This window comes from Saccostrea echinata, unplaced genomic scaffold (genome assembly GCF_033153115.1).
Source record: "Saccostrea echinata isolate AGI-Se365-2 ecotype Australia unplaced genomic scaffold, CSIRO_AGI_Sech_v1 ptg000052l, whole genome shotgun sequence".
Classification (NCBI taxonomy): domain Eukaryota; kingdom Metazoa; phylum Mollusca; class Bivalvia; order Ostreida; family Ostreidae; genus Saccostrea; species Saccostrea echinata.
Window position 1 is genome coordinate 12,704,931 of NW_026889801.1, and position 72,089 is coordinate 12,777,019.

At 33.2% G+C, this 72,089-nt stretch overlaps 4 protein-coding genes across 4 annotated transcripts; all 4 read left to right on the forward strand.

Moving 5' to 3' along the window:
• Nucleotides 1–478: 478 nt before the first annotated feature.
• Nucleotides 479–10,780, forward strand: LOC133203911 (3-oxoacyl-[acyl-carrier-protein] reductase FabG-like). The gene is made up of 10 exons (XM_061339707.1): nt 479–546; nt 1,817–1,950; nt 2,323–2,415; nt 2,635–2,720; nt 2,830–2,923; nt 3,481–3,550; nt 3,823–3,859; nt 4,224–4,287; nt 4,569–4,735; nt 10,707–10,780. Exons 1-10 carry the CDS (start codon nt 495–497, stop codon nt 10,720–10,722), a joined length of 813 nt encoding a protein of 270 aa, XP_061195691.1. The 5' UTR covers nt 479–494; the 3' UTR covers nt 10,723–10,780.
• Nucleotides 10,781–12,454: 1,674 nt separating this feature from the next.
• Nucleotides 12,455–21,832, forward strand: LOC133203912 (3-oxoacyl-[acyl-carrier-protein] reductase FabG-like). The gene is made up of 9 exons (XM_061339708.1): nt 12,455–12,527; nt 13,788–13,921; nt 14,113–14,205; nt 14,456–14,541; nt 18,320–18,413; nt 19,223–19,292; nt 19,842–19,878; nt 20,094–20,157; nt 21,402–21,832. The coding sequence occupies exons 1-9, from the start codon at nt 12,482–12,484 to the stop codon at nt 21,558–21,560; spliced, it is 783 nt and encodes a 260-aa protein (XP_061195692.1). The 5' UTR covers nt 12,455–12,481; the 3' UTR covers nt 21,561–21,832.
• A 3,706-nt stretch (nt 21,833–25,538) lies between these two features.
• LOC133204230 (thrombospondin-2-like) lies at nt 25,539–34,436 on the forward strand. Its single transcript, XM_061339972.1, has 7 exons — nt 25,539–25,649; nt 26,188–26,284; nt 27,474–27,650; nt 31,355–31,525; nt 31,946–32,127; nt 32,267–32,437; nt 34,299–34,436. The coding sequence occupies exons 1-7, from the start codon at nt 25,539–25,541 to the stop codon at nt 34,434–34,436; spliced, it is 1,047 nt and encodes a 348-aa protein (XP_061195956.1).
• A 2,586-nt stretch (nt 34,437–37,022) lies between these two features.
• On the forward strand, nt 37,023–43,490 carry LOC133204231 (thrombospondin-2-like). Its single transcript, XM_061339974.1, has 5 exons — nt 37,023–37,337; nt 38,487–38,583; nt 41,123–41,299; nt 42,166–42,336; nt 43,261–43,490. The coding sequence occupies exons 1-5, from the start codon at nt 37,023–37,025 to the stop codon at nt 43,488–43,490; spliced, it is 990 nt and encodes a 329-aa protein (XP_061195958.1).
• Nucleotides 43,491–72,089: the final 28,599 nt, after the last annotated feature.

Here is a 72,089-nt window from a genome sequence, read left to right on the forward strand (position 1 = left end):
TATTTTTTTTTTTTAAGTTTAAAATTGAAATTTCTTTTCCAAGAGTTGTACTGACACTAAATCATATTAATCACAAACTATGATATCAGTATCTCGATCATCAATATTCCGCGGAATATATACATGTATATATATTTATCATGAATATATTTTTTTTTTACCATCAATTTCTCAAACCCCCGGATATCTCGATGTCTTTTCCTCATTCCACGACATAACGAGGTTTGACTGTATTTGTATAAAAAAAAAGGGGGGGTTAAAATATATTACAGAGGAAATTATTATAAAACATGCCCTTGCACATGTTAATGACATTAATTGATATATACATGTAAATATCCCTTAATTTGTTGATTTTTTTTTCAGAAATAAAGAGAGAAAAAAAATGTTTTCCGACAGGAATTAATGTTCGTCACACCACATCGGAACTGAATATGTTTATACAGTCTGTATACATGTACACATTGCGTATAACTCTCAGAACCCGGTGCTGCATGACCATGGCATCAATAGCTAAATTGGTTGGGAAAGTGGCGCTTATTACAGGTTTGTCAGACTGCTATATTTTAGGACAATTTTCAGTAGAGTCAATTTATATGTATACTAAGCAGACCGCCGGATAACTTGAATGTGTACATGTATTTAACAAAATAAAAGTACACCGCGTCGCTTCCAGTGGCATAGGGATCTCCTTCACTGTGTTACTTGGTCATATAAAGAGCTAGCTCGACACTTTTTGTATAGATGTAGATTCAAGTTTTTTTCACCACAAGTTTTTTACTGTAAAAAGAGTTTTTCATTTATGAAATATACGGCCTATTATTTTGAGACCTGCATACGTATGACCCCAATTTTTTTTTTCTCAACTTAGACGTATACATGTGGTTAAATCCAAAATAAAGATATGGGAAAAGAAATGAAGGCAAACAATGTTTAATTGAAACTCAAGAAACTTTTTAGAACAAAATTTGCATGTGTACATTGAAGCATTTCTCTTAATAAAACAAATCTGTAAACAGGGCATGAAAAAACGAAAGTAGAAAAAAGATCAAGAGTTTTCTCTCTTTCCATTCATTTTAAAATACCCCCCCCCCCAAAAAAAAACACACACACACAATAAAAAAATACATTTTTTTTTTCAAGTGTATTATTTAAACTTCTTTTGTTTTGGCTTAGATGATAACATGGTAAATGTCTGCATATATTTTCTTTTTAAAATTCATTTATTTTTTTTCTTTCTTTTTTCCAAAAAGTATATATTTGGAACAATCCTCATTTTTGGAATGCTTTTTTTGTTTGTTTGTTTGTTTGTTTTTTGTTTGTTTGTTTTGTTTTGTTTTGTTTTGTTTTTTTGTACATGTGATCACAAACATGAAAGCAGGGGATAGATAATACTGACAATTTTTATTTAAATGCTTTTTCTATGGCCTTGTTTCACAAAAAAATAATTGCAAAATGTTATGTATCATATACATGTATAATTGGATTATTAACTCAGTAACCAAATTCTTCATATTTACATCAGAATCACAATTTTATCAATATAAAGAATAAAATAATTTGCAAAAGTAGAATTTTATTGGTTTTACTTAGTGTAAGTTAATATTTTGTAAAATGTGAACCAATCCTGTTTGTTATCATATCATTATCATATTGTAACCCCCCCCCCCCCAGCAAAAAAAAAAAAGAAAGAAGGAAAGAAATAAAAACAAATTAGGACACACACAAACAACAACAAGACACAATCACATAAAAAAAAAAAAAACAAAACAAAAAAAACCCACTAGTACTGTAAAATTAAATATTTGCTTTCCAGGGGCCAGTTCTGGTATTGGTGCAGGGACAGCTATCTTGTTTTGTAAACTGGGAGCGGAGGTTGCCATTACTGGCAGAAATGTAGAAAATTTGTCCAAAACAGCAGCTGAGTGTGAGAAAGGAAATGGAAAGAAGGTATTTGTAAGATTAAAGTTCAGGTCTAAACGGTTTACCGACATGTATACGCCAGCCTGGGTAATTTTAAGCTAAAAAAATTTTTGCATGAATTTCAATAATAGGAAAATTCTGCCTTAAGTTAAAAGAAATTCATGTACCGATACATTTTACAAGTAGAGGACTGAGTTAGAGTTAAAAATTTTACTCTCACCCCACTTTATAATCATTATAAATTTGATTGTATACAGGTAATTTTGTGGATTTTGATGCATTTTCATTTTAAAAAAATATTAGGGATAGTCAAGGGACATGCTAAGACATTCATATCCTACTGGAGAGAAAATATTGACTTTCATTAATTACATCAAGGGTATATTCTTTTCCTTTCAGCCATTTACCCTTTCTGGCAATTTGAACGATGAAGATTTTGTGAAACAGCTTGTTGATGAAACAATTAAGCATTATGGAAAACTGGACATTCTGGTATGTGAAACATACAACTTGGAAGATTTGGTAAAATACAGCTTCAATTTTTTTGGTTAGAAAGAACAAACACTAATCTTATAAAGAAAGCTTATGGTCATAGGGAAACAGGAATTCTGTAGAAGACTTAATTTTTACTATGTTTCTTATATATAAAGAATCTAGATAGAGGAATATAATAAAAGTGGAAAAATACTTTTTTTTTTGTTTGAACATTAGGTTAATAATGCAGGAATAGTAAAACCAGGAACAATAGAAACAACATCGCTAGAGCAGTATGATGAGGTCATGAACATCAATGTCAGGTGGGTTTTTTTTCTGAAGATAAGTACTACATTGTTTTTGCATTAAGTTAATCTTTTTTTTTCTTATAAACAGTCTGTATGCAATTAATTTTCTTGATTTTGTTTTCAGATCTATTTATCATTTGACTATGCTTGCAGTTCCTCATCTCATTAAAACAAAAGGAAACATTGTGAATGTATCCAGTGTGAATGGAATTCAATCAGTAAGTGGTTATAAAATAATAATATAACTTTAAACTGTGTACATCATGCTTTATATTATGAACTCTAAACCCTTAACTCTTAATCTTGTTAAAAAAAATTTCTGCTTTTTAGGACACTGTTATGTTCCATGAGCCTCTTTTTAATTATTAAAGTCTGTGCATTATGTTCACTGTGTTTATTATTTACAATCAATTTTTTTTAAACAGAGACAGCCTATTGGCAAAAAGGTTGATATTACAGGGCTTTCTACAATCTTGCTTTCAAATAGTCAGCTTTTTGAGAATTCTGTAGTCTTTCTAATGACCTTATTTGCAAATACATCCTAATATCATTGGGTCCTATTTTTTCTGACATGTTTCATACATGTACTTGTGTTTTATATTAATTTGGACCAAGAATTGCTGTGTTTACCCTTTATAGGGCTCATGGCAGGCATGAGCAGTCAACAGGGGATGCTCACTCCTCCTAGAAACTTTATCATACCTCTTGTTCTTCCAGTTTTGCAGTTTGTTATTTTCTAATCACCTTTTTCATTCAATAAAAATTGATATTTCAGGTTTATGGAGTTCTAGCATATTGCGTGTCAAAAAGTGCTTTAGACCAATTTACAAGATGCACAGCCATAGGTCAGTATTTCATTTCATCAAAGGTACATGTAAATTGACTGCAGATCTTAGGTATTTTGCATATATTATCATATATTTTGTTTCCATATTTCGGCTAGTGCTTTTGAGGTTGCCAGACTGCATTTTATACACAGTTTTATAATGTAGCTATTGGAGTGTAAAAGGGTTCATATGATAATTGAATTTGTAAAAGTCTGTAATTTTAAAAAAAAAAACCACAATGTCTGGAGACACAATATGTTGGCATCTTATTTGAAATTCTGATATTTCAGAGTTGGCTCCAAAACAGGTCAGAGTCAACAGTGTTAAGTAATTATATACATTTTCAATTTTTTCTATATGTACATGATGTATAAGCTGTAGACTAATCAACTTTAAGCTTTATTTTTGCTATAGTTTTGCATGTTGTGTTGTTTTTGAGGTTTTATCTCAAAAGAATATGGGATATATATAGTAATGGCTTGCTTAGTGTCTGTGTTGAATTAGCTCACCTGTGCCAAACTTTCAATGAATTTATTGCATTTAAAATTACTATACTTCAATTGCATGAAGGAAAATAATTAACCCAGTTGATCATATTTTAAGTATAATTATTTTTTTTTAAAGTTTATTAATTAATCATTCTTTGAAATGATTCATGGTTTTCTTTAATCAAAAAAAAAATGTTTTGCAGTCCTGGAGTGATTATCACGGAGATCCACAAAAGAGGGGGAATGGATGAGGAGGTTTACCAGAAGGTAAAACGTCCATTTAATTCTGATTCAACTCATGGAGTTACAATAAAAAAAAACTACACATTTGCATAATAGAAAACTGGTCAAATTGTTGGAAAATTTTTGTACTACAATACTCAGATTTTTTCCAAAACGATGGCTGTTTTCATCAAAGTGTATGTAAGGTATTCTTTAAAGTTTCATATGCAAGCCAAGATATTGTGAAGTGTCTGCAATATTTATTTTTAGATAATTGTGACACTTTTGTTAGTTGAATATTTTAACATTCAACTATCTAATTGTAGTTTCTAGAGCACTGTAAAACTACACATGCCTTAGGACGGCCAGGCCACGTGATTGAGGCTGCTAATGCCATTGCCTTTCTGGCCTCAGACAGCGCTTCCTTTATCACGGGAGTAATGTTGCCAGTAGATGGTGGAAAACACAGACTTGTGGATCATATGCCGACAAAGTAAAAACACAGAAATTTTGAGAATTACCAGTGCTGTGATATGAATGTTTTAATCAGGACTTATTTCTGTATATATATATATATATATGTAGGACTCCAAAGTCCGATGGTCTGCGCATGTAATATAAACAGGAGAAAGTCATGTATTGCCCTATATAATGTGAAGAATGTCAACCCAAAAGAAGGTCATGGTGACCTACATGTACTTCTGAATGTCATCCATTTATTTTCAAATGTCAGATTCATATTGTGAGGCCTATTATTATCAAACATAATTGTAAAATTTACAAATGTCTGCAATATGTAGAGCAAGAGCAACTGAGATGAAGGCATGAAGTAGAACTGGTACAGAAGGCATGCCCAATACTTCTCCTTGTCATATGGTGTTCAACTGTTCATGGCACAAAAATTCCCTGTTATCATAGTTCAAAGAAATACAATAATCACACACATTCAATTTATTTGTTTGCTTGGCGAAGTGGTGAGGTATATCTTTCCAAAAGTAGGTCATGGTCATCCATTTTTGTAATCTTTTGGGCATTTATTGTGATATATTGTGCTTATTATATATATTTTGCATACTCTGACGAAGATAAGTATTGAGAGTTGATGTGTCAGGGCTTTCAGATGTCTCATTAAGAAGGAAAGGCATAATTACTTTTTTTTTTGTGGATTTTTATAATATTTACCAGTAGTTGTCAAAACGTATTTTGTACTCTTATGTCAGGAGTCATCATTTTTTTTTAAGTTGATGCATGTATTGGTGTTAATGTTCTATGTTAATTTTATGAAATAAATACTATTATAATACAGTCTTAAATCATCAGTTCTCACCAGTTGATAAATCTGGATACCCGGTATATATGTCAACCCAAATTTCAGCCATTGATCTACTTTTGAAGCCATACATACGAGGGTTGTTCCAGAAATATGCGAACATTTTCAATATCTTTTGTTTCACTAATAGTATAAAATTAAAATTGGCATACATCATGGTCAAGATTTGTTGAATAACGGTTCAAAATTTCAATGAAAAATCTTTATAAATAACATTTCCCTCTCAGGTAAACAAATCTTGCAAATCAGTTGTCGGTGCAGCACTGAAGACAACAAAACATAGCTCGTGGTATGATATTTTACCTCGTGACCTTGATCTTGAAGTTTGATGTTTTTCAGAAGCAGACACACAAACTAGACAAATTCAATATGCCACCCAATTTACTCAGACACAGAAAGCGGGGACCACAATATTTTGAATTTGCTTGAAGTTTTTTGAAATTTTGAATAATTTTTTCTTTGATTCGCCTTTTTTTTTATTGAAAAATAATGATATCCCTGCCCATTACCTGTAAAAAAAAAGTTACGGCCCCATAACTAGAAGACATGAAAAAAATCCTTATTCCCATGCATTTTCATGACCGAAACAACCATTGAGGCAACTGATGCAAATGCCTAACTATTTGAGTTTTTTTTTAAGTAAAAACTTTAATTATTTGTGTCATTGTACTTAATCAATACTTTTAAACATTATAAGATCCAGTTTCCGAATATCAATCATCTCGCTAGGTTCTTGATTATTTCGATATTTATTCAGGATATATGTGTTATCATTTGCGGGCACATGTATGTGTGTGTGTGTGTGTGTGCATGGGGGGGGGGGGGTGTTAATTAGTTAGGACCCTCTATATACATGTATCTTTCCGGACATTGACAAATTAAGGTCAGACGACACGTTACTCAATTATATGTTTTGTATACCTTGGTATTATATCAAAAATTATTCATAATTGTCATTCTCTTGTGATTTCTTAATTGTTTTCAATATGTTTTAAAAAATAAGTGCACCAGAAATTGTAACATTGGCAATTCAAAAGATTACCTATATGGATTATATAGGAAATATCACCCTCTGGTATCTTGCCCAAATGCCTGGTAAGGTACCTCAATTTTTGGTGAGGAAAAATGTTTAAGTAGCAATACTTCAATGACAAATTCTTGGGAAAAATTATATATTTTTGAGGAATGTGTCGTCTGACCTTAAACCGTATGAAGGTGTTAATTTTTAGTTTATATGTCATTTTCAACATGGGGTACCATGCAGTCATTTACAAACAGGAATGAACAGAAATCACTGTTGTTTACTGTTCAAAATGGGAATAAATATGCATATAAATTGTTTAATTAATATATCCAGGCGTAAATAAATAGAAAGAATGTTTTCATTTATTACAAATTGAATAATACTCAGTAGATTTAGATTCATTTTGTATCTGTTCTAAAGGTAGTTTACTCTAACTGCATAAAAATACTACAGAATTTATAGTGTGCAGTGTATGGAGGGTCATAATTAACATCGTTTACACGGCCTTTATAAGTCATTTTAAAATGTGAAAACTTGAAAATTAAGTCTTTAATTTTGTAAAACCTACGAGCTTCTAGGGCTCAACCCTCCATACGCAGTTCCCCCATTAGGGCGATGCCATGGACCACCGTCTGGGTACTTGTGCAATCTCCAGATACCTTGACTTACTGAAAAATTATGCCTATATAGTTACGGTCTTGTACTTATTTTAATTTCCAATTAAAAATCAGTAAACGATACAGTTAACTTGCCCTTAATAGGCATGATATATCTATGTGCGTGTTAAATTTATTATCAAATTTCTTCCGAAAATCAGTTTTTATTATTAATTGGGGATTTACCTTGATAATAATTTATAGGTTTTATATATTTCTAAATCATTCAAAGTTACGCAATCTAATTAAAATTAGATGTTCCGAATCCGCTATCGCTTCTCAAACATTAGATGCTTGAGAAGGGTACAAGTGAATTCGGCACCTGGTGAATTCGGCACCTAAAGAAAAAGTGAATTCGGCACTAGGTGAATTCGGCACCTGGTGAATTCGGCATCAGAATCTGGTGAATTCGGCATCAGAATCTAGTTAATTCGGCACCCATTTGTGTTAATTCGGCAACTGTGTAATTATTGTGTGATTTGTTAACATTTTTCATGTGTTTTACTAGTTGATTAGTAGAATTGCTTTTGCAGACAAGTGTTTTGATTTGATTTTTTATTTATTCATTTATTTTTGTTTACTAATAAAGTCGTTTTTAAACTATTTCAAGTATAATAAGTAAAAGTTCGCATATGTGGAAACATTAATTCCGCTCCTCTAAGCATAAAAAATACTGTTAGTTGTGACCTTTTCATTAATGAAAATTTGAATTGAAACGTACAACATTGAATTATCAATGCATCTATACTGTAATATCTCCCAGTCTCGATAATTTTTTGGGGGGGGTATAGAACTGTGAAAGCTAAAAAAAACATAGTACATATTAATTATCTTTAATGGAGAATTTTAGACTTCTAGTTGTTGTCTTTATTTTCTTGATTTGTATTTAAAAAAAAATATGCATCTGAAGAAACACAGATCTTGATTTTTGTAACATGCATATTTTAGTGGTAAATAGAAGAAAAAAATTAAGTGTATATTAAGAATTACGCGTTGTTCCCTGCTTTAACAAAAATGTATATATCCAAGTTTTGAAATGAAAATGGTTGTCCATAATAATTGTATTATTCAGAATTGCTATAACGTAATTTTTTTTATGCGAGCGTGTTGAAGTACCGGTACATAAAGCGAAAAACTGGATGCATTGTCAAACAACGAATTTTTGACCAAGTAGGACATAATATTATTTCTCAAGTGGATAATTTTAGCAAATGTCCTTCTTTCAGATATTTAATCGAGCTCATAATTCACAATTTATTTACAGACCATACCAACAAAATTGTCTCACTCAAAAAAAATAACTCTAATAACTACGTGTATAATCCAGGAATGCTTTTGCATTTAAGAGAAAAAAAATATCTAGTTTGAGACAACAATAATTAACATTAATATAAATCTTTATGCGAGAATTTCAAAACTTATATTGTTGAAAATTAACTTCTGTACATACACCCCCCCCCTTCCCAAAATTTTAACTAAATAATTAGTGCTATACCAAAAATCCTTGTATATTTTACTTCATAACAAACTTATAAGGTACTTATTAATTATTTTAGTTATCCCTACAGCAATTAGTTGGCGTTAGAGAATTTTATCATCTAATTACAATGTTCAACATTCAGTAATAAAATATCGATGGTCATTTAACACGTGTGTTGCATCATATTTACAACCTTAATTACACGACCTCCTGTAGATTCCTAACAAGCCTTCTGCTCTAAAAAGAATCTTTATTGTACTGGAGTTGTTCTATCAATTTCTTTTCATATTAACTAATCAAGTAAAAATATAGAACATGGCGCAGTAAACAAATCAAAATCAAAATGAATGTTAACTTTTACAGTCATTTCCGTATCATGTACACAAGGACGGTAATGACATATATTTTTGTACGGTTATAAAATTTCATACAAACATAAAATTTAAAGCCATATACTGTATGGCGTATTTTTGGTAAGTTTAGATAATCAAAATTAAAAAGATCTTTCTATTTGTTTTTACATTTATTTTACTTTATTCAAGTTCAAAATGTCACGAAAACGGAAGTTTACTCGAAGCTATGTATATATGCTGTAATTGGATCCTCATTTGAACAATTAGTATTTTTTAACGTAACTTTTTCATTTCCATGCACGAAATTTGAAAGTAAGATTAGATTACTTTTAATTAAATGTCTGTAATATTTATTTGAGTGAAGTATCTTTGAGCAGCTTTCCTTCAATGAACAATTCCATTTAGTACTATCTTACTACTAATCTTAAGCTTCTTTTATTTTTTATTTTTTCATTACAATAGGAGATACTACCCATGAATCTTATGTTTCCGAAATATTCTATGCTAGCCAATTCAATACAACCACATCATAACGGAATGTATAGATTTTAATAATCTCATTTTCAAACTTCACTATTGTATTTATTACTTAATTAATGTCTTGTAATAACAACTCGATTTAAATTTGTTACGGAAACGAGTTCCTCATCTGGACGGGTGGATACTGCACGCACCTTGAATAAAACTTAAAACGACCTATAATTATTAAACACCTTTCAGGAGTTTTATAGTGACTTGATATCTACAATTCAAAATTTCAAAATTCAGGATATTCGAAAAATGACCCTAAGTCCTGCACTCTATACCTAAAAAGTTTCTGCATATTGTACTGTAAGAAGCAAGTCTTTTTTTTTTTTTTTTACGAAATTCCTGCTTGAACGAGTGTGAACGGGGCTTAAGTTCTGATGTGACAAAACTACAGATGTGTTTTCTTTGAATATTTTTGAAGCTGGGCAAATTATTTTGAGAAATAGAAGAAACAAAGGAAAAGGAGAAGTGGGTTGACCAACATCATGAATTAAAAGGCGGGCTTTTTTTTCACGTGAAAGTTATATTATCACTGTTTAAATGCTCAATAAATGCTACATTTTTGACACCTTTGTAAACTGTAATAAGAAACACACACGGACAAAAATCAAAGAAAAATGTTTGATGAAGATATTATTTAAAACATTTTAAAAAGTATATGTTAGTATTTACATTGTATAATATTCTTTATAATTCATAAACGGGTGCCGAATTAACCAGATGCCGAGTATACCGGGTGCCGAGTTAACTAGGTACCGAATATACCAGTGCCGAATTCACTTTACTGGGTGCCGAATTCACCATGTGCCGAGTTTACCAAGTGCCGAATTGACTAGAATTCCTTGAGAAGCGGTAGCGGATTCGGGACATCTGTTGAGAAGCGGTAGCGGATTCGGAACATCTAATTTTAATTAGATTGAAAATTACAGACCCAATGACTTTGATAATATTTACATGTTTTTAACTTATATAATGATGTATTTTGAAAAACAAACGAATAATTTGATTCGCAATGCAGGTTTGTCTTTTAAGAATGCTTGCATTAACTACATATTGAGTAATATACTGTCGATTTCAATTTATTTCATTTTAGATATAAAGGCATATAACTCCATGAAAATACCATAGAATCAGAGCTCTTGTGCAGTGTGCAGAGAGTTCTAAAGCAACGAATGAATACTATTTGAAATGTGTTGAAAATATGAAAAGGTCAATATAAGATTCGAGGAACTCTGGTAGATTTCCTTTTATAAAATAACCAATGCCATGATATGAACTAATGACAATACAGGATGAATTTGATAGTTTTTGTTTCCTGGTTATAACTTGAATTTCCTTTCACCAAAAGGTAAACATTCAAATATAGTCAACAGCACGACAAACAAAGCTATGAATTTATCTATCATGGAAAACAGAACAAACAACTTCGAAGATATTGAATATTGGAATTCATATTTCAGACATAAACTTATTCCTACAGGAGTACTTTTAGCCATATATTTTCTTACTGGAACTATTGGCAATGTTCTTGTGCTGTATATTCACTTGTTTAAAATGCCAAAAAATGACAACCGATATTTTATCACATTTTTATCTGGAATTAACTTGGTTGCTTCATGCGGAACAACAGTTTTCTTTTTCACTCTCGTATTTTTTAACCTGAATTATCCTTCAGATATCATGTGCAAAACTTTCTTTTTTCTAACTATATTTTTTGTGTTAGAATCCGCCGGATTGATAGTAATTATAACGATTCAGCGTTACTTGAAACTTTGTAAGCCATACAGGCGACGTATGACGGATCAACACAAAAGAATAGCAATTTTTACATCTATTGTCGCATCGTTTTTAGTTGGAATTCCATGTTTCTTTTCCTCTGGAATTGGGCCACTCGGTAACCATATGAACGTTTCAGGAACACACTGTTGGATCAGAACAGAAAATTATCCAGAAATCGGAATCGTGCAGACGTCCTCAATGTCGGTTTTACTTGGGTCATTTTTCGTATGTAGTTGTCTTCTGTATAGAAAGATTGGTAAAGTTCTTACGGGATTATCTATTCGACGGCGAGAGAGACAAAGAAACGAAAATGACCAATCATTGGAAAGCTTTGGAAATGTTATGGAGGCTGAATCCTCTTTCATCCAATCGGAGCACACGACAGGCATTGCAAATTGGAAAACAAGAAAACCTATCCATGTACATTTCTACAGAATGTTTTTGACAATGTTTTGTTTATACGTTGTGGTTTCCATTCCAACAATCACCATATTGATAATCAGCCATTTTGACCACTCCCTATGGTTCGGCGTTGATGGGGGAATTGACATTAATGTCATTTACACATTTCAAGACATGTTCATATTGAAGTATAGTGCTGACCCTTTGATATATGGATACTTTGACATAGCGTTTAGACGAAAAGTTACCGAGATTTTCAAATGTAAAAGATGATGCGCGGATAACACCTTTAAAAATATAATAAATTTGTAATGAAAGATTTATTTAAGAAATAAAATATATCAGAAAGGACATTATGAAGTTTTTGTAGTAGTTGTGAAGATTATATACATGCAGATGTTGAAAAAAAATATATAACCATAACTGTCGATATTTATCAGATGCCGCAACCATTTTTCATAAAAAAAATTTCTAAAATGAGTTATTAATGCATTAAAAAATTGTTTGATCATGTTTTTGAAAAAAAAAATTATTTGAGAATAGATATGAAAACAAAACAAACCTTAATTCAGTAATTTTTATTGGGAGAGGGACAAACAAAGAAATTTTCCACAAATCCGGGACTGAACATGATTTCCGTTACACTTTTCACTATTATGCAGCATTCTCAAGAACCGGTTGTAAATTATGGCATCAGTTGCTAGATTGGACGGAAAAGTCGCGCTTATTACAGGTATGACAGCGCTATATTCAGTCATGACAATTCTTTACCAGATATTTAGAGAAAATGTTATTATATTCCTTTGACCTCTAGCAAACTTTGATGCAGATTGTTGATTTATTTTGAATGGGAATGACTGTCACATTGAATACATTGAACTGTTGAAAGGTCGTCCACAGAAGGCAATGAAATCAATAAGCGTGTAATAAACCCGTCTTGATCCTTGAAGAAAGTTTAAGGCTAGGGCTTTGTTCTTTGGGAAGTCTAAAAGTCAAGCTCACGCAATGTCTATTGCCTCAATGTCTGTGATACTGCTGAACTTTCCTTAGTCTTGATCAGTTGATAACAGTTGCAGTGATGCAGTCTGTAATAGTATCAACATTTAATTTTTTCCTGTCTAAATCTGTTTCAGGGTTGCAACTTAGAATTAAAGTTTTGTTACCATGGAGACCTATATTTACTGATATTCACTATACATCCTTGTTCACCACAAGCCAAATTTGATTTTTACATATTTTGTCCACAAGCTTAATTTAATTTCCACAAATTCAATCAAGGAATGAAAGCTTATAAAGCTGTTAAGGATTAAGAGCTACAGATCCAGGCATTGAAAGAAGGCTATAGTAATTGTGCACAAAATCTGTGCTCTGAGAGATGCAATAAGATCTCGGTTACACTGCCACATCAAAATGTTCTTATCCATGTGTTTCCCTGTTAACTACCGGTAGTATTCATATGACCGTGAATAAATACAGTTTACACAGTGTTTCAGAACATTACAAATTGATTTAAGTCAAAAAATGAGGTGACAAAATGATCCCTTCAATGATCTCCTCCCCTGATACACATTCTCCGGCAACAATTACTGTATGTACATGGACATTTTTGCCTCCATCTTATTTTTGCCCTTTTTGCCCTCGCTGCTAGTGGGCAAATTTAAAATGGGGCAAATCAAAGAAAGACAGCATAATCTCTTGAGCAAAACTTTGTCTTGGAGAATTTAAAGTGGGGTAAAATTGTTCAAGTGTTAAAGGGCAAAAATAAAATGGGGCAAAATAACCCTGTTTACAGTAATCTTTATGTCAACTGTGAGCTTCAAATGTTCCTCCCTTACAAATATATGGACAATCATTATACGTTTTACTGTCAAGTTATGGACAGGACACAAATTTTACATGTGACTTTTTTCTGCCAGTTACCTTGAACTTGCCATACTTAGCATTACTATGACAGTGATCATACTAAGTACATGAATGTGTATATGATTTCTAGGAGCCAGCTCTGGTATTGGTGCAGGGACAGCCATCTTGTTTTGTAAACTGGGAGCAGAGGTTGCCATTACTGGTAGAAATGTTGACAATTTGTCCAAAACAGCAGCTGAGTGTGAAAAAGAAAATGGAAAGAAGGTTTTTAAAAAGTTAATGTTAATAAAGAATGATTTTCTCAAGTCAAAAAAACTTACTACCAGGTAAGTATATTTCACTGTAATGGAAGGGGAAGACTGCATGGTTTACTACATGTATGTGTGATTGTTACCATCTTACACATATACTCTATGTAACAGACACATTTGAACTCATTATCTGTTTTTTAATAGCCCTTTACACTTGCTGGTGATTTGACCAATGAAGATTTTGTGAAACAGCTTGTAGAGGAAACAGTTAAGCATTATGGAAAATTAGACATTCTGGTAGGTGAATTAAATTCTATAATTATCAAAATTTCTTTAAACAAAAAAATACAAATACCATACACTACATACATGTATTCAATATATTTAAAGTGAGTTTGAATAAAACCTGAATATATTTAAGTAAATGCCATTTTATTTAATATTAACATAACATTGGTCTATATAGTACATCAAATATTTTTTGAATGAAGACATTGGAGGAAAAAGTCTTCTCATTTAACATATTTAATTGATTTATCCTACAAAGGTCAATGATGCAGGGATAGTAAAAAGTGGAACCATTGAAACAACATCACTAGAGCAGTATGATGAAGTCATGAATATCAATGTTAGGTTGTGTTTATATAATTTTCTCCAGTACTGTACTTTCCCATTTTAAACAATTTAGACACACTGTATTTATGAAAATATTGAAGAGAAGATTTGAACGGTAAACTTACAAGTTTAACAAGTTTAACAAGTTTAACAAGTTTAACTGTTTAACTGTAATTCACAGGCGCTTGACGTTTTTAACCTTTCTTTCCATAAATAAAAAATCCCCCATACTATAATAATAACAAGGTTCGTCACGGTCGCCATCTTGAATTTTTCAGTTCAGCTACTTCGCCTCGATTTTTAGTCTACAATGTGTTTAAAATTAACGGATACAACCGTTTCCCTCAAGTACTTACTTTAACTATGCCTCCACTTTCGGGCAATTCAACTCAAATCACATTAAATCCCCTCTAATTCTTAAAATGTCGCTTCAAACTCAGTCTACTGCTACCGATTCCGTAAAACTTAGAAAAGGGAGGCCGGAAGTTGATGTTGTTATGTAAATGGGAATTCCCTCTACTTAAATTTCATTGGTTAAAAGAAATATGACGTTTCGCGGGAAAAATCATGCGAAGACAGTAACAAACTTTTTCGACATGTTGAATGCTGAGCAGGCCGATGCTTTCCATAATCATCGAAAATAATATGTGAAATATTTTTTTTTCTTTTATTTTGTTGAAGAAAAAATCATGAGGAAATAAAAATTATGCTTGGTCCTGGAATTCTGGGTACTAATTTCTCGTGTAAACCAGACCCCTTACATTCTGGCATAAATATTTCTTCCCTACAATGGTACTATTTTCAGTGTTTGGAAGCGATGAAAATTATAAAATAGAAGGATAGATATGTGTATTTTTTATTTTTCATTACAGTAGTGAGCTGGCCCAGATCACTGAACCTCCATGTCCCCTCTTTCTACAGGCGCGAAGCTGTCTTTGCAAGTACGCAAGTGCGTTACTACACATCCTTTTTTTTCAAAAAAAATCTAGGTCTGAGAGAGAGAGAGAGAGAGAGATTGTTGAGAGAAAAAAAAATTAGCATCATCCGGCAAATTTTTTTTTCTTCAAATTATTAATTGTCATTATTTCGAATCAAATTTTATATTATATTTGAAATTTGAAATCTTTTATTGAATCATATTGCCAAATCCAAATAAATCATTAATCTATAGTAAGTGTTCTATAACACATTAATAATTCTATAAGACCTTTGAGAAATTAAGTTTAATTATCGTTAAATGGCTTGATCAAATAGTATACTGGCGGATTTAGAGGGGGGGGGGGACCAGCCCCCTCCCTTTGTGTCCAAAATATACATAAGATTTAATAAAGCAATTTTTCTGTGTGTGGCTGTGAGCCCCTACCCTGACCCCAAACTGGTCGCCCCCTTTTCAAGATTCCTGGATCCGCCACTGTAGTATATGATTTTGAAATTCTTTTTGCTACCAACATTTAAAATACTTGTTGCTGAACATTATTAAAACATATTATAACAGAGAGCAGACGATACAAATGTAGCGGTAAAAGATTCTGCATGCCTCAAGTACATTTACAATAAGTTTCCGAGAAAGTTAAACTTCGTGTTGAAAACAATATTACTGCCTTGTCTTTCATAAGAAAAGCCAAATACCATGCTATTCCCTGCAAGAATGTGATTGAAATATTTGTACAAGCCCCCGCCCCAGACAAGGCTTCGCCTAAGACCTACGGGTGGCCTCACAGATTATATTGCCATTCATTTGTTTTTAAGGGAGGACCAATTGATTCCGGAGGGGGGGGGGGGACTGGGCTGGCAATTTTTTTCCAGCTTTATTTCCATGTCAGTGAAGGACAATCAAATTTATTATCAAAATATGCCAGACCCCCCCCCCCCCTAAATTTCAGAATTAAATTGTAAACGCTTTTATGTTTTGACAATATAATTGTATTTTTATTTGGATTTAAGCCCCCCCCCCCCCTTTACTTTTAGGTGTGTAACTACGCCTCTGTATGTAAAATACAATGTATACTATTCAGCCTAAATATTTCAGTGTTTCTAATAGCAGTTGAAAAAGTACACAGTTTTAGGCTAAATATATATTTATTTATTTAGTTGGGGACTATAGATGTATCAATATATATTACTAAGTTATTTATGAAATACGTACCAGTAGTCTAGAACTGCTCAAGCTCCATTTTTAAACAGTTCTTAATACATGTATTAAGGGGAAGAAGGACCTTGAGCTGAAAAAATACCTGTCATTCAATTTTTTTCATATTTTGTATATTTCTTATTAAGTATGTCCCACATGTCTTAAAGCAGTTATATCATTAGGTTTCTTACCTTATTTTAGAGATATTGATTGACAAATACTATGCCCTACAGTATCTAAGTAGAGTTTTAGTTCTCCATGTTTCCGGGCCCATTACTCTGTCCATAATGGGATTTTTAAGCAAAGATAAAAAATATGTAAGTGGACATGTATCTTTTAAAATATTTCATAGTATGAATAGGGTTTAAAATTCGAAAAAGCAAGTTTCTTCTATCACACTGCATCTGGATAGCGAAAATTACGTACTTTTTAAGACAACTTTAACAACAAAAAACGTAATTTACCAAAAATTCTATCATTCAATATTTTTAAATTTACGTTGAAATGTAAGTCCTTCAAATCATTGATTAACTGTAAAAATTTCGAATGGTGAAGCTGACCTCAATATTGCACAGGACATCGTTAAAAAGGACATAAGCATGACAAAAACATGTCATGTTTACATTTCTCGAGTACGGGAAAAACCAACTATGACGTCACATGTAAGCTTAATAAGCGAAAGAAGATATACCTACATAAGATTTCCGTCATCAGCCATGCAAAAATAATTTTGTATTCCCCGTGTCTCAGAATATTTTATCATATACTGATTAAGACCTGTTTTCACAAAGTAACACCGCTCCTGTATTCACTGAGTATGATCTTGCTGTACTAAGAGATCGTGTATGACGTCACCGACTTGCTGGACGCGCAGTTTAGGGAAACAGAGGAGTGGATCAATCTTTTTCATAATTTGTTAATGTTTACAAGAATTTTAAAACTTCTATTTTTTTCATATAAGATGGTTATTAAAGTTAAAAAAATGCCAAAAAATTATACAAGAACTGATGCTTTACACGCTTTGCTCTTACATAAACGGAGACTATGACGTAGTTAAACAGAGTCATGTGACCATGTGTCCTTCTCCTCCTTAATATAACTCTCAAGATATCCACCAATCAGAAAAGGGCTTTCCCGGATTGTGACGTTCTAACATCAACTTCCGGCCTCCCTTTTCTAAGTTTTACGGAATCGGTAGCAGTAGACTGAGTTTGAAGCGACATTTTAAGAATTAGAGGGGATTTAATGTGATTTGAGTTGAATTGCCCGAAAGTGGAGGCATAGTTAAAGTAAGTACTTGAGGGAAACGGTTGTATCCGTTAATTTTAAACACATTGTAGACTAAAAATCGAGGCGAAGTAGCTGAACTGAAAAATTCAAGATGGCGACCGTGACGAACCTTGTTATTATTATAGTATGGGGGATTTTTTATTTATGGAAAGAAAGGTTAAAAACGTCAAGCGCCTGTGCTGTAATTGTATTAACTGTATAAAAGTATTTGTGTACTTGTATTTCAAATAAGAACATGTACATTTCATGATAAAAGTTAAAACTCACTTGCATAAAATATCTTCATGATTTTAGATAAACTGCTAAATAAATATATATTCCAGAAGCAATCAAGATATAGATGACTGTTTTATGATTGGTTACTTGTGCTTTCAGATCTATTTATCATTTGACTATGCTTGCAGTTCCTCATCTCATCAAAACAAAAGGAAGCATAGTGAATGTATCTAGTGTCAATGGAGTAAGATCTGTGAGTATTCTTAATTGATTTCCTTGTCAGTTACCAGATGTGTGCTGAAATGATGTTCACTTAGATCTGCATTGAAAGAATCTTAAGTAGATATATATGTAAAATATTTCCCTGAGATAATTTTTTTTCTGGTCAAAGTATTTTTGACACTTGTCTGTCTGCCTGTTGGTCTTTTATACATTTGCAAGCTCCCCCCCCCTCCCCCCATTTTTATCTCCTTTTCTAGATGTACTAGCCTGCTTTCAACAAAGTCAAAGAGATATTCTTTGATGAAGTGCTTTAAAATTTGTTGAAAGGAAGGGAATGTCCAATATTAATGGGAGATAATTAAACAATAATAAAATAAAATGGGCATGGTATAAGCCCCCCCCCCCCCCCCCCAAAAAAAAAATCTATAGTTTTTCAGGCACTGAGAATTGAATTATGCCCCTTTTCATATTTGTTTATAGAACAAAATTTTTATAAGATACACAATATATTTTCTTTTGAAAATGGTACAGGTACTTGATTTATTAACTTTTTATAAAAATGAGTTTATATTACATGTATAATTAATATGGTACAAAAAAATAAGAATCAGTTGATATTATCATTTTATTGACTGACAAGAAAAATGAAAAGAGATCATAACACCTCCTTCAAAAAAAAAAAAGCCTGCTGCATTGAATTTTGAAATTTATGGCCTGAGAAACCGAAGATTATTTTTTTGGCATTAATTGTTATTTATTTGTCAATGTACAATGTTTTGAATATAGGACATATTTTTTTTTATTGCATCGGTGATTTGTATTATTTTTTTTTTTCTTCAGTTTCCTGGAGTTCTTGCATACTGCATGTCAAAAAGTGCTGTAGACCAATTCACCAGATGCACAGCCATAGGTCAGTGTTACAATTAAAATATTCAGTTAAAGGAATGACTATTTATAGATGCAGTTGCTTTCAATTTGTAAAGAAGAATTAATTACTTATTTACACCAACAGACATTCTTTCTCCCCCCTTTTTTGTAAATTTACATCTAGAATTCTAAATGAAAGAGTTCATTCTGATTTTCTTTTACTTTCTGGCATCTTGATCAAACTGCTTTGAGAAAAAAATGATGACATTGAACATGAATTATGCAAGAAAAAAAATTATGCATGCAGAAAAAAATTAAGAGAATTCTTAATTGTAAATGCTACTCACAATTCTTTCCATTATTTCATGACTAACTTTTGTCAAAACAGTTCACAAAGTAGAGAAGTTGGAATTTCAAATAAAGTTGAATTGAATTTCAAATATAAATGCTCAAAAAAAAAAACAACCCCAAAACAGATTAATATTTTAAGTTGAGATCTATAAAACTTCGATAATTGAGTTTTACTCTATCATTTAAAACAAGCAACATCATGATGGTATTTGATGATATTTGATAATTTATAAAATTTCAGAGTTGGCTCCAAAACAGGTTAGAGTTAACAGTGTTAAGTAAGTATATTTACATATTATATATTCTTATCACACACAGATCTCTATATTTAATCTTATTACTCATGTATGAGCTGTGGACTCACTGACATTTATTTATGTTACAGAGATATTTTTATAGTAACACGTTTAAATACTTGTATAAAAATGCTCAATTGTTCTGCAATTTTACAATGGTTGCATGATTTTTTGAACTCAAAACTTTCTACTTGTAGCCCGGGAGTGATTTTAACAGAGATCCACAAAAGAGGGGGAATGGATGAGGAGGCTTACCAGAAGGTAAGATTATTTTATCTGGCTTTTCACTTTAAAATTGAAATTTATATGGTATAGACATAATGGAAAAATGACTGCAGTTTGGAAATTTTTTTAACTGGGCAATCAGTTTTTGTTTCAGCAGTACATTTACCTGTTCAGGAAACGGTTGTAAAAAAAGAGATCCTCACTCCCCCCCCCTCCCCCCCCCCCCAAAAAAAAAAGAAAAAAAAAGAAAAAAAAAGAAAGAAAACAAACAGTTTTCTCTTCACAGTGCAATTTGTATTTTAGATATACACATGTAGAATTTTATTGCATCTGTTTCTTTAGAGTGAAAATGACAATTGATGTAAAAAAAAACATTGATTTATCATTTATTGAACACACAATCTAATGAAAACTAGAGATCAAACTTTGAATTTAAATGATAATTTTATGTATACTCAAGTATATCAATATACACAGAAAAACAGTCTATTGCGTTATACATGTACCACACCGTGAATGAATTATGCCTACGTGACAAGTCTATAATTAACACACCAACTTCATTCACAAAACTACAAAAAAAAAATCGTAAGAAACACTTACTATGGGGCAGCAGTATGATCAGTGAGGGTAGGCATATACTGTTGCTGGTGATAATATGTACTATATGTATAACTTTTCAGTCGGTGATAATATGTGTCCATGGACGACAATATGTGCAGTGAGGTCAGGCCTCAAGACCATAAACTAAGAACAGACTTACATGTATGTCAAAATTTAAAATCGATATAACTTTGATATAATTTTGATAATGACACAGAATTTTCACGTCATGTGTCAATTTAAACTTTATACAAATATGCAAATCTTCATGCACATACGTTAAATAAAATTCAAGATATTCAAAATAAAAATTTTGAATTAAGTCTGTTCTTGAGGCCTGGTGCATATTACAGCCGACGACAATATGTACAGAATGACAATGTGTACCGTCACAACCCATTGGCATGCACAAAATAATCAGAATAATGAACACACGAGAGTCCATGTGGGAACATGTACATGGGGCACCCAAGTGTTCATTCGTCTGACTCCCCAGCACTTACAGTATGCATGTATATTTATGAATAAGACCCCAGTTATTAAATTATTTGGTATTTTAGATACCAGGTATTACAGTCATGTAAATCAGATATCAATTTTTTTTTTAAATTCAAAATTTTGTGTCATAGCTTACTCAGTTATAACATTTTAATTAATTAATGTAATTTTAATTACAGTTTCTAGAGCGCACTAAAACTACACATGCACTAGGGCGCCCTGGACAAGTAGAGGAGGTCGCTAACACAATAGCGTTTCTAGCGTCAGACAGCGCTTCCTTTATCACAGGGGTGCAGATTCCAATCGACGGAGGAAGGCATGCACTCTGTCCACGATAACTTCGAGAATCTTAGACCTTCTAAAAGAAAAATTAATATAAAACTGTGTTTGTATTCAGTGCAGAGAATTTTTTATTTATTCTGTTAAGATTTACATGTTTATTTGTGATAACAAAACTACTATCGTACTAGTAAATTCTATGACAGGAGTACATTTGTAAGCTGAATGGAGACACATTCCAAATACAGACTTTGTGATTTTAGTCGGAGGAAATAATTTTTTCTCCCTGTGTAGAATTTGTAATTTTATCAAGAAATTGCAAGATTAAAACATTTCAAAGAAAAATCACGTCATTTTTTTTTACAATGTACTTTTCAGGAGTTGTATATCTAATTTTATATCCTTTACCTTAAATAGTAATTGGAGTTCTTCAAAGCACTATACTTTAAAAGATGCATAGAATGCATATAACTTTACCTGCCGAAATATGTCCGAAAATCTGCCAACTTGGCGTTTAGCAGTAATCAATCAATCAATCAATCATGTAACTTATCTTTTTTTCTCCTGGGACCTTTAAATTTTATAGTATATTAAGTGTCAGTAATTAAATTTTGGCTTCTTAATTAAAATTTCCGGAACTTTTTTAAATATTTGTTTCAATAAATCGGAGCTTGTTACCAGCTAAATGTCATTTTCCCATCAATTTCTGCTTTGCTGTCACAAAAAATATTAAGTTTTTTTTTTTTTGCGTTTGATAATTCAAAATTATAATAGTTAAAGCCTTTATTTAAAAAAAGAAAAATTAGGAATTGGGTTTTGGTGGGGGTTGCTGATCGAATGCTGATTTGTCAGTCCTTGAAGAGAATCTTGGCTGCTTAACTCCTCACAAAATATATTGGTTTGAACATTTTTCTCAATGCAACTATGTCTCGGAAAAATTATATAAAAAACTCAGACAATCTTAAACCTGTCCCATGGTACCAACGATATCACTCTTTGCAGTATATCTCAAAATACATTATATACCTTGACTTTCAACTAGGTTGGATCAGTGAAATATTTATTCCCCGTAAGTGTCTGGTTTGAAAGGATCCATGATGTTCAAGTAGTGTATTGACATAGCGGCATTTTGAAACTCTGCAGAAAAATAAATGGTTTCGAAATGATAAAATATAAAACTAGTTTTAAGACAAGTCAAAATTCATTTGCAATAGTCAGGGACTGAGGTGAAGACACTCATGTAGAACAGACTATAAAAACCTTGTTGTATTGATAAAATGCTGAAATGTATATTTAGGCCATTCCAATTTTAAGGTTTTTTTTATGTTTAGCGTCCGCGGGCGGATTGGTTTCAAATGAGGTTATTCATTCATTCATTCAATCTTTATTTCCCCCTTTCGGAGATTTCATGATACATACAAATTAAATATTATAATGCAAAAAGAACATCATAGAAAAGGTGAAAATAACATATATACATGTCAAAGAGAAACGAAAAAAGAGAGAGAAAAAAGGAAAAATAATGCATACTTTTCGTGGACTTTTTCAACATTTTGAGTAGTCTTGCCATAATAGGCAGTGGCACCACAAACAAATTTTGAGCTTTTACAAATAAATTCTTTAATGTCATTTATATCTGTTAAAGACGTTGGGTCGAGCCCTCCTAGTAATGTTAAATACAATGCATCATTGCTTGACTGTGAAAGCTCTACGTACAAGTGTACGTCCAAGTTATCTACTATGTTGTCAAAGAAAGCATTTCTGATATGACTATAGTGAGTGGGCACACCAACACAGCATGCTGAAATAGATTATCATACACATTTTGACATAAACTACAGATTTGTACCGTAGACGAAGGTGGGGTAGTCCAGAGTTTAGCGAGAAATTTGATGTATGGAACATCATCGAATGAAAAGGTAAATTTCCAAATTTTGATAGGTTTAACGCTATTATGAAGGAAATTTTAAACATTCTGAAGTCGGAGTCTGCTTCTGTGCGGATCTTCCAAGCCTCAGTATGGAAGTGATGGATCGCCTTTTTTACAATAATTTAAATGCAGCTCTACTCGGCCTGAAATGAGGTGGGTTTTATTCTGTAAAATACTGAATATTTACTCTGTAAATTCTACTCTTGTTTTTTTCTTATCTAAAACGATTGGGATAACTAGGCGTACAGGCGTATGCCTATCTCCGACACTGAAGTGTGGCATATTCTGTGTCACGATAGATTGAAATATAGTCAATATTTCGAGAATAATAAGTTGCAATTTATAATAGAAATTTGATCGATGAAACAATTAAAAAAGAAATAAAGAACTTATTGAATTAATTCAACAATTAAAAAATTGTTAAGTAGAAGAAATTCCAATATAGTACAGGTAGCATGCATTTTTATGACCTCCAAACATTAAATATATTAAATAAAGATAAGCGAAGTGATCCTTTCATTTCAACGTTCATCCTTAAAAATAATCACCATTTCCATTTCCTATATAGAGAGCAAATTATTTCAGGATTTGTAAGGGGATTATATGGAAACATAACATATATTCCTTACTTTGTCATTGAAGAAGATTAAGCACTGCTATAACTTGACAAATTCCCATCTTAGACTACATCAAAGGACAGAAACCTATTTTACTCTTCGTCTACCCTATCAATTTCCCCAGTAAACTAGGTCTGAAAACGCGCTAAATGAAATGCAAGAATCAGGGCAGTTATTTTTCGATTAACTGAATTTCGAGGCATTAATTAATCTTGTTTGAACGTATATTGAGCCAAAATTCACGAGAACCAGATCGAATGCTCAATATCCCTATGGAATACTTGTTAGGATAATAATTTAAGTAAATGATAAATAGACTCAATTTAAACCCTGATCAATCCTTCCCGCTCTTCATAAAAAAATTGCACGAGATTTGATTCTCTTGAAAGTATTTTATGAAATCTTTAAGTTGTTCGTAATATTTTTGATGGCCGATCTGCAAAAAAGTCGCTGAATTTAAATAACGTGTAGAAATGAACACGGGAATAAAAAAATATTTTGTGGCATGCGCTTTCTTAACTGCTTCTCTTGGCGATACTCTAAACACTACTACGACTTGTTTAACATCCAAATCTGACTACGTAAGTGGAAAGAAACTGTCCGTCTACCCCATCAAAATTCTGAGTAGTTTAGGTCCGAATACGTGTTTCAAGGAATGCCAAGCTCATGGCGGCTGCCTTTCAGCAAACTTTGACCGAAAAAAATTCACCTGCCAACTGCTTAGTCAAAAGAAAAGTGGTACCAAACCTTTGACAGATGATGGGGAATTTTTCCACATGGAATTTCCAGACATTGTAAGTTAAATAAGACTCATTTAGAATGCTACTGATACAATGTATGAAGATCTGGGAAATGATTTCACAAAAGCCAAATTTCACATTTTATAGTAATTTTTAGAAGAAAATTCGTTCCAAAGATATAAATGTTTCAGTCCTTTATACATGCAATTTATATTCGCCAGGAGTCTGAATTATCAATGCAAATACTCTCGATTGAACACAAGAAAACAATTTCGATTTCGAATTTGATATAGATACATGTTTAAAGAATGAGGTAAAAAATTTCAAATATGTAAGTTATTCATGAATAATTTTGAATGCATATTATTGTCTTTTTATGCATGTCATTAACCAAAACATATCAGTTTTCATAAATGCAAAATGTTCAGCTATGCAACAATGGAAGTTAGAGACGAGAAAACATGTACTCTTGCCATTTGGCTTCACAATGTTAAAAAATACATTTTAATCACTTTCACGGAACTTTTAGTTAATGCAAAAATAATGATACGACAATTATAGGAAGCTTAATTGTTTTTGAATTTTTTTCTGTCAGAGAATGTCAGAAACAATCTATATAGTAATACATTCTTTAAAGCCTTCAACGCAAAGTTTTGCATAAGTCCAGTTTCAGGAACTATTTTTGACGTTATTGTACAGTTATTTCGAGCCCGTCAAAGCACAGACCTTTAAAGATGACATTTGAGCGCAATGACACTATTAAGAAATATGAAGATAACGAACAGTTATCAAGCTCAAAAGACCTTGGTACAATACAAATCGGGAGCAGAGCAAACACAGTCCTCTCGTAAAACATCAGAGGTGAGATCAAGTACCATTGAGGAGTAAGCATCCACTGTCACACCCACCGTGTGCTCCTTGTCATGATCGAGCAAAGGAAAAAATATATATACCAGTCAGTGTGAAAATAATGGCCTAACAATGAAAAACGTCAGTCAGCATTCGATTTAATGATAGATTATATTTACTACTAAAATTAGGTCATTGTATCGACCATAGAAGTTGCTAAATGTTGACTTTAAAGGGAACTATTGATATCCAAGTATCATCAACTTATTTGTCAAAAGCTTGTCTCGTTTTAGAAATTTTTGTACATAGAGTATGCTCTACTGGGAGACATTTGCAGGTAATAATGGTATATTGCTACATAAATGAGGGAAGTGATGATATAAAAGATGAAGTCATTACGTTAATCATAAAGTTTTGTTGTTAGTTTTCCATTCATGTCTTAATAATGATAGGAAATCGTCTTTTATGCTAAGGATGGACTAGAAGAATTCTTTTAGAAAAATCAAAATTAGATATACATGTTTATCAAATTTCATGTCTTTGCCAATAGTCCGATGGAAGAGAGAAAATATGCGGCGAGGTTTCATGCAACAACTACTCAACTTGTAAACTTACAACTTTTAATAAAAGAGTATGTATTGAAACAGGTATGTTATAACTTAGAATATTATGCTTTAGATTTGTGTATGGGGCTTAATTTGTATATTCAGATAACTGCAGAAAGTATTCAAGACGATAATTATTTCGTCTCGAAATGTGATTGCTGGCGGCTCAACTGGATTTGATAAATCTGTATGTGCTGAGGCTGAGTAGAAAAAAAACTACTCATGGTTATATTTTTATTGTGTAACCTACACGGAAAACAACTAAAATGTTATCATTTGTTAAAAAAAAAAATTATAATTATTATTATTTGTTTTATTTTATTTATTTTTTTAAAATATATTTTGTAATGACAGCGCAGTTTTGACAGATGACTGTGTTTGTTTTTCTTTTTTATACCAATCTGTCGCTTTATGAAGATAAATCCATTTGCCTAGTATCTTTAACAAAATAAGTAATAGTCTTTCAGTTGAGCCTATTCGGCTAATATATTTTTAATAACAGGATTGCACAAACCTTTTTTTCTCCGAGACTGTTTCATTATCGCTCGTTCAAATTATTGTTTAAGTGCATCTAAATTATTGAAAATGTCTTTATTAACCGAAATCAAACATTTCCCCCTTTATTTCAAAAATAATTAATTATGGGATTTTCGATTCTACATTGTATTCAGATGAACAAATAATATGAGAATGCATTGTTACTTCTGTGTATATTAATTTTTTTTCCCTGAAGTGCGGACATGTAAACAAAATGCTAAAGATTACTTTTGAAAGTTTTAATACCTAAACAATAAAAATTGATACATACAGTGTATAGGGTGATATGCACTGTCCTATTACATGCCATGTAATATTTGATACTTAAAGTGTAAAGAAATAAAATACAGCTGATAATTTGTAATCTATTACAAAAAAGGTGGAGGGATGAAAAAATATTGCATGCAAGTCAAGATTCAACAATATCACAGGTCTCGATTAACAATTCACATTTATAGACAATGGTACAGAAGTGTACGATATATGTAAAATGTCTTAAGTTTGCAAGATGAAAATTTTGATTGCAATTGCTATGTAAAAAGTAAAATAAAACTAGTGATGCAAATTCACTATGAAAATATGATTTTTGTTAACATAAATTTGTGCCATTTTTAGATGTTTTAATGGATTTCTACTATTTCTGTGTTTTCAAAAACACATTTTAAAAAAAATCCATAATCAGTAATTCTTCTAGATTGCGCAGAACCTCTTCCAAATTTGGTAAACGGAGAGGTAATAACGCAGACGAATAATCCGATATCGGCTACATTTGGCTGCAACACTGGATTCACCGGTGTTGGTTCTAAAAATACCATTCACTGCTCACCAGGAGGAAGATGGACATTGTTATCTTACAGATGTGAGCCGCCAGGTAAGGAATTTGAAACTCTCAAATCAATTTTATGCTAACAGCTCATTAAACGTTTGAATTTCAGGTAGGTTCAATCATCGATCTGTTGCCAGATAGCTCAATTAGTATAGAACACTTGTCTAGAGCTCAGGGGTCCAGGTTCAAATCCTGGTCTGGTCTATTATATTTTTTCTCCCTTGCTGTATTTTTTAGTCTGTTGACCTTCCCTGGGCTTGCAACTGCCAAGGGCAAAAGAATCTGGTTCGGGTTCGGTGTCTTGGGGGGGGGGGGTGAAAACATTGAATGAGGGTGAAATATGACGGCCATGTTTGTTCTCTGTAGGGCAGATATCTTGGCTTGGTGAGTACCTATCTAGAAATTCATATGGCTCGGGTTGAATCTTATTCTGCTCCGTCGCATTTTCCCCATTCCTTTTTTTTTTTCAAATGAGATAATGTACTTGTTTAAATAGACGTTTAGTTTGCAAAATGTCTGTTTGTGTGCATAGGACCTTTGTTAAGCTTTCTTAAGGTCTACAGTCCTTGGATAACTTATGTAGTCTTTGTACAAAATATGATTTAATTAATATTGAGAATACTATACGTTAACTTTACACGAGACAAATTGCAGAAGAAATTTGGCTGAATATTCAAATATTATGATATAGATCGGATTGAATTTTTCTAATTTTGTTTTCATTTTCAGCTCTAACGTTGATTACAATTAATGAGAGCATAAATCGATGGTAAGGTGTCTGTTCGTCTGTTCATCTGATTGACATTCTCTCCACATTTTTATGAGTTGATGGTATCAACTCATGTTATGTGACTTGTTAGGGATTCCCCGATGTATCGAAACTAATCACATTTTCATTTGAGTATTTTGCGTACAGGTTCTAGTATAATATTGGTTTATTTACAATTTTCATGATCTACAGAACAAGAATATGTTTCCTGATATGCTTTGAAGTGTTTATAAACATAAATATTTATTATTAATTTTTTTGGAATTTGTGTCTATCCACGAGAGAAAATAGTGTTAGGGACATGCGGTCAACAAAAGTGACATGTCGTGCCAAAAAAATTTGATTTATAAATAAATAAAAGTTTTATATAATAAGTATTTTGAAAACAGATTTTTAAATAGAATTCACAAAATTGAACATTGTACGTACAAACCAGGTTATTTTTACAAGATTGACGTGCTGATGGTATATAAATAAACTAATTCTTGCGTTGTTATGCTGATGAACAAGAGCAGTTTTCCCGCGTTAGTGATGAATCATCACTGCCTATGTTTGTAAACAAACACTAAATTACTAATCTCAAACGGAAGAAATGAGCTGTACCAGTTGAAAAAAAAAAATTGAAATTAATGTTCTTATTTCTTGTGCAAGCAATAAAATATTTCGATTGCTTCAAGGGTTAGATTTTTTCAGCAGTGGACAACTTTGTGCTCCAATTTCATTAACCCTGTTAAAAACACTGTTGAGAATTCCTGTCTTCCACAATCTAGATCTGCCTCACAGCAAGTTTTAAATACAGCAATGATCACTTAACACACCTGTGATTCTTATCTCATTAATAATTGTCGGCGCTATACTGGAAATTGGTTTCCTTTAATATGTCCAGCTGTGTTTTAATTGCTATGATGCTGGCCATGTGATAAGTGAATTAATAGTACTGAAGGCAATAAATAAAAAAAGAAAAAAAAAAATAAGTGGGTTGTTATTGATAAATTAAATGTGAAATGCAGATTAATAAATGTGAAGAGATCAAGAAATCAAATTAATTCAAGAGTAGATAGATCATGTAAATTGTAAATATCATGCAATTATGATGAATTTAAAGTCTTCAGTCGAAAAAGCCCAAAGAACGGAAATATTAAACGTGCATACATGTACATGTATCAATGAAAGTCAAGTAGTGAATTTCAAGAAAGGCTAAACCGAGAGAAATGATATATAAAATGTGCATATCAATCAAAGTAATGTAGTTATATTTCAAGGGTGACAAAACCAAACGAAATGACACATAAAAATTAACGCTCATTTCAGTTAAAATTTATGTCAAGAAGTTGAATTTCAAGAGTAGCGTAATCAAGAGAATTAAAATATTTTTTGTGCATATCAATGATCATGATAGACAGGGGGTTGAATTTCAAGAGTGGCTAAATCAAGAGAATTGAAATATCATATGTGCATGTAAATTTGAAAGACAAGGAGTTGAATTTCAATAGTAACTAAATCAAGAAAATTGAATTAGGTAATATACATATAAATGAAAGTAAAACAAATGAATTTTAAGACTAGCTTAATCACGAGAATTGGACCATATTGATGTGCATTGAAAATGTCAAATTGTTTGTCAATTTAAGAAAGCAGTGAAAATATCCAATGAGCATGTTCATGAAATAATTCAATTTGTGCTATTTGTAAATAATAATTCCCTACTTGTAATACTATTGTAGGTTTGGCCTATTAATTTGAGATATGTGTGTTTAAAGCTTTTTCTTTTTACCTTTTTTATTTGTTTGTATTTTTTTTTTGTCTATTTAGGAGTTGTTTTAGTTCTGTAACATGATCTTACAACAGTCGTGCCATTTTTCCCTATTTGAAATTTTCTAGTCACTTGATATATAATATTTCTGTCAAATGATACCGAGTGCCCAAAAAACTGTTCTCGGTAGTTTTAATAATGATAGTCTGTGCTCTGTGACCATTTCGATGATGGTATCCTTTAATATTTTGAAAAAATACAAATTACTTTAAATGCAAGCTACATTGTCATTTTACGAAAAATCCCAAAACTAATAAGCATTTTTTGTTTTCTATGTTTAAAGGTTCGATCTCTGATAAATTAATATACATTCCAGTAGATATTAAAAAATAAATAAATAAATATACGTGTTAAAAATACATGATGGAAAAGGTGTAAAAAAAATTATATAATTTTATTTTTCAAAGAAAACGAAAAGAAAAGATTTTAAAGTGATAGTTTTCATCATTGCACATAATATAACATAATTCAAATATGGATTACAGACCTCAACTCATTTAAACATTATATAATCAATACCATCAACTCGTAGTAGTACTTTCAGTACTTTGATTTTTTCAAAGTGCTACTCCTCCTTCAGTTTTGACCTGGTCAGTTGATTTGGTACACTTGAAGCCTAATTTAGAAAGAATTTGGTTTATCGGTTTTTGATTTCAACGGACGTTGTTTACGTTGACATGATACCAAAAATCGAAATTTACGGGATTCTTTTTCAAAATGCTCCTTATCATGCAGTGTTTGTTTTCAATTGAACTTAGTTCACAGCTAGACTATACTTATATCCCCAATTCTTTGTTCCACTTTTCGATTTTAAATGACGTACGGATGTTGTCAAGGGTACATTTGCGTAATTTTTCTTTAAACAACTTGGATTTCAAGAAATCTTGTAAAACAGATTTATATATGAAAGTAAACAATAGTGTTTATTTGCTTTTTTTCCCAATGAACAATATTGTATTGGTTACTGAAATTGACCATAATTCTTGTTTGAATAGAAACTTGTATGTTACAACTACTTTTTGTCCACAGTTGAATAATTAGTTGTTTTGCCTAATGTTTAAACTAATATTATTATGCAAGGTGTAAGTATATAAAAAAAAACATTCAGAACATCTGGAAAAAAAACCTATTCAACGTTCATTAATTTTAAAGTGCATGTGCGTTTAGTTCAAGGGGGATGGAGCAGTTGGGGTGAATGGGGTACGTGCTCTAGGACCTGTGGAAGTGGAACAAAAGACCGATCACGTAGCTGTAATAATCCAAGTCCTATGTACGGCGGAAACTACTGTATTGGAAATTCAATAAACACAATATTGTGCAACACCAACAACTGTCCAAGTAGGTATTTTTTTTAAACAGTCTAATTAAAATCAAATCAAACACGAATTGCGAGGTCAATTGATTTAATTTCTCCGAGATCATTGTCTAGGGATTGCACCGAATAAAAAGGTTACCCTGTCTAGGAACATATTGTATATTAATTTCTGTATAAATATATTAAAGATTTATGTACTGGTATCTGTTATAGATCAATTGCATTTCAAAAGAGTTTTACATACACTACATTTTTTCCATTCAAAGAAATCAATATTTAAGTGCTTCTTATTCTACAATGCCAACGGTAAAAGTCATTCATGATTATGCATGAAGCAAAAATCCATTCATCCCATACATAATGAAAATGTGAAAAAGGGTTCAAAACGTACACTGCAGTGCGTTCAGAAAGCGGTTCTACATATGTTGAAGTGTGTGTTTTAGTTCACGGGGGATGGAGCAGTTGGAATGAATGGGGTACGTGCTCTAAGACCTGTGAAAGTGGAATGAAAGACAGATCACGTGACTGTAATAATCCAAGTCCTATGTATGGTGGGGACTACTGTAATGGAAGTTCAATAGACATAACATTGTGCAACACCAATGACTGTCCAAGTATGTCAATCGTTGAACAGTTTTAATAAACAGATAAAGGTCCTTTTTTTATCTGTGCAATACTGACCATGTGTAAATTTAATTTTAGATTTATGGTTGCCTTCTTAATTGAAAATCATGGAAATAATTTTTAAAATAAATTTGTTTTAGTCGATGGAGGCTGGGGTTCTTGGAGAAGCTGGACATTATGCACCAAAACCTGTGATACTGGGAGCAAGTCCAGAAGCAGAGGCTGTAACAACCCTTACCCTCGAAATGGAGGAGCAGGCTGCAGCGGTGTGTCAAAGCAGTTTACAGTCTGTAACACAGATGAATGCCCAGGTAATTCACAAAATTATAATCAGAATATATTTCATTTACAGTTTGAAATAGCTTTCATTTTGAAAAGATATACTGGTCAAATTAGCGCATTTCTAGTGACTCTAAACAATAAATACCTTTTCATACCATTTATTAAGACAAATGCAGATACTTGATAATATGCTTACATGTAGTAATTATAAGACTTCATATATTTGGGTATTATTTACATTTATATCATTAGATTATAAATGTATTTTGAAGAATTTTTAAGATGAAAGCACTGCAAATCAGTGCACTCAAAAACGGTGATGTATTTTTCTATTTATGACGTAAGCGATCCTAAATAATCATTCTTATTTAATAGGGATGGCAATCGATTAAAGAATTGCTAATCGGTTAACCGCAAGACGTCCCGAACGATTAACCGGTTATCAAAATTCACGTTTTCTTGACAATTGTTTTTCAAGTAGCTCTGTCCATATTTACAAATAGACTCAAATACTTCGACGATAGAAGTGAAAACATTCCATTAGTTTTGATTCTGGATCAGAAAACTACGGGTATATATTTTTTATTTAAATTTCAGTAGACAAGAAAAAATTGAGAAAACCATGAAAAAAGCCTAAAATATCTATGATAATTTTCCAGAGCAGATGTCACACAAGTTCTTTCTGCATTTTCACTATGATAATCAAAACTACATGTGAACTCTATAGCCCTTAATTTACAATGTTTGTTTAATAATGAAATTGGATTGAAAACTGAAAACGACAAACACACCAATTCACAGTGCTCAATGATTCAATTATTATCATTAAAGAATTACAGGACAGTGTAGGTAACGGCATGGTATTTTCATAGTACTAATAAACACTATATATACTGACCAATTACGCAACGGTCTCAATCTGGAGATTCATAATTACATGTACGTCCAAATTAGCTTCGTTAAATCCTAAATGATCATCCTTTGTGCAGAGATTTCTTTTTTAAAATAAATTTAATAAAAATTTGTTCAGTTTAACAAATATTTTATTTTTTCCGATTAACCGATTACATATTTTCTAATCGATTGCCATCGTTCCAAACGAGTAATCGGTTAACCGATTACAAATTGCCATCCCTATTATTTACTCATTAATCTCTTCCTGTTCATACTAAGAATTTTTGTACTTATTGTTCATTTGGTTTACATTTTCTTTAAAATCTAAGTAACTTTTTTTTATCTTATGATACGTTGAAGAGAGAGAGAGAGAGAGAGAGAGAGAGAGGATCAGGGTACATATTGAGTGTTTGAGCCCTGTTCATAACACGATTCTTATTCTTTACTGGATTTTTGAGATTGCTCACAGTTCATTATCTTCATCTTTTACATTCAAAGAACATGGTGACAATAATTAACAGAGCTCAATTTTTATAAATCCTACAATTATATCAAGACCAGGCTCCGGGGCCATAAAACTTAGATGAGCTCACTTTTGATCTCAGTCTCGTTTTTCCCTCATACACAATCCTTTAGTGAAAGTGTGACTGAAATCAAAAGTGAGCTCGTCTAAGGGCAACAACTCTTACCCATGGAAATGCTATTATATAAATGTCAAACAATTTGAATGAAACAACTTGAAGCTAAATTGCAGTATTATGTACATCAATGTTCAATAAATATATATTTCTTCATTACGCCGAACACGTCTTCTCTTTTCCGTTATACATATATTTACATTAAACTCTTTATATATCAGAATATCAAAGTATTTCATATCATGATGAATGTTCTGATAAAGATGCTTTGGGGCATATGTTATTCCAAATAAAACGAGTGAATGACGAGTGTAAGTTCTACAAAACATTGATGCATTTTGTTCTCTGTATTTTCTAGGATGGTGGCGTGGAAGGAGAAAATGAAATGCTTTCGATGACCTCGTGTAATCTCTCTCTGATTAGGAGCTTCTCATTTTACAACAGAATCTACAGAACTTGTTCTTCTAACGTGGCCAAACTAAAAAAAGATCAATAGCATGCAATATTATGATACGTTTTGAATCGAATGCGTACATTGTATTCAAAACAACACATATTGCAAGGGCATATAGTAACAACATCGGATGATTCCTTGGTCTTTATCTTGAACTAAAGAAAGTGTTTGTTTGTTTGTTCTTTAAATAAATATAGACACAAATCTTCTTTGTTATTGCACCCAATGAGACAAATGAACACACCTTAAGCTTTTGCACTTGCATTTGAAAAAGCTACATGTAGCTCGCTTCCCTATATAGATATCGTAATCGCACTCACCTTTGGATGAAGTTCTGCACGTAAACATTGCATCGTTGCATCATTAAATGGCAATCAACTTATCGAAAGATGTTGCTAAATGTGCCCAAAGATCCAGGAGAATGTACGAAAATCATGGTATTTTTTCATAAATAACGTTTCAGAAAAAGAGCATTTATGCTAATTGCTTAACACCACAAGGTAAAATATCATACGTGCTACTTCTATTATTCTGTGTTGCTGCTTTATTATAATAAAATTCAATCTTAATTGATTGCTGAGCACTCATTGATTCTTTTTTTGTCATATATTTGCCCAGATCCATGGGGCGCCTGATTGGTTTACAAAACCCATATCGAATACCACAGTTAGGGATATCAAATTATAATAAGTAAATGAACAATGCATGTATTTGTATCTCTAACCAATCCTTCTCATAATGATAAATTTACAAGATATTTGAATCTCACTTATGTATTAACTCTCTTCTTGTTTGAAACACCTAATGTTTAACAATGTGTGAAATTGTACACAATAATAAAAGCGGTAGTAAAAACTTTTTTGATGAGCGCTTTCTTAACGGTGTCTCTCAGAAAATAGCCTAAATACAACCATGGCTTGTTTAACATCCAGATTCAGACTACATAAGTGGCAAGAAACTAACCGTCGTCCCATAATTTAGCAATAACCAAATCTTAAAAGTTAGAGCAGCAATTGTTCAAAATTTAAGAATGTTTTTAATTAATAACATTGTCACCTGTAATGGACATTGTTTTTTTTTTACCTGTAGTATTAGAAAGATCTGTAGTTCAGAACGAATTTGTATCAGAATTGTCATTACATAAAGAAAGACATTTTCGATTGAAAATGAAATAAGAATTCAATGATCTGATTTCAATATGGATAACTGGTTATGGGGAAAAAGACTTTTAATTCAAGAGCTGATCATAAATACCTTCAAAGGGAATATTATTTACTTATTATATGTTTTTACCTGCATGGCCACTGGTGGCCATAGGTCTTGTTACATGTACTTCTCCATTCCGTTCGTCAGGCAAAGGGTTTTCATTGTGTAATCTCTTTCAACTTCATTTTAAGAATTCCCGCTGGAAGTAGTTGGTATGTGCGCTTACAGTCATCTCTAGTAGCCCTTGGCACCACTAAATGGAAAGACCACTCCAACACTGCGTTTATATGCTTCCATATCAAGCATCCCCTTTGTTATACCACGGAAAGTTTTGTTTTACACACTACAGTTTACTTGAGCAATCGTCCCCTTGTATCTGAAATGTGTAACTAATCATATTTTGACTGATCTTGCTGTGTCCCCTTGGAATCGAAGACAAGAGGGCGAGTAAACTAAAACAATTTTTGTACTATCTGATGATATATATATATATATATATATATATATATATATATATATATATATATATATATATATATATATATATATATATATATATATATATATATATATATATATCCGTGATGTAGCGTTAATCTTAAATATTCAATCAATTAAATCTGGCTTAAATTTAATTCTGTTTTGTTGGATATTGTCAGAAAGAAAGAGAAAGGGATATAGAGAGAGATCGATCCTTTTAACAAAGATTTGATTGACTGTTTCGCATCTCAGACCCAAACATCCATTGTCAAGTGACCTTGCCGCTCTGTCCATGATGATAACCTATCATTGATAATCATAGTTTTAATAATTATGCATACAATAGCATAGTCACATATCCTTGAAGCATGGGCTTGGAGGGTGTTTTGCTATCAGCGAAAATCCTTTGCCTGAGTGTGAAACATGTACTAACGTAAAATATAGGTCGCTACTACGATAGATGCTAATGCAAGGTAAGCACTATAGTAGGAAATCATTTATTTAAAAAAGCAATGAAATTTTATGCTAATCACCGAGCAATGAAATTTTATGCTAATCACCGAACAACTCGGTATGAAATATTTTACGTACTCTTTTGATATAGTGTGTTGTTGTTTCATCATTATGAAATTGCTAAGCAATTACGGTTTAAAGATTCTTTTTATCCAATATTGAGCTCAAATTACGAGCCATTTGATCAGTGCTTCAACATCAATATTGAATACCACGGTTAGGGATAATAAATTAATTTAATGATCAATCCATCTATTTTGAGTTCTATCCAATCTCTATCAAAATCTATCCCTCTCATCACGATGAAGTTACAAGACATTTGACTTATAAATGGTATTTAATAAAACCTCCTTCTTATTTGTAATATTTTTCATGACCGCTCTGAAAGTAAAATCACAGAATGTGAAATGATGCTTTAGGATGTACACAATGATAAAAAGGGGATGTTTTTGTGTGTGTGCTTTCTTAGTAGTATCGCTTAGTAATTGTCTAAACACAGCCACGAGTTGTTTAACACCCAAACCAGACTACATAAGTGGAAAGAAACTCTCCGTCTACCCAATCAAGCTTTTTGACAGGATAGGTCTGAATTTGTGTTTCAAGGAATGCCAGGCTCATGGTGGATGCCTTTCAGCAAACTTTGACCGAAAACACTTAACCTGTCAATTGCTAAGTAGTAAGAAAAGTGACACTAAGCCATTGATAGATGATGTGGATTTTTTTCACATGGAGCTACCAGACATTGTAAGTTAATGATGCCAATTTACACAATGTTACAATGTAAGAAAGCATAATAACAATGTATAAGTTTTGCAGAAAAAAGGAAATTATTTATCAATAGCTAAAATAATCTCGTTCACATATAGGAAAAAGTTTTAGCAGAAAAAATGCTCAAAAGATATGAATGCTAATATTCCTTATACATGTTATACGTGGTACCAATTAATATTATCACCCAGCTGCAATGAACTTTGTTCTCTTACCTGGTATATGAGTTTAAGGTTTGAAATCTTTTAGTATACGTCGAATTTGTATCAGAACTATAACTAATGATAAATATTTTTGATTGAAAATGAAATAAAAATTCTATTATAAGGATTGAACGTAAAATAATTCAAAGCTAATATTATTCATTCGTCTTTTACACGCATGGCCACCGGCTGTCAGAGGCCGTACTAGTTACATGTACATGTTCGAGTGGGCGGATGGAGTGGGGGTACCTCTACACTCTGTTCGTCGGGTAAAGGGTTTTCATTGTGTCATCTGCATCTCTTAAAGTTTAAATTTAACATTTTCGAAACTTTGCACATTGATTGTACACCTGCATAACATCTATCCTTGATTAATTCAGGAAAAAATTAATTATTTCCATTGCTAAAGTTTTTTTAAAAAATAATATTTCATAAACTTAAAATGATCAAATAAATAACATTGAAAGAAGTGATAAGAGAGCACCTTTGAGTTTTTTTCTTCTGGTTTTTCTTTATGCCCCACTTCATTGAACTTTACGTTAGTCAATGTTAAGTTATGATATGACAGTAATAGGACATTTGGTTGTAGGATATTTATTTTTCTTAATTTTGTCTGCAGAATTTAGAAACTAGCTTTATCCTTCAAAGTGTACCATGCAATTACAAGTGTGTTTTATCCAGACTTCAAAACTATTATCTTATGACGTTCTGCAGATTTTGTACCAGTCGATCAAAAGGTAAACCTTGAAATTTAGGGTTTGAAAAGATTAATTCCATAGTCTTTCACACAAAAGATGAGAGACAAAAAAAAAAAAAAAAAAAAAAAAAAAAAAAAAAATAAAAAAAAAAAATAAAAAAAAAAATTAAAGAATCAAAATTAAATATAACATGTGATTATCAAATTTTTCTCATTTTCCAATAGCCTGATGGAAAAAAGAAGATGTGTGGCGAGGTTTCATGCAACAATTACTCAACTTGTATAATCACAACTTTTAATAAAAGCGTTTGTATAAAAACAGGTATGTTAACTTCTCAATTTATGCTTGTTTACAAATTTTCAAGCACCATAGAATATCAAATATTCAGTTTACTGTAAAATATATTCAGAGTGATTTTCAAAAACGATTATTTATTTGCCACACAGTGTGAACACTGGCTGCTCATCTCGTTTGTGCTGGGTTGAAAAAATTAACTTCGTGCGATTATTTTTATCTTAATCTTTTTCATAATCCCCATCCACAAGCAATTAATATTTTTTTTTATCTTAGATTTCTTCATATTTTGAACGCACGTCCTAAACAAGATACTGTGTATTACGACAGAATTTGCCAGTTGCAACAACGTTTTATACATGCATCTGTCATGTACTTTTAATGAAATTAATAGGAATAGTCTCCAGTTTTACCCACTTGAATGATCGTGGAGTGCAATTACATTTTTCTTATATTGATACTATTTTATTAAACCTTTCAAAATTGCACGTTAATTGTTGAAAGTTTTGTTAATTGCCGAAATCAAACATTTTTTTATTTGCAAAATAATTCACTATTTTGAGAATTTTGATCTGATGTTGTATATAGAGGACAAATGATTTAATTTGATAAGTGAGGGATAAAATAAATGTGAGAGAGTTCATGAATTGCGCTCTTATAGTTAAAAACTAAGGATGAAAATGATTGCATGCATGCAACTTTAATTGAACAGTCAGGTAATCACTGCCCCGCAGGACCTGACATGTCTTGTTACTTGATTCTTTTTACACATAGGGTCATCATGACCTTTCCTTGGTGCCAGCTTTACAATAGACAACAGCTGTATAATTTTCATTACATTTATTAAAAGACTTGAACAAAAACATAGACAATCTTGCATTACTCATAACTATGATGGACATCAGGGAATTGGCATTAAATGGCCGCATTGCATAAATGTACAATCAAAAAATAGGGTCCAGGAGGGATAGCTGGCATACCGACTAATAAGTACCGGGCAAAACCAGTGGCCCTGTGTTGGTCACAGATGCCCGAGATCCCAAATTTAGGTACTAGACATTAGGGACCGAGAGATTTGCGAGCACATCTGTATACCCTGCTTCCGGTGATTGCTTCTGGTCAGCAGTACTTTTACACCCAAGTACTCCAGTACTAAGCCTCCCCTCCTGTTACAAGAGGTGGAGGGGGCCCCAGGCCTGCAGACTTGGCTACGACCCCAATCGAAAACTTTTTACTTGTCTTTTTACTTGACTTTTATTACACATTGCCATAGGTTGGATACTTTGTAGACAACCTGTCTACCCAACAATAAAGGAATTGATTGACTGATGTTCTGGGAAGGACAGGTGATGGATGAGTCTAAAATCTCCATCTTTTTTGGGGACAAGTCCTAATGGTGAGATTTGAAGGGATGGGAATGGCGGGTATTCAAATGGTCCCCCTACCCTCTGGAGCAGGAGTTCTTTATGTATTTTGTGTTCCACTATACTGGGGTTTACTATAGCACTTTTAAAATTTTTTGATTCCCTGTAAATTCTTGGGCCATTGTACTGGAGTTGAAAACCATGTAGGAAACCGTTTATGAGAAAAGATTTAGCACTGTAACCTTGTAGATAAGCAGACAAATTGTAGACATCAATTGGAGTTTTTCCTAAACTGTTGATATCCTCGTTAGAATTGAGTATTTCTATTCCTGCATTTGATCGAGGGGTGTGATCCGCCACATGAATTGCACGAGTGGACAAACCCGAGATGTTGCTCGACGTCTCCTCGTCTTGGCCCTCCAGACGTCCTGTGGGTTCGTATTCGTAAGCCTCATGGGTTGATTCCGCCACCGTTACTGTGGCTGGGGACGTTGATGTTGCAATACTGGTCCGGTTTCCCCTAAGTCGTGGTCTTGTGTTGGTGGGATGTCCCGCCTCGTGTGTGGTCCGCTTGGATCTCCTTCCTCGCCCTCTGCCCGGCGAAACAAAATTACGATCGCGCTCCTTTCTAGAGCGTGAGGTGATCGTCTGTCTAACTGGCGGCATAGCTGAGACCAGGTAGCGTGTAAAATTGGTTTGACTTCCTTCGGATGATTGCGATAATAATTTTGATGTGGATCTCCTGCCTCACCCTGTTGCTGGATGGCGGGAAAAGGAAGTGCTACCTAATTAATCAACTCGTACCAATATGAGTCTTTTTCCTTTTGGATTATAACCAATTCGTTCCACTATTAGTTTTAAAAATATTGTAATGTGCTTCCGTCAATTAAATGAGATTAATTTGGTATAAGGGCAAATTAATCTGCCTTAATTTCATACATATCACAATTTATAATTACACACGAGTGTCAGTGGTATTATACACTAAATGTCTTTTATTTGCTGAAATCTTTAAGTAATATATCAAAATTTAAAACTATTCAAAACCAAAATAATGCAAATACATTTTGAAGTAGGTTTGACTTTTGTGGACATTTATTATTAACCTATAACTATATCCCTTTTCTTGAAAAAGTTTTACCACACTGTATTTACAAAAACAGCAGCTGGTTATCGTGATCCATAGTTAATCATTCTCCTAGACTGTGCAGAGTCTCTTCCAAATTTGACAAACGGAAAGGCAATTATTCGGACGAATAATCCGATATCGGCTACATTTGGCTGCAACACTGGATTCACTGGTGTTGGTTCTACAAATACCATTAACTGCGCACCTGGAGGAAGATGGACATTGTTATCTTACAGATGTGAGCCCCCAGGTGAGGAATGAACTTGGAATTGTCTAATCAATAATGATAGCTAATTAATTTCGATTTCACTGTAATCAGTATTAGACTTTCCCAATGCTCCTATAAAAAGGACAATATATTAGTCAACATCCATTTATTTAGAAAATTTTTAAAACTGTGTTCCATCATTGTTAATCGGTCTCTAAAGGCTTAAAGTTCTTCGAAAATTTTATATAATGTAACATATAACAATATAATTAAAATTAAGAATACAATAAGCTTGTAAGCGCTGAATTGTAAATAGAATTGGTTAGGGATTTTAACAATTTTGAAGTATTGTACTCATATTTAATTGATAAAATTTTGTTGAAGTTCAAAGGATCTAGGGAATCATCCATTCTTTTCTGTGTGAATTTTTATTATGATAATAATCAAATTAAATATAAACGACCAAAAATGAGCTCATAGTGCAAGCTTTATTACTAATGATATTTTATAAACTCCCGGCACTCCAAAATTTATTTCAAATTTCTGTTCACAAGACAGGAAAATATAAGATTTTGAAAAAAAAACAAACCAATACAGTTATATTGATGCAATATCTGAAAGTACTAAACTAAAAGCGAAATATTTCATATTTTGATAATTCAATATTTTGATAAATTAGTTAAAACTTGTTTAGTCTCGAAACCTTGGCTGGACTATACAGCATTCCGAATCAAACATCACTTCAAAAATGTTATTTACTGATCATGAAATGGACTAAAAGTTAATATCGTAATAGACAAGACTTAATTCGGAATACACAACATCCAGATTAGACAATTTTTATTGTAATAACCTAACGTGGTGCCTCTAATAATGTATGTCAGCATATTTAAAGTCTGAATTTATAGTTCACGGAGGCTGGAGTAGTTGGAGTGGATGGAATACGTGCTCTAAGACATGTGGGAGTGGAACAAAAGTCCGATCACGTAGCTGTAATAATCCAAGTCCAATATACGGAGGGAACTACTGCACCGGAAGTTCAATAAACACAGCATTGTGCAGCACGAACAGCTGTCCAAGTAGGCCATTTTTGTAATAGTCGAAAGATATGCACTATACATTTTTTTTCATGCAGACTGGTCAGCATTTGGTGCATGTTATTCTACAACCATCCAATCACGATTTAAAATTTAGCGTCATTATTATAATATATCAATTCTCATGCATACATATTTATAGTCTCTAAAATAAGACCTGGTATTTATGTTCTCCTTAGAGCCGCCAAGAAAAGAATATTTGAAATATTTCAGGAAAAAAAATACAACTTGACTAAGCGATCATACTTTAATATAATATACCTTGATATATTTTGGTTATTACTAATAAATTCTGTAAGTTGTTTTGGTCTGACGGGTGGATTTCCTTGAGAGGTGGATAGATCATTGACGGATAATGTACGTCAATATTTAAATATTGTGCCATCAACCTTTATTAGCAAATACCTGATATAACTTGAATTCATCCCGGTGTATTTATTTGTAAAAAATTCGATGCCTCAATAAAAAAGTTTGATAAATAGTCATTTAGCTTAGAATAAATGATGTGTATCTTAATGGCTTCATGTACCTAAACTCCCCCCCCCCCCCCAAATTCATTGTGAAATACTATTGCAGTGTCGTCTAAAATTAAATATTAAAGTTCATTCGTTATATACCAATATTTACAAAGATGCATAATATTTAATATATAAGTAATAATATCTTTTAATTATTATGATAATTTTCAGTAACTATGTTAATTGATGTATAATGGACAATCGAATATTGTTTATCGGCAATAGAAGAAATTTAAAACAAAAATATATATATATATATATATTAGCCGAAAATTGTGAAAGAAATATAGAATATAAATATATATGTAATATCTACATGGTCTAGCTCGTGAATATTTATTTCAGAAAGAAAATCGTGAACGTTATTTTGATCATTAATTGGTTTCAGTTGATGGGGGCTGGAGCTCTTGGGGAGGCTGGTCATCCTGCTCAAAAACCTGTGATACTGGGAGCAAGTCTAGAAGCAGAAGCTGTAGCAACCCTTACCCCCAGTATGGAGGGGCCGGCTGCAGTGGCTCGTCACAGGAGAGTACGAACTGTTTCAAAGAGGAATGTGGTAATTCGCATAATGATGAATTTAGAGTTATATCTTCAGTTCATCTCTATCTCTATTTGTAAAGGTTTACGGAACAGTCATTCAACTTTTTCAGTGGCTCTAGAGAATAATGTTTACATTTAGATGCGTATAGCAAGATCTAGAAAAATGTTATTTGCAAATATTTACATTTGCCAATGTTTAATTTTCCTTATATGGCAATGTTAATTAAACTGGCATTCAATTTGCAATGACATGAAGTTGGTCATGTGATCAGACTTTCTTGCGTATGGAAAGTAAATCGCACTAGACTTTTGGAAAGTCTATACTGTGACGTCACATGACATCGTACATGTATGTTATGTTGGATTTCCATAACAAAGTCTAAATAGTGCATTTTTTCTTTGTAACATGAATAAAAATAAAAATTATAAATATAAGAAATAAACTAGAGCGAGCTCGTTGCAAAGCAACGAATAGGTCTTCCGTTGGAGCTGCGGAAGGAATAAGTGACCTTGAGTCAAGGTCATGCCACATTCTATGTAAGCAATCTTGTAACTTACAATATTTCGCTAGGAAAAACTGTAAAGGAATTTACGTGACCTTGAACATTCCAAATGACCTTGTGTCAAGCCATGACACACTCTCGTCATAAAACCCAATCTGTGTGTTACCGACTTGAAAAGTTCACAGTGACACGTCATGTTCTTTTAGTCCATACATACATTCAAAACATCTAATCCCTAGTGACCTTGAACTTGAGTCAAGGCCATGTCACACTCTGCATGATACCAGTAATGTTTCACTACTACAAATACGGTAGCGAAATTACAGTTTATCTGTAAGTGACCTTGACTCGACCAAATGACCTTGCATCAAGGCCATAACACACACTGGTTAAGAGCAATCCCAATCTGTGGGTTTCTGAATGGATAAGTTCAGCCATGTTTTTTCAGACCATACAGCGAGTCGGAATAATTTGTTAGGTTCAACACAATGATTTAAATATTCATTGAGAATGTTTTATGTCCAGTTTGGATAAGTAGTAAAACGTGGAGATCGGTCCTTTGGATGAGACCGTATAAGGTCTCGTGTCGGGGTAAGTGCTAGCATGAATAGGATCTCTTATGCTATAAATTTTGAATTTACCGGGTGGCAGTAAATACAAAATTTACAACATGACATGTAAATTTTGTACCGGTATTTACTGACAACCGGTAAGTTCAAAATTTACAACATGACAGATCCATGGCACTTGAAACTACCTCTGATTTCAAAAGATTTGCACTGTTCCTGATTTGTATTGTTTGAATGGTATTTCAAGCTTGAATGCTGCACAGGTGCTTGTGGACAGGAACAACCCCCCCCCCCCCCCCCATATACACCCCGTGGTCCAAGAATATTTTTATTCGTCTTTTTCCATAAATTAATCTTCTAGTACACATTTATAATGTATTCCATATGAAAAATCCAAAAAATAACGTAGAATTAACGTTTTATTAATAAATGATACCCGCGGTATTATGAAATAGAGAAGGTAAGTCACTTCCATTTGTTAACACTGGACCCCTCTCGGATATCGGGCCTAAAATATCATATACCTACCACATGTCACCAAAATATGTTATTATATCTTGTTTCGGTAGATATTTCTTGTCTTTAATCGTGCTATTTAATTGTCTATGCATTCCACAATAATCCGAGTATTCATCGTCAAACGTAAAAAATGTAAGATTTGGAAATGTCAGAGTAGAAATTATACGGAAGTGATGCAGAAACGACACCTAGCGGGTAACTCTCGAGTTCCGAGTGTTACAGAATTAAGGGAAAAGCCAGAGGTCTACAGAAAAGTTCGGGAAAATTTTGATAAAGAAGTCGAAATCGATTCATTAGAATTTAAATTTTGCTGCAGATTTTCCAGATGAGTTAGGGTAGTCATCAATATTCTTTTTAAAGGATTTTATCACTCAAACCAAATAGCGTTTTAAAAACGCTTTCTAATATAACTGCACTTAACCAGTTTGTACAATTTTCCTGTTGTTCTTCATACTCACATAACAATTGTTTATAACATGTCCGCAGAATGCAATTATTTGTATTGAGCAAATAGCACCAATATTTCAGAATTCGAAGTTTTCTTTGAACATACATTGGGCATCTACCAAATTCGAAATAAACCATGAGGTTATTTGTAGATTTTCGAAGCGACATAATTTTCTTCAAAAAGTTAATATGTACTTGCTCAACATGTGGGGCTTTATGAAATCCCCACATCTCACATCCATAATGAAGAACAGAACCTATATATGTATCAAATAAAGAGAGGGTAGTCTCCGCATTTAGATTATTCCCTTTCACTCTTTTCCACAAAGAAAAAGTACATATTTCCTTAACATTTTACTTGTGGAATGCTGATCATTTTCTCCGTATTCCATCCCTTACTGCTCAAAGGCCGTAAGTACCATGTACATTATAAAATGTATAAATTTTCAGCCATTCACCATTTATATCCTATTAAAATTTTAATTCCATCTATTTTGATAACATTAGATTGCTGGAAATATAGTCGAAAAATCCGGGATGAAAATAATAAATGTTAAAAGTGAAATTTATTAATTGTCGGAAGTGCAATGCAAAATTCCGGGAATCAAATGCACCGAAAATGGTACCTCCCCCCACCCAAAGAAACTATTAGTACACACTTCGACGCTCAATTGACCACTCCAATGAACACATTAAATCGTTACATTTTTTTAAGTTTTAGAAATAAAATAAAAGACCTTAAAAAGTTTATAAAATAGGAAAGCTTAGTCACAGATATTAATCGTCGCAGACCTTGTTTTTCATTCATTTGACGATTCGCGAATAACAAATGTCGCGTATGATTATTGGTTAACATTAAAATACCGGTAGGTTATGGATTTCTCTCGGAATTCAACACCAGCCCTCACCTATATGTATACGTACCTGAACAAACCAACCGATTGACAATTTCGGCTCTAAAGAAAAACATTGTATTCTTTAAAGGGGGGGGGGGGAGGGTGTAGGTATCGTGATGAGAGGAATTTGATCACCTGTCAGTCCATTAAACATGAAAGATTATTTTGGAATATTTGTATACAACTGCGTGGCTTTCTTAGAACCAAATTAGTATTTGTTAGAAAAATTAAATAATTATTTAGATGTTTAAGATTTGTGACATATTTATAAGAACCACTTTATTTATCAAACAAAGTTTCTCCCTTATATGGACGCCGTGATATATTTGATAGGCTGTTTAATTACTATTAGGATATATTGCCATTCAAAGAACAAACACATTTTTTTAAATTTGGATAAAAAGTCCGACAATTTTCAACCACGTTTGCTATAATTTTACCGAATCGGATCTTTTTTCCGTATAGTCGAAATGCATGGACGAAGGATAAAAAACCGTATGCTGATCAATCAAAACATCATTGCGATTGGGTATTTAATTTATGGAGACATGTTTTTTTCTGTTTTTCTTTATCTGTGAATTACCCGTTTGCTTTGTACACAAGCATGTGCATTCTGAAAGCTCAGGATGTATTTAGTTTGGGCGCTCTTCCATGTAAAACTGCATGTACTTACAAGCATGTATCCGTAAAATCGTGTATTGGGATATTCTGTTTATTCGACGAAATAAAAGAAAAGAATAAGTATATCGTTCTGTACAATACAATTATAAGTTTGGTAGCAAATAATGCAAACTCAGAAGTAATTAATTCAATTTTTGATTTTCCCGAGAATTGAAAACGTCACCTCCACTTACAATTATTATACATGTGTACATGCAGTTTAAAACATGAGACAGAAAAATAAATTGTTGCAAACCTAGTGGTTAAGTCGGCAATTAAAATGCATAAAACTTAAAATGAATAAATACACAGGCGGATATGATAATGATAAAAATAAGCGTGAGATAGAGTGAAATAAAATAATATTTAAGATTTGAAATGATTTCAAACACAATTTTCCATTAATCACTATGAGTACACATTGCATTTTAACACCGATATGACCGCAGCTCGCTAAGCTCTGCGGCCACGTGTGAACGACGAGTGGGTTACAAATTTTGAAGTTAGATCTAAACACAGAGTGGAATGTAAACTGTCTGCTGTAAGAAGGCGTGAATTATTGTATGTTTAAAAGTATTGTTTTATGTATATAGTTTATTTAATATTAAATGAAAAATTAAATGAAGAAACAAGAGACTGATAGTAAAAATTATACTTTACACAAGTATTAATACTTAATATTTCCATCACTAATTGCAATTCTTTGCCGTAGCACCTTTTCAATTACAATTGAAATAGAATACAATAACATGGGATAGAGAAATAAATTGTTTGTTTTTTTTTTTAAATCGTATTGTTCTGTCGACAGTGACCAGGTCGGTGAAAGCGATTAAAATTCGTAATGATTTTATGCACTAGTGTTTAGAATTAAGATTAAATCAAAGATGAGATTAAGTTATCTTAAAGATTCCATAAAAAAACCATAATGTTTCATTAATCGTTGTTTCTACACAACGGATTTGTCTTCTCAGATGTTTGTTTTGTTTACATGGCCTATGACCGCAGGTGGCTGGTACACTGGTGACCTCGGCAACGTGGGATCGCGGGTTGCGTTACATAACAATAAACATCGAGGTGAACATGGAGAACATAAACTGGTAAAATGCGTACAGATAATGATCATTATTTATTCGATGCTTAAAGTTTAATATTACTTATATAGTTATATAAATACATTTAATTCCTTCCTTTATTTGAAGACGTGTTCCCTTTAAATCTAAATTAAAAAAGAAAAGAAAGTTGTAAAAAATAATTTATGAGTGAACCACAGAACACGTTTAAAACCTTATTTAGAAGAAAATTAGCATTAAATACAGTAGGGTATATAATTTATTGCAAGTTTGTTAAAGTTACACACATGAAGAGTTCTGATTTACTTGCCGAATGAAAACGCTTACCTGTTTATGGGACCTACATATTACGACATATTACGCAATACTCGAACAAAACAACATTTGTATGAGATCAATAAGGTGTTAAAGAACAACTTTAATTCCGAAAGCCATATCGAAATATTTACCGTTTTTGAGTTATAAAGCGAAAACTTTCAAGGGCTCTAGATCCCTAATTTTAGGGGCCAGCCCCTTTTTAATGATATCAAATGAAAGCTCTTGCTATTATGCACAACTTTTATTCTACATGTTTTAACAAAATATTTTTAGTTTTAAAGATATAAAGGAAAATATGTCAATTTTTTTGCTCTTTTTCGCGTTCTAACTTTTGACCCCTATCTAGCGCCATTTTAATGCAAAAATCAAAAAACAAAAACTGATGTGCACAACTTCAATGCTTCTTCTTTTCAAATTCAAAGGGTTTTGTGCTCCAATTATTACGGTCTCAGAGCCTTTGTCTGGAAACCAGAGGCATAAAAATTTCAATCAAAGGGGAATAACTCGTGAACAGAAGGTAATTTCCGAATTGTATTACAGTATTCTGAGAGTGTTTTGTAAATTCTAAAAGCTCTGAAAATTCGAACAAAATCCGTTCAGAAATGAGGAAGATATGAAGCTTCAAAGTTGGCGTCTAGGAAAAAAAAAAGAATAATAAGAACTAGAGCGAGCTCGTTGCAAAGCAACGATTAGGTCTTCCGTTGGAGCTGCGGAAAGAAGTGACCTTGAGTCAAGGTCATGCCACACTCTAAAGTTATACATGTAAGCAATCTTGTAAGGGGAAGCAACTTACAATATTTCGCTAGGAAAAACTGTAAAGGAATGTACGTGACCTTGAACATTCCAAATGACCTTGCGTCAAGCCATGACACACTCTCGTCATAAAACCCAATCTGTGTGTTATCGACTTGAAAAGTTCACAGTGACACGTCATGTTTTTTTAGTCCATACATAAGTCAAAACATCTTATCCATAGTGACCTTGAACTTGAGTCAAGGCCATGTCACACTCTGCATGATACCAGCAATGTTTCACTAGTACAAATACGGTAGCGAAATTACAGTTTCTCTGTCAGTGACCTTGACTCGACCAAATGACCTTGCATCAAGGCCATAACACACACTGGTTAAGAACAATCCCAATCTGTGGGTTTCTGAATGGATAAGTTCAGTCATGTTTTTTCAGATCATACAGCGAGTCGGAATAATTTGTTAGGTTCAACACAATGATTTAAAAATTCATTGAGAATGTTTTATGCCCAGTTTGGATAAATAGTAAAACGTGGAGATCGGCCCTTTGGATGAGACCGTATAAGGTCTCGTGTCGGGGTAAGTGCTAGCATGAAAAGGATCTCTCATGCTATAAATTTTGAATTTACCGGGTGGCAGTAAATACAAAATTTACAACATGACATGTAAATTTTGTATTAACTGACAACCGGTAAGTTCAAAATTTACAACATGATAGATCCATGGCACTTGATTCTACCTCTGATTTCAAAAGATTTGCACTGTTCCTGATTTGTATTGTTTGAATGGTCTTTTAAGCTTGAATGCTGAACAGGTGCTTGTGGACAGGACAACCCCCCCCCCCCCAATATACACCCCGGGGTCCGAGAATATTTTTATTTGTCTTTTTCCATAAATTAATCTTCTAGTACACATTTACAATGTATCCCATATGAACAATCCAAAATATAACGTAGAATTAACGTTTTATTAAAAAATCATACCCGCGGTATTATGAAATAGAGAAGGTAAGTCACTTCCATTTGTTAACACTGGACCCCTCTTGGATATCGGGCCTCAAATATCATATACCTACCACATGTCACCAAAATATGTTATTATATCTTGTTTCGGTAGATAATCTTTGTCTTTAATCGTGCTATTTAATTGCCTATGCATTCCACAATAATCCGAGTATTCATCGTCAAACGTAAGAAATGTAAGATTTGGAAATGTCAAAGTAGAAATTATACGGAAGTGATGCAGAAACGACACCTAGCGGGTAACTCTCGAGTTCCGAGTGTTACAGAATTAAGGGAAAAGCCAGAGGTCTATGGAAAAGTTCAGGAAAATTTTGATAAAGAAGTCGAAATCGATTCATTAGAATTTAAATTTTGCTGCAGATTTTCCAGATGAGTTAGGGTAGTCATCAATATTCTTTTTAAAGGATTTTATCACTCAAACCAAATAGCGTTTTAAAAACGCTTTCTAACTGCACTTAACCAGTTTGTAAAATTTTCCTGTTGTTCTTCATACTCACATAATAATTGTTTATAACATGTCCGCAGAATGCAATTATTTGTATTGAGCAAATTACACCAATATTTCAGAATTCGAAGTTTTCTTTGAACATACATTGGGCATCTACCAAATTCGAAATAAACCATTAAGTTATTTGTAGATTTTCGAAGCGACATAATTTTCTTCAAAAAGATATGTACTTGCTCAACATGTGGGGCTTTATGAAATCCCCACATCTCACATTCATAATGAAAAACAGAATCTATACATATGTATCAAATAAAAAGAGTGTAGTCTCCACATTTAGATTATTCTCTTTCACTCTTTTCCACAAAGAAAAAGTACATTTTTCCTTAACATTTCACCTGTGGAATGCTGATCATTTTCTCTGTATTCCATCATTTACTGCTCAAAGGCCGTAAGTACCATGTACATTATAAAATGTATAAATTTTCAGCCATTCACCATTTATATCCTATTAAAATTTTAATTCCATCTATTTTGTTAACATTAAATTGCTGGAAATATAGTCAAAAAATCCGGAATGAAAATAATAAATGTTAAAAGTGAAATTTATTAATTTTCGGAAGTGCAATGCAAAATTCCGGAAATCAAATGCACCGAAAATGGTACCTCCCCCCACCCAAAGAAACTATTAGTACACACTTCGACGCTCAATTGACCACTCCAATGAACGCATTAAATCGTTACATTTTTTAAGTTTTAGAAATAAAATAAAAGACCTTAAAAAGTTTATAAAATAATGATATTAATCGTTGCAGACCTTGTTTTTCATTCATTTGACGATTCGCGAAGAACAAATGTCGCGTATGATTATTGGTTTACATTAAAATAGGTTGTGGATTTCTCTCGGAATTCAACACCAGCCCTCACCTATATGTATACGTACCTGAACAAACCAACCGATTGACATTTTCGGCTCTAAAGAAAAACATTGTATTCTTTAAAGGGGGGAGGGGGGTACGTATCGTGATGAGAGAAAATTTGATCACCTGTCAGTCCATTAAACATTAAAGATTATTTTGGAATATTTGTATACAACTGCGTGGCTTTCTTAGAACCAAATTAGTATTTGTTGGAAAAATTAAATAATTATTTAGATGTTTAAGATTTGTGACATATTTGTAAGAACCACTTTATTTACCAACAAAGTTTCACCCTTACATGGACGCCGTGATATACACATGTATTTGATTGGCTTTTTAATTACGGTACCATTCGGATATATTGCCATTCAAAGGACCAACACATTTTTTTTAATTTGGATAAAAAGTCCGACAATTTTCAACCACGTTTGCTATAATTTTACCGAATCGGATCTTTTTTCCGTATAGTCGAAATGCATGGACGAAGGATAAAAAACTGTATGCTGATCAATCAAAACATCATTGCGATTGTGTATTTAATTTATGGAGACATGTTTTTTCCTGTTTTTCCTTATCTGTGAATTACCCGTTTGCTTTGTACACAAGCATGTGTATTCTGAAAGCTCAGGATGTATTTAGTTTGGGCGCTCTTCCATGTAAAACTGCATGTATACTTATAAGCATGTATCCGTAAAATCGTGTATTGGGATATTCTGTTTATTCGACGAAATAAAAGAAATGCAAAAGTATATCATTCTGTACAATACAATTACAAGTTTGGTAGCAAATAATGCAAACTCAGAAGTGATTAATTTAATTTTCGATTTTCCCGAGAATTGAAAACGTCACCCCCACTTACAATTATTATGCATGTGTACATGCAGTTTAAAACATGAGACAGAAAAATAAATTGTTGCAAACCTAGTGGTTAAGTCGGCAATTAAAATGCATAAAACTTAAAATGAATAAATACACAGGCGGATAAGATAATGATAAAAAGTAAGCGTGAGATAGAGTGAAATAAAATAATATTGAAGATTTGAAATGATTTTAAACACAATTTTCTATTAATCGCTATGAGTACACATTGCTTTTTAACACCGATCGCTAATCTCTGCGGCCACGTGTGAACGACGAGTGGGTTACAGATTTTGAAGTAAAACACAGAGACAGAACGGAATGTAAACTGTCTGTTGTAAGAAGGCGTAAATTATTGTATGTTTAAAAGTATTATTTTATGTATATAGTTTATTTAATATTAAATGAAAAATTAAATGAAGAAACAAGAGACTGATAGTAAAAATTATACTTTACACAAGTACATGTATTAATACTTAATATTTCCATCACTAATTGCAATTATTTGCCGTAGCACCTTTTCAATTACAATTGAAATAGAATACAATAACACGGGATAGAGAAATAAATTGTTTGTTTTTTTTTAATTGTATTGTTGTGTCGACAGTGACCAGGTCGGTGAAAGCGATTAAAATTCGTAATGATTTTATGCACTAGTGTTTGGAATTAAGATTAAATCAAAGATGAGATTGTTATCTTAAAGATTCGATATAAATTAAAAAAAACATAATGTTTCATTAATCGTTGTTTCTACGCAATGGATTTGTCATCTCAGATGTTTGTTTTGTTTACATGGCTTATGACCGCAGGTGGCTGGTACACTGGTGACCTCGGCAACGTGGGATCGCGGGTTGTGTTACATAACTATAAACATCGAGGTGAACATGGAGAAATGCGTACTGTTAATGATCATTAATTATTCGATGCTTAAAGTTTAATATTACTTATATAGTTATATAGATACATTTAATTCCTTCCTTTATTTGAAGACGTGTTCCCTTTAAATCTAAATTAAAAAAGAAAAGAAAGTTGTAAAAAATAATTTATGAGTGAACCACAGAACACGTTTAAAACCTTATTTAGAAGAAAATTAGCATTAAATACAGTAGGGTATATAATTTATTGCAAGCTTGTTAAAGTTATACAAATGAAGAGTTCTGATTTACTTGCCGAATGAAAACGCTTACCTGTTTACGGGACCTGCTTTTTACCTACATATTACGACATATTACACAATACTCGAACAAAACAACATTTGTATGAGATCAATAAGGTGTTAAAGAACAACTTTAATTCCGAAAGCCATATCGAAATATTTATCGTTTTTGAGTTATAAAGCGAAAACTTTCAAGGGCTCTAGATCCCTAATTTTAGGGGCCAGCCCCTTTTAAATGATATCAAATGAAAGCTCTTGCTATTATGCACAACTTTTATTCTTCATGTTTTAACAAAATATTTTTAGTTTTAAAGATATAAAGGAAAATATGTCAAAATTTTTGCTCTTTTCCGCGTTCTAACTTTTGACCCCTCTCTAGCGCCATATTTAATGCAAAAATCAAAAAACAAAAACCGATGTGCACAACTTCAATGCTTCTTCTTTTCAATTTCAAAGGGTTTTGGGCTCCAATTATTACAGTCTCAGAGCCTTTGTCTGGAAACCAGAGGCATAAAAATTTCAATCAAAGGGGAATAACTCGTGAACAGAAGGTAATTTCCGAATTGTATTACAGTATTCTGAGAGTGTTTTGCAAAGTCTAAAAGCTCTGAAAATTTGAACAAAATCCGTTCAGAAATGAGGAAGATATGAAGCTTCAAAGTTGGCGTCTAGGAAAAAAAAAAAAGAATAATAAGAATAATCTTAACCATCAGAATCAGTAGAAGGTCTTCCGTTGGAAACGGAAGACCTTAATAATCTGAACCATCAGAGTCAGTAGAAGGTCTTCCGTTGGAAACGGAAGACCTTAAATATCATTTTTAAGAGTTTCAATGGGATATGACATGAAGTTGGTACGTGATCAAATCTACTATAACGCCCTTCGGGCGTCCTTTCGGGATTTGATCACGTGACCAACTTCATGTCATATCCCAATGAAACTCTAAAAATGATATCTTATTTCTTAATTGCATGAAATCCCACGCGATTATTTACTTCTCTGCTTAAGGTGTATTTTCATCTGACATTTAGGTCAAACTTAAAACGAAATGTAAATTTTTAGCAGATTAAATTTCCAAAAGTTGGGATTTCATTATTTCTTGTGACATGTACATGTACATGTTTGTTATTCTTCAAAATCTAGTTTCAATTTTTTGAATGAACTGTGAAGAAAACGAACAATGATAATGCTTAGAAAGTCCATTTTAACAATACAAATTGTAAAACAGAAGTGAGATCAGGTGCTATGGAGAGGCAATAATACCTTGTAGACTGGTCACAACCGCCGTTTGCTCCTTGTCATGTCGGGTAAATGGAAAAATGCGTAGACAATACAGTGTGAAAATAATGGCCTAACAATTTGCTTGAAAAATGTAAGTCAACATTGGACCTAAAAACGATTGTATTTCCAAACAGAGTCATTGTATTGACAATAGAATTAGCGAAATATTGACATTAAGCGGAATAGGTATCCTTATTATCAACTTATTTTTCAATAGCCTGCCTCTTTTTAGAAATTGTTCTTAATTACATAAAAATACTCAAATCAACTTAAAGACATAAACTCCATATGCAGGTGATAATGGTATATTGCTACATAAATAAGGGAAGTTGCCGATAGAAAAGTTGAAGTCATCCCTTAATCATAAATTTCAGTTGTTATTTGCCATCAACGTCTTTCTCGAGTAAAACATCCAAATAAGAAGCATATGTGTCATACGTAGTGTCTTTCATTTTGAGTTCAATGGAATATATCAAATCAACGTAGGAATAAAAATAAATATTCAGGATTCTCCATCATTTCAGATTTAAGTGTGGCGCAATATTTACATGCACTTGAAGTACTAATATTCGCGGTCATTTCGCGACTGAATTTGCTAAAGAACCACGAAATAAATTGAAAAACACACTGCCCCTATGAATCACTAGTTTAATACACAAATTAATTAATGGCATTAACTAGTTGGAAAAATGATTGCTAAATTCAACAATAAAAACAATTAATCAATGTTTCCGAAAATATATGACTGTATACTGTGACAAAAGACCCCCCCCCCCCCCCGCCTCCAATCGCATACGTACTTATAAATAAACAAATATTAGCTTATAAAATCTGAAAATACATGTAATAGTACCAGTAATTATAACTTTCTAGCATTTAACCCTAATTTAAAAAATAATATTGTTTACCTGCCGTGTTCATTAAAGGACAGACGAAATTCTGGTAGGTCACCAGTCATATTTACATCTAGTCTATATATTTGCAATTAATTAGAAGTATCTTAAAACTTGTGAATTAAAAAAAAGAGTTTAGGGTCATAAAGTTATATTTTGGTGGATGTATTCATTTTTTGTTAATTTTTCAACATTACAAAAATACATGAATATTTACGATCGATACACGTACGATATTTTAACTCGTAGTGCGAATGCAATTTTAGAAACTTGCATGTAGTTATCTGTAAAACTATTTAAGCAATGAATTAATTGGTATTTTAAAATTCAGTTGTAATTATCGTGAAGTGTGAAAAAAAATGGCTAGTCGCTTTTCATTCATGTGTGTAGCGAGGTCTGGAAGATAATTAATTGTAAGAGCCAAACACTGGCACATTAACAGTTTAGCATTAGAAACTGAAACACGCCTTTAAGGTACATAATTAAGAGATTTATTTGATTAATAAATTGATATATTTATCTTACTGACGACGACAAACTTACTGTGGCGCTAATATTTTAACTGTGGCGGAATTGTGGCGCTGATTTTTAGGTCACCTGAGTCACTCAGGTGACCTATTGCTATCCGTTCTCGTCCGTCGGCGTGCGTCGTGCGTTAACATTTGAACATTTTTAGCTTCTTCTCTGAAACCGCTTAACCAATTTCAACCAAATTTGGCATATAGCATCTATGGGTGAAGGGGAACAAAAATTATTAATTTCATGGTCCCTGCCCCCCCCCCCCCCCCCGGGGCCTGAGGGGTGGGGCTAAAACCACCAAAAATAATGCAATCTTTAAAAATCTTCTTCTTTACTCTTGGACATCAAGCAGTCAAACTGTTGGCATCATTGTAATAAGCATTGAGCCCTCTACCAAAATTGTGGAATTCATGGCCCCAGGGTCAGATGTTCTAGCCCCAGGGTGGGGCTATATAGATCATACAGTGAAAGTGCATTATTTCTTTGAAAATCTTCTTCTCTGCTCCTGGGTATTAAATAAGGTAATTAAGTACATAGTTATGAAGAACAAGAGTGCCTCTTTCAAAATTGTGAAATTCATGGCCCCAGGGTCAGGGGTTCTGGCCCCAGGGTGGGGCTATATAGATCATATAGTGAAAGTGTATTATTTCTTTGAAAATCTTCTTCTCTGCTCCTGGGTATTAAATAAAGTAACTAAGTACATACTTATGATGAGCAAGAGTACCTCTTTCAAAATTGTGAAATTCATGGCCCCGGGGTTAGGGGTTCTGGTGTAAGGGCGGGGCTCTATTGATTATATAGTGAAAATGCATTAATTCTTTGAAAATCTTCTTCTCTGCTCCTGGGTATTAAATCAAGTAACTAAGTGCATGGTTATGATGCATAAGGATGCCTTTTCAAAAATTGTGAATTTCATGGCCCCAGGGTTAGGGGTTCTGGTGTTAGGGCGGGGCTCTATAGATTATATAGTGAAAAAGCATTAATTCTTTGAAAATCTTCTTCTGTGCTCCTGGGTATTAAGTAAAGTAACTAAGTACATAGTTTATATGAGCAAGAGTGCCTCTTCCAAAATTGTGAATGTCATGGCCCCAGGGTCAGGGGTTCTGGTGTTAGGGCGGGGCTCTATCAACTATCTAGTGAAAATGCATTAATTCTTTGAAAATCTTCTCTGCTCCTGGGTATTAAATTAAGTAACTAAGTACATAGTTATGATGAGCAAGAGAGCCTCTTCCCACATAGTGAATTTCATGGCCCCAGGGTCAGGGGTTCTGGTGTTAGGGCGGGGCTCTATCGACTCTATAGTGAAAATGCATTAATTCTTTGAAAATCTTCTCCTCTGCTCCTGGGCATTAAGGTGATAAACTAAGTACATAGTTATGATGAGGAGGTGGGCCCCTTCCAGAATTGTGAAAGCCATGGCCCCTGGGTCAGGGGTTCTGGTGTTAGGGCAGGGCTCTATTGATTATATAGTGAAAATGCATTAATTCTTTGAAAATCTTCTTGTCTGCTCCTGGGTATTATTTAAACAAACTAAGTGCATGGTTATGATGCATAAGGATGCCTTTTCAAAAATTGTGAATTTCATGGCCCCAGGGTCAGGGGTTCTGGTGTTAGGGCGGGGCTCTATTGATTATATAGTGAAAATCCATTGATTCTATGAAAATCTTCTTCTTTGCTACTGGAGATTATTTAAACAAACTAAATGCATGATTATGATAGGCAAGGATGCCTCTTCCAAAATTTTTAAATACATGGCCTCGGTTTTTGGGGTTCTTGAGGAGGGGGGGGGGGAGGGGGGCTCTTTTGATTATATAGTGAAAATGCATTAATTCTATTAATTAATCATTAACTAATCCTGTCTGCTCCTTAGTGTTGAGCTGATAAATAAATTGCTTAGCTATGATGAAGATGGGAGCTTCGAACAGAATTTTTAAATCTTGTGGTCCTAGGGTCAGGGGTTCTGGCATAACGAGGAAGGGGGGGGGGGTTGATAATATAGTGGAAAAGTGTTAATTCTATGAAGTCCATAGTTATGATGATGAGGGTAACTCTTCCAAATTTGTAAATTTCTTGACCTTTGGTCTTGGGTTCTGGTGTTAGGGTAAGGCTTTGTTGAATCTGTAGTGAAAATGCATTGTACCTGTGAAATTCTTCTCTGCTTCTGGGCATATCGAAAGCAAACTGAGTAAAAGTTTAAATGATATAAGTAAGCGTATTTCTACCAGATTTTTGAACATCTGGACAATTTGTTTAAGCATTCTGGTCCTGGACAGGGCTCTATTAATTTGTATTCTACTGAGAGAAGTTATTCCCCTTTTCCATTCACCTTTGATAATTAATCACTGTAAATAATGTATTTGAAAGATTAATAGAATAAGATAATTATGCAAGAATGTTTATCGTATAATTCAAAAAGTACTTTCTTAGTTTTAATAATCAGGCAGACCTGTAAGTAATAGATAAATAAAAATGAGATAAAAATAACTTATCTTATTAAAAGTTCTTCAAAGACCATAAGAGAGGTCAATGCTAGAGGTCTTAATATGGGTTTAAAAATAGTACAGAAGCACTAGTCTGCATGGTGATAATATTAAGTGGGAGACAGATTAGAACTTAAGTTATGAGTTGATACTGAATACTAGACTAATTATTTTGTTGATCCGGATCTTCCTACTTCTCTTGCTTTAGGGCAACAAAGCTTCATCTGTCAGTGTATTTAACTTCTAAATTGTTGTATTATACTCAGGTGACCGTTAAGGACCTTGGGCCTCTTGTTTTAATTGGGGCGCTAGAGAATTTAACTGTGGCGCGGGGCCGCCACTTTAAACGGCCCATGGAGAGCCCTGATATTGTTAATTGATAAAGCGTCGAAGATCTATCGAAATATCGAATTGAATTAAAAAATCACTGAAATCTTCTTAATAAGCAACTGTGGGCACGTGTAGGAAGTTTCTGTATTATAAGACTACATGTATCCACAGAATGGGTATTTGTAGATGTACGTATTTTGAGACTGTATTTCAAAGAATTTGCAGACCCCACATTCGATGATAATGAAAGGGAGACCTTTTTTTTCTATTGAAAATAATAGTTTTCACTGAAGTGATATAAGACAAAACACTTAGATATCGCAGTGATTGTATATCTTTCAACTGATGTAAATTTAAACCAATACTAATTTTCTTGCATTCCAATCAGTGTAAATCTTGAGGTTGATATTATTTTTGTAGTTGCATTTACCTATATCTCTTCTCTAAAATTAAGCGATATGTCTTAGGATGCCGAGAGAGAGAGAGAGAGAGAGAGAGAGAGAGAGAGAGAGAGAGAGAGAGAGAGAGAGAGAGAGCTTCCTTTAAAATGTGTTCATACTTTTAGTTTATACAGCAATTAACGTTCATGCTCTTTGTACTTATCTTTATTTCTCCAATGACAATGTAGATGCCCATCTTCATATTTTAACACCGATTAAAAATCACAATTTTTTTTACTATTCTCTGCAGCATCTCAAAATATTTTTTTGGTAGCATCAATTACTTTTCTGTATGGGAAATTAAGCTATATAAATGAGGAAAATGCAAGAAATAACTTTGATGAAACCCTCGATTCATATTCTTTAAATGATCAACATTAAATAATTATTACATGTATTTCCATTGACATATTGTGCAATTTTTCATCAAAATAAATAATTAAATGAATGAAATATGTGGGGATAACGAACAGTATTCGAGCTCGAAAGTCCATTAAACATTACAAAATAGGAGCAGAGCAAACATGGACCTCTAAGACATCAGAGGTGGGATCAGGTGCCATGGAGGAGTGAGCATCCCCTGCCGACCGGTCACACCCGCCGTGTGCTCCTTGTCATGATCGGGAAATAACGGAAAAATCCGTCGACAATTCAGTGTGTAAATAATGGCCTAGCAATTAGTATGAAAAAAGTCAGTCAGCATTTGACTTAATGATAGATCGTATTTGCTGACAAGGTCATTGTATCGACCATAGAACTTACGAAATGATGACTTCAAACGAGATTGCTGATATTCTTGTTTCATCAACTTGTTTGTCAGTAACTTACCTCGTTTTAGAAATTGTTCATACGTAGAGCATGCTCTGGCGTATCGAATCAACTGAGAGATATAAACCCCGTATGCAGGTGATAAGGTTATATTGCTGCATAAGTAAGGGAAGTTGACAATTGAAAAGTTAAAGTCATCACGTTTATCATAAAACTTTGTTGTTAGATTGCCATTAAAGTCTTTTTCTAATAAAATATCCAAATATGAAACAGATGTGTCAGACTCTGTGGTATCTTTTATCTCAAGCTCACCGGGATATATCGTGTCAACATAAGAATGGAAATAACCATTGTTAATTGACAATACGTCGTCGATATATCTAAATGTCGAGTTGAAGGCCACAGCAAGTGTTTTCTTCTTTTCACGTAAAGATTTTGAACAAATTCTGCTTCATATGAATACAAAAATAGGTCTGGTAATAACGGGGCCCAATTGATACCCATGGGAATTCCAATAGATTGTTGTAAGACCTGGTCTCCAAAACCACATAGATATTGTCAATCAGAAACTCGAGCATCTTTTTAATGTCAACTTCAGAGTACTTATGTGTACAATCAGATTGTTTTTTAACAAAGTAATTTTGCAAATGACCAATGACAAGGTAAGTAAATTTACAAGTTCCATTTTTATTGAAAAAGCAGCTGTCAACGATATCAGAAAGTCTATACTTTATCATGGGGAATGCTTGTATATAAAGTTGAAAAGTCGTAGGTTTTTGTTGTTGTTGATTTTGGTAAAATTTTGTGATTTCAAACGTTCCAAAAGTTCCTTGGAATTTTTTGGTGTCCACATCTGATTTACACCGCTTCTCGAATTATATTGTTGCACAGTACTCTTGAAGTTTCTCCTTCACTACTGTTAATATCTTAGTGAGGAGTGAAGAAAGGCTTGGTAGAACATTTACTGAATAAATCTTTTATTATAATATATACACCTTTATATATAAAAAAATCAAATTATTAACATATTTTATAAGATTATTATTGATTCTGTATTCTAATATAGCTGTTTTCAAGAAGGATATATCATTATTCTAAATCTAACATGACAACCTTCAATTCTTGAAAACATTATTCAATATCTTTTCTATATTTATAGGATGGTGGGGTAAAAGGAGAAAGTGAAAGGCTTTTTATTACCTTGTGTATTGATCGTGTACGATGAGCATCCCATAATAAAAAACAAATCCAGAGCTTGTCCACTTACTTAAGCCAAACTGTTTAATCCTTTCGGTCGATGTGTCATTGTGTCGAACCCCTGATAAATGTGCAATTTTATGTATTCTTCACTTGTTGTAGCAAATCGGGAACACTTTGGTGTCATGAGACAGCAGACGTTTTCTTGCTATGATAAGCGTGCTTAGGTAGATATTGTAACCGCACTCACATTTAGCAGATGACCTTCTGCACGTGAATCTTGAATCTTCACATCAATTAAACTGAAAATCAGCTTATCTCAGGAAGGCTACAAAACGAGTTCCAGAGAAATCTCAGGATACCATGATGATGCAAGCAAATCATTTGTAAAATGATCTCAATAAGCATAATCATCTCATTGTTGAAGAAAGAAAAGCAAATTAATAAATGTTTGACTTGTTTTGAAAGAAACTATTAGGAAAAAGGTATGTTTTATCACTGCCAAATTCGGAGTCAGATTCGATACACACAATTTGAAACTAACTATACGATAATATGGCAAAAGTTTCAAAGTCTCCAGAAATTTTACAATCATTTATTTCAACCATTGTTGACAAGAGGCATTGGCATGTAAATACATTTTCGATTGAATAATTGATATAATGTAAAATACCAGAATACGCATTTAAATTACTTATGTACAACATTTTTACCTGTGTTAATTAAATATTAATTATTTATATTAGTGAAATTTGAAATGCAGATGTTACACACATTTGTCGACTGCTTTTACTTAAGTAATCAGTTCCTCTGAAGACAGAAGACTGCGGAGGAGGGGATGGAGTATAAAGGTTGTAAAAACAAAATCGTACTGCACAAAAACAGTGATACTGATTGATTTGATATTTTCTGTATGAGAAATAAACAATTATTTTTATATAATTTTATATAAGACTTGGAATGTGAAGAACAGCTCAATATAGCAATTACTTTTATTGACCACCATCCAAATACAGAATTCTTTGTGTAAAAGTCGACTTGATATTCTGGCCAGGTATGTGAAAAAATCTCATTCATCTTCATGAATTCAGTTTAGTCATGACTGTTGGGGACAAATGTTCGTGAATTTCTTGGGTCACCCATTCCCACGAATTAACATCTTTGTGAACGATTAGTTAGTTAATGTATATATTCCTTGAATCTTCTATATAAATGAATCACCTACGATTACTTTCCCAAGAAACATTGATTTTGCTACCGACGAACTTCGACAATGAAAAAGATTTCACAGTATTTATATCAGTAAAACTCGGTTTTAAAGAATTGAATTACATGTGTGAGAAAATCTGGGTTATACAGAAATTATTATAAATCTTTAGGAGTCTTTGAACTATGTTTATAAGAATACAAAGAATCTTGGATAAAATAAGTTCCAGTCACATTCTTTATAACCGAGTTTACTGTAATAATAATAACTAGATGAGATCTCGTTGCGAGCAACGTGTAGGTCGTCCGTCCGATTGTCGATGAGATGTGATTTTGACTAAGATATATATATTCGTTAAAAATAATGATATAAAGATTCCTTTTCTTAGATTTTATTCTATTGATTTATATAACATTATCTTGAACATCTTTTGTTCAATATTCTTATTCAAAATGTTTCCCCTTTTCGAGATAGATGTATAAAGCGTCAACGATTTAGCATTCTAACCCCTTATGACCCCTAATTACGTAATAGAGGATCAAAATTTTATAATAAATTGTTGCATATTGTTACTTCAAGCATTTTTGCTTCAGTCATTTATAACAAAATCTCGATCGTTAAAAGGTTACAAATTAATCTGTTTTGGACCCTCTGAGCCCCCAGTTTCAGTGGTCAGCCCCTTTTTCTTGATATCAAATGAAAGGTTTTGTGATTTTGAAGATTTTTTGTTCAAAAACCATTCAGAAGTTTCTTATCGTTATCTAGCGATGTAGAATAGAAATATTTAGGGGCCAGTCCTTCAAGTCCACAATGGAGCCGTTTTGCAAAAATTAAAGGGTTATATATTGTTAAGAACGTTATTCTAAACATGTTTTGTTCAATATTGCTTATCAAAATATGTCTTCTTTTTGAGATATAAAACTTCAAAGATTTAGTAATTTTGTAATATATACTTGTGAATCCATGAGATGAACATTTCTGATTCAATAATTTATAACAAAATATTGATCGTCAAGGACTTATAGATTAAAAGACTTTTGGCTCCTCTGAGGCCCTAACTTGAGGGGTCAGACCCTTTTTCTTGAAATCAAATGAAAGGTCTATTGATTTTGAAAATTGTTTGTTCAACAACCATTCAGAAGTTTCTTTTCGTTTTCGAGCTATATAGATTAGAAATATTTAGGGGCCAGTCCTTCAAGTCCTTAATGGGTCTGTATTGCAAAAATTGAAAGGTTGCATATTGTTAAGAACAACTTTGTTCAATATCATTTATCAAAATAATCAAAATTTGAGATAAAAAGAGTAAAAAAATTTAGCATTCTTGCCCCTTATGACCCCTTATTACGTAATATATTATCACAATTTTGTAATATATACTTGTAAATCGTTGAGATGAACATTTTTGCTTCAGTAAATTTTAACAAAATATTGATAGTTAAAGTTATAGTTGAAAGATTTTTGGCCCCTCTGAACCCCCTTTTTTAGTCCATTTTCCTTCATATCAATTGAAAGGTCTTGTGATTTAAAAGTTTTTTTGTTCAATATCTATTCAGAAATTTCTTTTCGTTTTCGAGATGTATGAATAGAAATATTTAGGGGCCAGCCCCAAAAGTCCTTAATGGGGCCGTTTTGTAAAAAATTATGGTGGCATATATGTTTAGAACATTATTCTAAACATGTTTTGTTCAATATTGCTTATCCAAATATTTCCCTCTTTTTGAGATATAAAGCGTCTAATATTTAGCATTCTGGCCCCTTGTGGCCCATAACTACGTAATATGTGATCAAAGTTTTATAATATATAGATGCAAATTATTAAGATGAACATTTTTGCTTCAGTATTTTATAAAAAAAAAAGTAATAGATTAAAAAAAAATTGGCCCCTCTGAGCCCCTAATTTGAGGGGTCAGCCCCTATATCTTGATATCAAACAGAAGCTCTTATCATTTAGCACAACATTTGTTATATATGTTTTAATAAAATATTTACCAGTATAAAGATATGGGAAAAAACGTGTCAAATTTGTGAGATGTTTCTGAGTCATTTTTTCGAGCTCAATCGAGCTTCGGCGCCTTTTGTGCTAGAAAGTTTTAGACTACCATTTGCACATCTACAAACCTCCCTCTACCTTCACTGAAAATCTTATCTCAATATCTTAAGTCGTTTAGGAGGAGTTTCCAGGACAAGCAGACCCTCTGAAAACTAGAAAATCGTCCATATCTCACGACCGGAATTGGTGTCATCAACGAACAAAATTTCCTATCAAGATCAAATGAATATCTATCAGATCTCAAAATAGGCCCAGCCGTTTCTGAGAAATCGCATGCACAAAATCGGTTGGAAGAATAAAAATAGGGAGAAAGAAACCGAACGAATACAATAAGGTCTTCCGTTGGAGACGGAAGATCTTAACTATATGAGATCTCGTTGCGAGCAACGAGTAGGTTTTCCGTCCGATTTTTCAATAAGATGAGATGTGATTTTGACTAAGATATTCCTTCCAAGATAATGATATAAAGATTTCCCTCCTTAGATTTCATTCCGTTGATTTATAAAACATTATCTTGAACATCTCTTGTTTAGTATTTCTCATCAAAATGTTTCCCCTTTTCGAGATATAAAACTAAAAGATTTAGCATTCCGACCCCTATGTCCCCTAATTATGCAATAGAGGATCAAAATTTTACAATAATTTTTTGCATATTGTTACGTTAAGCATTTTTGCTTCAGTAACTTATAAAAAGAAATATTGATAATTGAAGAGTTACAGAATAAAGTCTTTTGATCCCTCTAAGCCCCTTATAATTTGAGGGGTCAGCCCCTTTTTCTTGATATCAAATGAAAGGTCTTGTGATTTTAAAGTTTTTTTGTTCAACAACCATTCAGAAGTTTCTTTTCGTTTTTGAGCTCTGCAGACTAGAAATAAAAACTAGAGATAAAAATGATTTTTAAAAAACTCTAGAAAATCTGTGTCCGTTGCAAAGTGCCGCTGGATGCAAAATCGTTGCGAAGAACCTCACAGATTAAATCTAAACCTAATAAAAACACATTTCACGTAAATCTGCGTATGAAAAACTTTGCTCGCTTAGGTCGGCGCATAGAAATGACCGACCTTTAAATCCAGTTCTATACTACACATCAAATCAATTTCTGTTGGTCAATCTCTGACCAATCCATGTGACATGCATATAAACATCTTGTCATTAATACAAGTGGCATGCTTTTCAAAAATGTTTCATATTATGAAAGTATAAAGTATGCAACAGTATTTGCAAATCTGATGTTTTATATATATATATATATATATATATATATATATATATATATATATATATATATATATATATATATATATATATATATATATATATATATATTGTCACGAACTTACCATATTGTTATGAACATAATGTTCAGGATAATTTATTAATAACGATATTATAATTGACTCACTTATTACATTACGTTAAATCCATATCATTATATATGTGTACAGTGTTGTGATTTTCGTTTGGACTAACCGCATAAAAGTAAGAATAAAACAAACTCTGAGCCCGATGCCAAAAACGTCCTATGTATTTGTAAATTGACTGTTAACAAAGAAATTAACAAAAGAATGGTATAATTGCACTTTATTTACATTTGTATAATGAGAAAAAAATGCAATGTTATTCTTCATTAAGTTCTGTATTGGTACAACGTTATTAATTAATTTTTCTGAGTTAAGGGCGCTAATTAAGATTAGGGTTTGGCCATTGTGACGTTATTGGTATCTGACGTTTATACGTCATCATAACAACTTTTGTCTATATAAGTCAGCTGTTTTGTGAGGAGAAGCCAGTCGACTGTGGAGAGCGACTCAGCATCTCTCGAAGTAAGACAGTGGTATGTACAAACATTACCAAGTCTTATTACGTTTAACCATATATTGGTTTTGTGGCATTAGTTCTTATAGTTTATTACCAAATTAATGGTAACGTCCTGGATCGGTTCATCACTATCAAATAACGTTGTACCAACCAAGTTTATCATTGTGCTTATAATTGAACCATTTGATCGTCTTAATAAATATCATAAACTTTACAACGTGTTATTCATCACGGTTCTAGTGCAGATATTATAGTGAACTAAAATTTGGTCATTTCGCCAATTATTCAGTGGACCAAAAATTGGTCATTATTCCGATTGTATATAAACTTTGTGGACAACCATTTCAACCTTGACCAGTTACCAGTAACCAACAGCGGCCCACGATTAACTGATTAGTTAATACCCTATACCCTCGGTTTCGTTACATTGGTGGCAGCGATGGGATACGCTGTTCAAGAAAATTGTGACACTTAAAAAAAAAATAATGATGTCGAGGAACGACGAAGTTATGGAGGAAAATGACCATATTTCAGGACCACAAGAGCATCAATTTATCGAAGGTACTCCAAGCAGAGAAGTACTTTTGCGAGTTAATAACAACGACCAAATAGGAGATGGCAGCGGAGTAAGTTCATGTACACAAGACAGTTTACACACAATTCTAAATGAATTAAAAACTTTGAAGTCACAAATGAATTTATTACAAAATCAAGTGAGACCAACATGTGCTGACAGCCAACATGTAGACCAAAATTGTGTGCGATTTTGTACCAATACAACGTCTGAAGAGGACCAAATACGTAACGAACATCGACCATATAGAAATACATCTCGACAAAATTCGTATGACGAATCTCGTGATTATGAAGATTCAAGAACAAGTTGGTCAAATCCGATGGTATCACGCAGCTTTACTAACAACGCTAGAACCAACGAATTTCAGCCGACCATGCGCAGCTTTGAGTACGATGTACCAAATTATGGTCACACAAGACAAGTCAGTGACCACAGATTCAGGCGAACACCAGAACCAAAAGGAAGAAAACCAGCAACATTTGATGGTGCCATGAACTGGAACGACTACATAGTTCATTTTGACATGATCGCCCAATTAAACTACTGGGATGAGGAAACAAAGGCATTAGAGTTGTCTACTAGTCTACGCGGCCCGGCATTAAGCGTGTTGAGTGATCTACGACCAGAATATCGATATAATTTTCGCCACCTTGTTTCCGCACTTTCAGCGAGATTTGACCCAGAAAACCAAACAGAGATTCACAAAGCACAACTTAAGAGTCGAATACGGAAGAGAAACGAAACTATCACAGAATTAATGCAAGACATAAAACGACTTGTAAGGATGTCATATCCAAATGCACCTCTAGATTTCCGTGACCAAATAACCAAAGATTCGTTCATCGAAAGTTTAAATGACCAAGAATTGGAATGGGCAGTATTTCAAGGAAGACCTAAAAACCTAGAAGATGCAGTGCGACTGGCATTGGAATATGAGGCCTTTCAACAAGCACGGGGGAAACGAAATAAAGTTACAGTGCGTATGCAGAGAGAGGAACCAGCGTATACCAACAAAAATAATTACGAAACAGATCAAGTAGCTATGATCAACCAAAATGCAGATAAGAAGTTTTACAAGAAGGGTCCCTGTTTCTACTGTAAGAAAGATGGTCACATCAAAAGTGAATGCAGATTACTACAAAGACATCTCAAAGATGAAAAATACAGAAATCAAAGAAAACCAGATTACACGAAAAACGTGAAAACTAGAGAACCCGAGAACCAGGAAAACGCACAGTAGTTGACGTCGGCGGCCTAACGTCAACTACACAACAGAAAGGGCCACATGTTTTAGAAATAAATGGTTCAAATAATAATTCGTTAACAATTGATGTGATTGTGTACAATATGAAAATTAACTGTATTATTGACACTGGTTCAGCTATCACAGTTATTCACCCAAAGAAATACTACGAAATAGATAGAAGTGTAAGACCTAAATTAACGCCAAACCATAACAACTTACGAATGGCAAACGGTGAACTAGTGGTACCAGAAGGTCAAACTATACGTGGTCGTCGCTGACGTTGAAGCATAAATGATCTTGGGCTTTGACTTACTTAAAGAACATAACTGTCAATTACACTTGGGCGAGGGAACTCTTACTTTGGGAAAAAAGAAGTTACCATGTGATCTTGTTAGTGAACAAAATTCTGTATTCAAAATTTCCATACAAGAGACTTTATCTATACCCCCTAGAAGTGAGATGATAATCGAGGGAAAAGTTGACCCAAATTTAAATGACAGAGAACTCCTCATAGACGGAACGAAACATGACCTCCAACAATCAGGATTAATGGTCGCCAGATGTCTAGTGAAACCTAAAGATGGTAAAGTACCAATCCGAGTCATGAATATTAGTGACCAAGAACTAAAAGTGTACAAAGATACCTCTGCAACCATAGCCGAACTAGGACCAAACGACGAATTACAAACCAAGAATATCAGCAATGATGAACCAACCGTAGATACAAATTTCACGACCTATATGAAACCTCTATGGGACTCATGTATCAAGCACCTGAGCTCTGAACAACAAGAAACAGTATTTGACCTTCTACAAAAACACCTTATTGGTTCGCTAAATCAAAGACCGACCTAGGGAAGACCAATGTTGTGTCACACAAAATTGACACAGGAGATGCACGACCGGTTAAGCAGCAGCCTAGACGAATACCCCTTCACAAGAAAGAAGCAGCAAAGAAAGAAGTACAGAGAATGCTCAATGCAGGGATAATAGAACCATCATCTAGTGCCTGGAGCGCACCAATCGTTTTGGTGACCAAGAAGGATGGTAGCATTCGATTCTGTATTGATTACCGCAAGCTGAATGAGGTATCGCGCAAAGATTCGTACCCTCTTCCGAGAATAGATGACTCATTAGACGCCTTGAGAGGATCAAAATGGTTCAGTTGTCTAGACTTGGCAAGCGGTTACTGGCAGGTTATGATGGATCCTGCAGACAAGGAGACGGCATTCGTTACAACACATGGGTTCTACCAATTTAAGGTCATGCCATTTGGCCTATGCAACGCAGCCGCCACATTTGAGAGACTAATGGAGAATGTTTTAGCTGGTCTGAACTTCGAAATTTGTTTACTTTATATAGATGACATTATAGTATACTCTAAAGATTTCAACAGTCATGTTAACCATCTAGATGCTGTATTACAACGATTACAGAATGCAGGATTGAAGGTTTCACCCAAGAAGTGTGACTTCTTCAAAAACCAAGTTGCCTTCCTTGGTCATATAGTGAGTCAAGAAGGAATATCTACCTGTCCAAGTAAAGTAAGGGCTGTTAAAGAGTGGCCCATACCAAAATCAATAACAGATGTAAGAAGTTTCCTAGGAACATGTTCTTATTATCGAAGATTTATTAAAGGATTCACAGATATAGCTCGACCTCTCCACAAACTTACAGAAAAAGCAGAGAAATTCAATTTGACTCCTCAACATGACCAAGCATTTCACAACCTAAAGACGGCACTTACTTCATCACCTATCTTACGATACCCAGACCTTAGCTTACCTTTTGTATTGGACACGACGCTAGTGCATTCGCCATGGGTGGAGTTCTATCCCAGATAGACGATGGCATAGAAAGACCTATTGCGTACTTTAGCAAGGCATTCAGTAAACCAGAAAGGAATTACTGTGTAACCAGACGAGAACTCTTGGCTGTTGTGAGTTCAATAAAGCATTATCACCATTATCCTTATGGAAAAAGCTTTCTAGTAAGAACGGACCATGGAGCATTAACATGGCTCCTAAACTTCAAAAATCCAGAGGGGCAAGTAGCTCGTTGGCTTGAAGTTCTACAGACATACAACTTCAAAATCATACATAGACCAGGAAAACAACACGGTAATAGTGATGGACTGAGCCGTCGACCATGTGCACCTTGTAACTACTGTGACAAGAAGGAGACAAACGACCAGACCAAAGAGGACCATCATCTTGTATTGAAATTAAAAGAAGACCATACCGATGCTCAAAATTGGTACATGACAAAGACGAAAGAAGACCTACAAAAGAGAAGAATTCAAATCCAATATTAGCCAAAATAATAAAGTGGAAGACAGAGGACAACAGACCAACATGGCAGATAATAGCAAAGGAACCAACAGAGCTTAAGACATATTGGTCACAATGGAACAGGCTGATATTAAGAAATGGAGTACTCTTCAGGACATGGGAAGAAAATGAACAAATCTTTTACCAAATGGTGGTACCAAAAGCATGTGTTAAAGAAATACTTAAGTTGGTACATGACAACCCTACGGGTGGACATTTGGGAATCTCCAAAACTACCGAGAAAATAAGAGAAAGGTTCTACTGGGCATCTTACAAAAACGATGTTGAGAAACATATCAGAGGTTGTACCGTTTGTGAAGCAAGTAAGAATCCACCAAGGGCAGACAGAGGAAAACTGGGTCAGTATTTAGTTGGAGAACCACTGGAACGAGTGGCCATTGACATCCTTGGTCCTTTACCACGGACTGAGAAGGGTAACAAGTATGTTGTTATCATTTCGGATTATTTCACCCGATGGATAGAAGCTTATCCTGTCAAAAACTAAGAGGCATTAACCATTGCAAAGGTATTCGTAGATGAATTTATCACAAGGTATGGACTCCCACTCCAGGTTCATACTGACCAAGGCAGACAGTTTGAGTCGACATTGTTTCAAGACTTGTGCAAGATGTTACAAATAGAGAAAACAAGAACAACCCCATTCAATCCAAAGAGTGATGGCCTAGTAGAGAGATTCAACCGAACGCTAGAAGATATGATAAGCAAGTATGTACAGCCTAATCAAAAGAACTGGGATGAAGTTTTACCATTACTAATGCTTGCCTACCGATTGTCAGTTCATTAGACTACAGGATACAGTCCGGCAAAATTAAATTTTGGTAGAGAGTTAAAGCTACCTGTTGACCTTGTGTATGGGCACAATCCAAGGGAAACTTGTCATGAAAGCTACCACGAGTTCGTTGACGAGATGAAAACCAACTTAGAAGACATCCACGAGAAAGCCAGGAGAAAAATGATACTCGCGAACGAGAACCAGAAACGAAAATATGACACCAAGGCAACCCAGATTCAATACACCCCAGTACAACATGTGTGGATTGCATTAAAATCAAGGACCAAAGGAAGATGTCGGAAACTTCAGGTTCATTGGAATGGACCCTATATAGTGTTACGTGCTGTGTCCGATTTGATATACAAAGTGAAAAGGTCTAAAGCCGAGAAACCAAAATATGTGCATCATGACCAGATGAAACTGTTCCGTTGTGAAAAAGACGAAGTTACATCCTGTTAATGCGCATATAAAAAACAAAAACAAAAACAATTTAGTTACTGTGTTAATAAATAGCAGCTAATCTTATTATAAGATGAACCAATCCAGTGACCTTTTCTTTGGAATGTTATAACCAGTTAATTTTAACAGTGAATAGGCAGTGACAATAATTTCGTTTT

What these genes read in the sequence shown, in the direction of transcription:
- LOC133204231 (XM_061339974.1), top strand. Translation starts at nt 37,023, where the DNA reads ATGATAAAAAGGGGATGTTTTTGTGTGTGTGCTTTCTTAGTAGTATCG. An exon ending in ACATGGAGCTACCAGACATT is followed by an intron (nt 37,338 to 38,486) that starts GTAAGTTAATGA and finishes ATTTTCCAATAG; the next exon opens with CCTGATGGAAAAAAGAAGAT. An exon ending in TTACAGATGTGAGCCCCCAG is followed by an intron (nt 41,300 to 42,165) that starts GTGAGGAATGAA and finishes CTGAATTTATAG; the next exon opens with TTCACGGAGGCTGGAGTAGT.
- LOC133203911 (XM_061339707.1), top strand. Translation starts at nt 495, where the DNA reads ATGACCATGGCATCAATAGCTAAATTGGTTGGGAAAGTGGCGCTTATT. An exon ending in AGAAAGGAAATGGAAAGAAG is followed by an intron (nt 1,951 to 2,322) that starts GTATTTGTAAGA and finishes TTTTCCTTTCAG; the next exon opens with CCATTTACCCTTTCTGGCAA. An exon ending in GTCAGAGTCAACAGTGTTAA is followed by an intron (nt 3,860 to 4,223) that starts GTAATTATATAC and finishes AATGTTTTGCAG; the next exon opens with TCCTGGAGTGATTATCACGG.
- LOC133203912 (XM_061339708.1), top strand. Translation starts at nt 12,482, where the DNA reads ATGGCATCAGTTGCTAGATTGGACGGAAAAGTCGCGCTTATTACAG. An exon ending in CACCAGATGCACAGCCATAG is followed by an intron (nt 19,293 to 19,841) that starts GTCAGTGTTACA and finishes ATAAAATTTCAG; the next exon opens with AGTTGGCTCCAAAACAGGTT. An exon ending in ATGAGGAGGCTTACCAGAAG is followed by an intron (nt 20,158 to 21,401) that starts GTAAGATTATTT and finishes TTTTAATTACAG; the next exon opens with TTTCTAGAGCGCACTAAAAC.
- LOC133204230 (XM_061339972.1), top strand. Translation starts at nt 25,539, where the DNA reads ATGACACTATTAAGAAATATGAAGATAACGAACAGTTATCAAGCTCAA. An exon ending in AAGAGTATGTATTGAAACAG is followed by an intron (nt 26,285 to 27,473) that starts GTATGTTATAAC and finishes TAATTCTTCTAG; the next exon opens with ATTGCGCAGAACCTCTTCCA. An exon ending in CAACACCAACAACTGTCCAA is followed by an intron (nt 31,526 to 31,945) that starts GTAGGTATTTTT and finishes TGTGTGTTTTAG; the next exon opens with TTCACGGGGGATGGAGCAGT.